The sequence below is a fragment of the Arabidopsis lyrata genome (genome assembly GCF_000004255.2).
Source record: "Arabidopsis lyrata subsp. lyrata unplaced genomic scaffold ARALYscaffold_1, whole genome shotgun sequence".
Classification (NCBI taxonomy): Eukaryota; Viridiplantae; Streptophyta; class Magnoliopsida; order Brassicales; family Brassicaceae; genus Arabidopsis; species Arabidopsis lyrata.
The window spans coordinates 21,789,278-21,859,541 of NW_003302555.1; the positions used below are offsets into that span (position 1 = coordinate 21,789,278).

Below are 70,264 nucleotides of genomic sequence, written 5' to 3' on the forward strand. Positions count from 1 at the left end.
TGGCATTGAAAGAGAGTGTGTTAATCGTCTCCTCTGGTGTACCACATCGGGCACATCCTATGTCACAATTAACTTCTCTTTTCCGCAAATTCTCTGTAACCGGTACGCAGCCCGTCAAAATCTGCCACAAGAAATGGCGTATCTTTGGTGGACACTGCACTTGCCAAGAATATGCCTTTAGCGGTGTGATGTCTGGGCCTATAAAAGATACATTGGTTTCCGACGTATCTAACCTTGTAGTATGATAATCCGATTTAACGGTATATTTCCCGGATTTTGTGAAATGCCAACCCAATGTATCTTCTTTAGTTGGAGCACCCACCGGTAGGGCACTTATTAAGGCCACATCTTCTGGATCAAATATCGCCTGTAAGAGATCTACATTCCAAAAGTTCGACCGAGTATCTATCAGATTATTAACTTTTAAAGACGGATCAACAAATGACCCATTGCTTTTAACTGGTCTCGGGAGTTGAGCTGGAATCTAGGGATCCTCCCAAACTGAGATGGTTGCCCCAGATCCGACTCTTTTAGTAAGTCCTTTATTAACCAGAGATCTAGCTGAACAAATACTCCGCTACCCATATGATGGCGAGTATGATTTTACCTCCTCCAAAGGATTGGTTTTCCGAAAATACCTCCCTTTGAAGACCTTTGCGAAAAGAAAATCTGGAACCGTAATCAACCGCCATAATTGTTTTGCTAGTAAAGCTGAATTAAAATCATCTACATTTCGAAATCCTAGACCCCCTGCTGATTTGCTGTTGCACATTTTATTCCAAGCCATCCAGTGCATACCTCTGGAATCCCCATTCGAACTCCACCAAAAATTAGCAACCGCACTAGTGAGTTTTGAAGTGATTGTTTTTGGTATTCTGAAGCATGACATAACGTAAGTTGGTAATGCTGTAGCTACCGATTTAATCATCACTCTGAGCCACATATAATTCCGTCTTTAAGTCCTCAATTGTTTTCCGACCATAAGGAGTTAAATCTCTCTGCCATTGCGAGATAGCTCGCCTACAATTAGACAATTTGTCCACAAACTTTCCCTCGCCTAACTCTGTATCCGAATTCCAACCATTTGCAATTGTCTCAAGTAACCCTTCCTTTCCTATCCATCTCTTATCAAACCTGAAACTTCGTTTCCCCCATGGTATTTTATCCGCAATCGTAGTGATCATCGGTGAGTGATCAGAAGCTACCATTTGTAAGTATTCGACAAATGAATTACAAAATAATTCATGCCAATCTTCATTCGCTAAAGCTCTATCTAACCGACACCGTTGGTTTCTTTTCCCGCCATCCTCGCCAAGATAACCAATCTCCGATATATGGGAATTCCAAAAGATCACAATTTTGAATCATTAAATTAAACGAGATAAAAGAAGATGCATGTCTTAGTTTACCACCTCTTTTTTCATGATTTCCGGTTAATTCATTAAAATCACCAATTAGAAACCAAGGTGTATTCCTAGCCAAACCAATTCGTGTTAACCGCTCCCAAACTTGTTCCCTCTTATTGGGAACCAGGTCTCCATAAACAAAAGTGAGATTAATTAATTTACCTTTGTAGGTTGCTTCAATATCGATTAACCGGTTACTTTGATAAATAATTGAGACATTGAAATCATCATTATAAAAAAGAGCTAAACTGCCACTACAACCGATAGGATCCACCGTTTTTAAATTTTTATAACCGAAATGACCAATAAATTTTTCCATAAAAGAAGTGGATTGTTTAGTTTCCGACAAAAATAAAAAATCCGGCCGATGTTGTTTCCATAAATCCCGAAGATAACCGATAGTTGCCTTGTTACCGAGTCCTTGACAATTCCAGCTTAAAACTTTCATTTATCAACCTTTGGTCTTGGTGGTTTTCCCCCACCCGTCGCACCCTTCACCGTGCCATGGTTCGTCGGGATATTACCTTCAGTCCCTTTATCGCCCCCCCCCCTTAGTAGTAGTCCTCTTGCGAGGCGAAGTCAGCAGCTGGACAGTTCTCTTTTTTGAGCTTACCCCCTTAAGAAACAGGGGACCTCTCTGCTTTCGACCTGTTTCTTTGGCAGCCTCCAGATCTTCGCATTGCGCTTCAGCTATTTTATCTTGATCTGTCTCTTCCAAACCTTCCTTGACACCAAACTGCTCGCTGGGTGTGTCCTCCATTTCCTGACCACCATTCTGCTCCGGTGGACTGTGAACATCTGTTACAATCTGGCCGGATATGAGGTCATCTTTCTCAACCTCATCCGTGGACATTACTTTGTCCTCCCCCTGTGAAAAAATACTGCCACCATCTACCTTCAAATCAGGCCCAATACCTTTGAAGCTGACAACTCCAGTCACCAACATGGTATTTTCCACACCATCGGCAACAACAGCCTCCACAACATCCCGACCTGCCTCGCTTCCTTTTTCTGAGCCATCTTCCAGCCCTTTCAGACCGCAGTTTCCGCACCATCAACCTCCTCCGTTTCTTGAGAAAGAAATAGTGTTTTCCGGACTGGTTTTGGTTGAAAAACCGTAGCTACCTTGGTAACTTGACCTTGATTATCCTTTCCTGATTTCCCAGCTTTCTGAAACTTGTGATTTTGACTCCCATACTCCCCCGCCTGCGAGAACCGTTGCTCATTAAACTGAGCATAATTAGTGAACTGTCGAGGCTGAGATGTTGATGCAATACTCTTTCCTTTGTCTCCCTGCATACTCTTACTTCCTTGACCTGCTTCCTTCAGTGAGCCCTGGATTACTGCCCCTCTAAAGCTCTGCACATGGCTGCCCACATTCACCTCTTTCACGACAAACCTCTTTCCATAGACTGAATTAAAGAGCACACATCTACTTGTCGTGACACAAACTGTGACACAACTCACAGAAACCAAACAGCCCCTCATATTGGTAGAACATGATAGTTTCTTCCCCATTCCCAAACTCAATCTCCATCTCAAAGAAAAGGGGTTTGAAACCATCAATTGTCACTTGAACCCTTCTCCCCATGATGTCGACCGCTTCTACCTTCCCTAAGTCTTCCCCAATCTCCCTGAAAGTTTGATCAGCCCAAAACTGAATTGGGACACCGAGGACGCGAATCCAAAACGTGATTGAAGAGGGGTAGTTTGGATCCACCGAAGGAGTCCACCGCACCAAAGAGACCATCCAATGGTCAAAATGCAATGGCTCCATCTTCAAGACTGCCGCAATATCCTCGTCCGTCTCGAAATCAAATTGAAATCGACCACGACAAGTCTGCCCCCGCCAGCTTTCCTTCTAACTGCCAGATACGAGGTAACATAAAGAGCAAAGTTTTCATTTCTTGCTTGCTTGGATTCATACAACGACCAATCAGAGTCTTCGAGTATCCCGCAATCAGAGCAGAATTGTCAAAAGGAGAGAGCTTGATCCTCCGCTTTGGTGCCATACCATTTCCCATCGGCCCTGCAGCACTCTTTCCCAATACACCGCTCTGCGACATGTTGAAATTCCAACCCCAGCCAACCAGAAATAAATTCTCGTCCAATCACTAATTTCCAAAACCAGCAGACTTAGAGCTTGATTGGTTCTCCCGCTAGCACCCGCCTAGCGGTTGTTAGCGGTTGGTTGCGGTTGCTAGCGGTTGGTACCAATCACAGAAACCGCTCTACACCGCTTCGAACCGCTCGAAATCGTTGGATTTCAAAAGCTAATTCCCGCAAGCGTTTGCGGTTGCGGGCGGTTACGGTTGGTTTAAAAAAAGAAAGAAACTAAAAAGGAAAATAAATAAATTAAAATATATATCATCATGTCTGATTTATAGTCACGTTAATTCTAGAAATAATTATTATTTAACTTTAATTTTCTAATATAAATAATTATTTTTGTTTTCAATATAAAAATTTATATGAATAATTATTTATGGTTTTTAATCATTAATCATGTTTAAAAATTTTATACTTTTCATAACTATAGTTTCTAGTGTTTTATAATTTTTTATACTCATATATTACATTTATTTTGGTAAATTTTGGTTTAACCGCTATCGTACCCGCTGATCAACCAGTCGTAAATCTCCCGCAAACGCACCCGTTTTCAACCGCTAAACCAATCGGTCAAAACGCTAAATAACGCTTGAAACGGCAACCGCCCGCTTCCGCAAACTCCCACAACCGCAACCGCAACCACTGCGTTTAAACCAGTCAAGCCCTTAGTAAAGTCCAAATACACCCGTACAAGGAAGTTACCTTATCAGACCAATCAGACCTGCGAGAATTCGTGATCCTTCCCTTATTTTCATCTGGTAATTCATCCCTACTTAACTAAAATTCTATAAATATATATATTTTAGAAAATACAGCATAATTATTTCTAAATATAGATTTATTAGCATAATGCGCAATATAAAACATTATTTATAGTTATGTTATACTAATTATTATATCATCTAATATAAATGTTGGGTTATTTATAAAATTATATTAACTTTTTGCTTATTATAAGTTATGAAGTCATAAATGTTCATATGTTGTATTATTGAATTTTAATAAGTTATTTACATCCATCGGAAGACTGTGTTACATCTTATAATTTTAATGTGGGCAAGATAGAAACAAAACTATGACAATAAGAAAAGATAAAATTATATAGTTACTACGTAAACATATGAACGATATATGTATAATATGTAAATATATATTCTGAGTCATAAATATAGATGTTTTTTTAAGAAAAGTTTGAGGTCATAATAAAATTGTGACAATAAAAGAAGAGAAAATATGAGACCGTCTAATCCATGTCATGTGACTTTACTTGATAATATGAAATATCCTCAACAGAAAAAAAAATAAATAACTTTATAAGGAATTAGAGAATATACACTAAATAACTTAAGACTAAAAAAAAAATAAGAAAACAACATTAGACTAAACATTATCTATTTGCTACATGGCTTTTGTCATTTTAGGCTCATATTACCAATTTATTCGTTTTTTCTTGAAACTAATTCTCAAATCTGTATGTATCTCTCATTAAATTTCTCTTATTTTTGTTCGAACTCATCTTTCTTTCTTCTTCTCTCTCTCTCATCGGATTTCTTCCTCACCATATATTTTTTTCTCTATCTCCATTTTTCACATTCGTCGGGCATCACTACCGAGTCTCACTACTCTGACCCACCACCACAACTGAATCTCACTACTATAACAATCACCACCACATCAATACCGAATCTTGCTAATTCCAACTCACCACCTTTATCAATATTTACTGCCGCCACCGCCACCAAACTTGAACCACCATCATCAACACTAACACCACTGTTACCGTCTCTTATCTTCTTTCCCCAACTTCTCTTATTACTCCGCATTCTTTTTTTTTTCCGACATTAGACCAAACCTCTCCGACAATAACTTCTAGTCTATGTTTATCACCGTTCATAATTGTTAATTTGCCTCAATTGTCATATATTCATTAGATCTGAATATCACATGCTATTTTTAGAAAAATATCGTGATTCAAAGTATTGTTTATAATTGATATGATATAACATCATTAAGAAATTAGTTTGATTGATGAGAAAATATGAGACAATTTATTTGTTTATATAAAAGTGACTATTTACTATATATCTTTTTTCTTATAGCATTAATAACTGATTGTATAATTTTCTTAATTTTTTCAAATTTTAAATCTTTTTTCTTGTAGAGTTAGTAACTTATAAATAAAAAGTTTAGCAGAATTTTATAATTTTGATTTTTATAGAAATATACATATAAATTTCTTATATATGTATATTCATCTTATTATAATCTTATTATATTTTTAAAATTGTTTATTTTTTTTATTTTTGTTATAATTATCTTTTAAAAGCAAATTTTTTTGTTTGCTTGATGGAAAAAAACTCTTATGGAAATATATCTACAATTTCTTTATAATTAGCTTTTTACATTGTAAAACTGTTTAAATTTATATTTTTTATAGTTCTCTTTTTACTTCCTTTTACAAAAAAAAGAAAGTTTTATTTGACACATGTCAAAATCTCAAATCGAAAAATTTGACACATGCATGTCACTATCTCGTGAGTTATTAACTTTAAAAATCATACTTTATATAATAAGATACATGCATCCTAACAATATATGACCTATAATTCCTTAAAACAAAGGTTTGAACCTAAGAAATTGTTCTATAAACAGATCTAAAATTCGAACCAATCTTATTAAACAAAGGCCCACAATGGCCATCCACGACATATGGTTCGATAGCGACAACCAATAGGTATGGTTGCATGTACGTACAATAGGTTAATAGATGAGTAAATCAATTGTGACTTCTTAACTATGAATCAATGATAGTTCTAACACATGTTGTCATCTAGATATTTGTAATATATATGGTATGTAATAACCCTGAGATGTCAGATGAAAACTTCCACATAACTAGCCAAGTATTTCGAAACACATTTTTCAACCTACAAGAAAGTAATTATTTTAGTTTAGATGTTGCCCATGAAAAATCGATTACAATTTAAATTGGCCACAACCACCGATTGATTCACACAAAAAAAAAGTTACCAAATACAGAAATACTATAGGTTCAATACTATATATATTCGTAACTGAGTCTTAATCATTGCTGTATTGCTATGATTTCCTTTTGTGGCTAAGTAGTAGCTAAACGACAACTATTTTTGGCCACGGAAAATGCACTCGCAAATAGCAATCGCTTTCGCTAATGATAGTAACAACAGAATTTGCCAGTAATTATCCACTATAATATTGTTCTCACAGTAATTTTATGACCTTCCGTTGCCATAAAAATTTGCCACAGTAATTTTATAACCTTCCGAAATTAGATTTGGCAGGACCGTCTTAAGTCTTTGACACAAAATCTTTGAAATAACTTTATAATCTTTGCAAAGACTGATAGGCCGTAAGTCCGTCATCCGTGTCGGTCGCTCCGTTTTTGGGATAAGGCATATGTTAGTCTTATTTCGCCGTTTATCAAATACGCCAGCTTGTAAAAAAGAGTTTACAAGGAGTACTAAATCTGTTTTAATGGTAGCCCAAACTTTTTGAAAAAACAAAGCTATCATACCATCAGGTCTCGGTATTCGGAGTATAAATTCTTATTTCCAATGTTGATGTGAGAAGATAAGAGATCATAAATCTTGTTCTATTTGAATATCTACCATTGATTCAGATGTAAACTTTTTCGAATATTTTTTAGCGCTAAGAATGTACATGACCCTTTGATCTATACGAACCTAAACTAATTTTTGTTTAAGACATATTTATTGGGTACGGATTCAGACTTGGAAATCCCGAATATCTCTCATGTATTATTTGTTCATATGGCTTGTAATGCTACAATTCATTTTACTGATTATTATTTTAGGTTCATCAACTTCGGTTTTGAATATTAAAAAAAAACTTTGATTTTGATTTCCAATTTATAAATTTTATAGATGTCTTAGTATTATTACTTTATTGTTTTGGCAACGATTGAAGTATTACTCTTGAGAAGAAATCAAAATAGCTAAAAACATGATGTTTAAGGTTTTTGCATATAGATTAAAAAATATATTTTTTTTGTTTATCTCTATACTGAAACATCATTTATTATATTTTTTTTTTGGCATCACATCATTTATTATATATGTAAATATGTTTTAGCTGATAATAAAACAATCTATAAAATATAAATAATATAAATGGTCACAACCATTAAAAACTAATTAATTTTGCATTTTAAGTTGAAAACATCATTTAGTTTAAAACAAAATTTTCTTCTCAAAACATCAAAAAAAAAACGTACGATTCAAGGTATTAAATATGTCCCCACAAAACAAACTATTTCCCGCGGCTTTACGTTGTCTCTTTCCAGTGACCTTCCTCTTCTCTTCTTAAACTCTAAAGACTTATAAATATCTCCACCAGCTTCTCCATAATCATCACAAGCATCACAACTCCAAAAACCGAAAAGCCAAATTATTCAAACTCAAATCAAATCAAGATGAAATGCATGGTAAAGAAGCTACTATGTTGCGGAGCCAAGAGCTTCTCCCAAAGAGCTAGATTACCGGAGGAAGGACGAGTCCGAGTTTATGTCGGAAACGACAGAGATACACAATGCAAGTTAGAGATGGATGCTGATTTCTTGACCCACCCATTGTTCGAAGATCTCCTTCGATTATCCGAAGAAGAGTTCGGTCACTCATACGACGGTGCTTTGAGGATCGCCTGCGAGATTCAAGTCTTCATGAACTTGATCCATTACCTTAAGTCCACGAGTCATTCTCCTCATTACATTGATGCATCTCATTATCTTCATTAATATTTATAGTGGTGATGATGGGAATAGAAGATAGTGTCCTTCTCACGTATGAGTACTTGATACTTCACATTATTCTTTGAAGATGATCTCTTCTTATCCTTCATTCTTCAACAAAGTTGGAAGATGTTCCACATTTTTTTTATTATTATTTATGATTTGGGAGTGAAAGCAAATGTAATTTCATCTCGATCTTTATTATTTTTCCTTCTTTTTTGGGAAATTGACAATACATTTTTTAATGTTGTAGGGTTTAGTTTTGTGGGTCAAAGTTATATGATGAACATTTGTTTTTGCCATTAAGTGACTTTATTCATTATTAAATTTATTCCATATACAGTTTACAGCTTCTTTTTTTTTTTTTTAACAAAGTGTAAAACAAAAGAAAAAACTACTTTTGATTTTTGGTTAATTATTTTAATTAATGGGACGTTCCATTGGATGAACAAATACTATATTTAATCACTAATCTGTTTCGGTCGCAAACTAGATTTTTGCAATATATTTGAGGTGTTCAGCTAAAAATAAATTATTTGTTTATGGTGAAGTTTTATGTAAGGGCTTTTGCATTGTCTTGGGAGGAAAGCAATAGAGAACTTTCCTTGAAACGTTTCAAAAGAATTAAAAAGAGATAACAGATGAAAGTTGCGAAATTAAATTAAATGAATTTACAGGTAATACAAGACTTTAGTAACAAGATGAATCATGAGGCTCCCACATGCCTAGGGACTATCAAGATAATTGTGCAGTCTCCTAAACCAATCATCAAAATGATGTATCCAACTGGCACATTTAAGACAAACTTAAATAAAAATTAATACTCTTTTTTTCCGTTTCAAAATTTAAGATTTTTAACTAAAAACACAAAAATTAAGAAATAACCACTTTTAAAAAGTTAAACGAATCATGAAAAGACTGTTTAATATAAATAATTATAAAATATGAAATTAATCTATAATTTACATAGAAACTTGAAAACATCATCGCCATATTTCACACGTATTTAAAATATTTTTAATATATAAACATGTCCTTACTAAATAGAATAATTCTCTAAAATGTCACATTTTTATTTTATTTTTGTATATAAAATATCAGCACTAGTTTTTTTTTTCATTAATACTATGAATTCAATATTAAATGAATCAAATCTATTTTAAAATAGAAGAAATATAAATCTTAAATTGGAAGTAGAGAACCAAAATATAATTTTCTAATTTTATTTGTAATTTATTTTGGTTGAATAAATATTTTTATACAAAGATTGTGGTACAATTGGGAAAATAAACTAGTGGTATTTTAAAAAAACTTAATAGTGTAATATTTTAGGGTATTTCTCTACTTTAAAAATATATTGTGAATTAAATTATAATAAATTATATATAGAGATTAGAAATTTTGAGATATGGTCGGTTCGGTAGTGAAAGGACACAATTTTATAGAAAAGTACCGGATGGAAAGTAATAATGAATTTACACGAATTTTCAAAATATACACTTATAAATAATTTTAAATTAAACTTATTTTTACAAGGAGTTATGATAAAAAGGTAAAATACGAAAATTATTTACTGAAATTATGAAAACATTTAAATTAAAAATATTATATAAAGAGTTACGATAAAACAACGCAAATAGCGTTTCAAGTCTGACTCAGACCACCCGGTCCAACCGGTTAACCTACGACCCAAACACTTTTCCGGTTTGGGTTTATTGCTAATACCCGCCAATTTCAAAACCGAAAAAATCTACAAAAACCCGCCATTAACCCGCGACCCAGTGAACTGGGTGGGTATGGGTTTTAGAAAAATTATTTGATTTTAGAATAAAAAAATAGAGTTTTACACTCTATTCAATTATTTTTAGAATTTTTTTTAATTTTTAGACTCATTTAATTTGATGTTTTAGATTTTGATTAAACTTCACAGTACCGTCTAAGGAGTATGAATGGAATGGTGAGAGAAATAACCGAGATTAGTTGTTTTGAATTCGCACTGTTTTCTTAGTTTATTTCCGTCAGTGGCGATTTCCTACTATGTTAATATTTGTTACGGTTTTAGACTTTTAGTTGGATTTAAAAATTTAATTTGAATCACTTTATTATTATTGTTAGACTTCATATTTTGTAAATATAGTATGATTATTTTTATTTTTATATTTATAAAAACTATATAATCTCTATGAATATTAAATAAGTTTTAATCAATTTGACCCGTGGTCGAACTCTGCGACGACTCAGAAGGTAGTCCGGTTCACAGTCCGGGTCGGGTTTAAAAACATTGACACAAACCTTAAAGATATTACTGAGATTGTTCTTATTATTTTTGATTCTAGTAAAGTGTAATATGTTACATATTATGATGATAAAACTATTGGAAGTTACAAATTTAACCATTCTGTCGTAGATTTGTTTTGTCGTAGAAAGAACTATTCATTTGGAATTTGTATGTGTGATCATGATATAAACACGAACATATAAAACATAAGTATATACACCATCAGTAATGTATAAATAAAAACATCATGTACAACACAAATTGTCATTGTTCTGGACCGTCATGTCAGTCTAGACAATGCTGAGGAACCATCTTACCACGTATAGAACCGTTAATATTCTCGCAAACCGCAGTGGAAGGACCATCCTCGAGTCCATTATGCTTTAGGTTAATGTCAATCAGTTCAACATTCTTACATGGAAAGCTCTTGCTACATTGCAGATTCACTGCCACTTTGTTTTTCGACGTTCCATATATATTCTTTAACTTAATGTCTTGGATCTGAACGTGAGACTCACCCTGAGACAAGGAAACACAAGTTATCTTTTGTTTTATTTTTTCTTGTGATGGAAAATAAAAAGCAAAGCTTGTTTCAAGCATGCATAGAATGTTAACCTTTTGTTCATGTTCACAAGGTGGGTGAGGACAATACTTCTGGTCGATGTTGATCGGTTTTCCAACGTCAATCATCTGAATATTCTCATATACGAAGTTAGAAACTAGGATCTTCGAAGCCGAAGATTCCCAAGTTTTTATCCGAATACCATCGCTTGTGCCGTTGAAAACTGTGTCTCTTACCGTTAAGTCCTTCACATCTTTCTCGTCTTTGTTCTTTCCTAAGCTTCCGACACTGATCCCATGTCCGGGACCACACTCGACGTTGGAGATATCGAGGTTAGTTGTCCCAGAGAGAATGGCAATACAATCGTCTCCGGTACCAATGTGTGTGTTCGAGATGTGAATGTTGCTACATGAACCCATTTTGATACCGTCGGTATTGGGGCTATCACCGGGAGCTGTTATAGTGATGCCGGTAATGTTGAAGTGATGGACGGAGAAGAAGTTAAAGTGTCCCATTTTGCTGTTGAGTGATGTTATGTCTTTGATTCTTGAGTTGTTCACAAATGCAAATCCCATAGTCTGTGAAATGTAGAAACAAAGAGTAGATACTTCAATTAAGTTGTGTATGATAAATATATAGGAATTATATTTATAATATAAAAATAATTGATCAAAATAATCTTTTTACCAGTGTATAAATGCCATATCACACATTTTGTAATACGCTTTCAATGTAAACAACAATCATATTTTTCAATGAAGCAATATAAAAAAAAAAAGTGTAAGAAGAAATGGTACCATAGCTAGTTTAGGACAATTGGTGTTTTTGTGGCAGTCATTGAGTGGCCAAGAGTGTTTCCCTTGGCCGTCAAGTGTACCGGAACCGGAAATAGAGAGATTGTTGATGTAGCGGAAGTTGATCCATGTGTCCAGCTTAATGTCCCTAGGGTTTGCAGGAGCCAATAAAGTTCCATCGATGACAAATTCAATAGGATTTTTGCATGGACCCACAAATTCTACCCCACCAAGGTAGAATGTTCCTTTCGGTACGTAGATTTTACTACTTCCACTTATCCTTGTGCATGCACGTTTCCATACGCTTGTGAATGCCTAGTTTTGTATGTGTTAAGAATGAGATAGGTTAATTATTGAACCAAAAAAAATCCATAGAAGTGAAAAAAGTTATTTATGGATTGTAATAATATTTATGGAATTTTTTCATCTAAAATTCTAATTGGTGATAAGCACAATAAAATATATATATTTTTTTTTTCCCAACCACACATGAATTAGAAGTTCATTCCTTGGTTGGTAATCAGAAGGAAAAAGGTTTACAATAATCTATATCTTTTTATATAAAGTTTATTATAACTTTCGATATAATATAGTTCCAAACATATTCTAAAATTCTTACCAAAATGCACTATAAACTAAGAAACAAAAGATTTATTGTTTATTTTATTAATTATAGCCGTGAAATTGACCAAAAATAAGTTCAATTTAACTGGTCCATATAATACCAATACATATATTGTTATATGGAATGTCAAGTATGTATGTATATCAAAATGTTTTTTCAACATATAGTAGATTGTTTATATTTATTTTGATATTGAATTGAGCTTAATTCAAAGTATTTGGAAAATAATATATATATATATATATATATATATATAGATTATTAACAAAATTATAAATATATATATATATATATATATATATATATATTAACAAAATTAAATAAATAACTAACTAACATTATATTAGGAAAGTTGTCGTGTACATACATTGGCATTATCAGTTTTTCCGTCTGGCTTTGAACCATGGCGTCGGACATTGAAAACCTTTGGTCTCATGGTCAGACGACTTGCAGCAACAACGAACAAGAGAGACAAACACAAAGCCTTAAACGCAGAAGCAATGAAGGACATCTTATGCTTTTGTTCAGGGGTATATGGAGATAGTTAAACAAATACCTTTTGTTTAACAATACTTTTTCTAAGACACAATGAGAAGTGTTTGCCCACTTTATTTATTTATATAGAGTTAACATGTCTCAAAGACTGTTAAAAGCACTTGATTATTGTTATTAATTAACGACTAAATTTGGGTTGTTTCTTTTGTAATGATGGTGATTGGTTAATATATTGTTATGGAGAATTTCGAGTGTGTATGGTTTATTTTTTATTCCCTCCTTTAAAACAGAATTTTAATTTTGGTGAATGTGCCAATCAGATTTACCAATAAATTGTTTTTTTTTTTGTATGAGTTTTAATTTCAATTGCATAAAACCAAAATTATTTTGGGGTGATTTTTCTATTTCAACGGATACGAAAATTTAGTATTTACTTTGTTTTGTTAACTTATATTTATTCAAACTTTTCATAAGATATGACGATTAAATTGCTAGCTAAACCCATTTGAATCACAAAAGATACTAGCTCCCTTACTCTAGTTGATGTTTTTTATTCACGAATCACAAAAGATACTCTAGTTGATGTTTAACCTTTCCATTATCAAACATCAGAAGTACACTGTCGTTCTAGGATATTACATAACTTGATTGGTTCATTCTTGCATTCTTTGCTAAAGTATCTGCTACATGGTTTACATTCCTTGAGATCTTCATAAAGCTAAATGTTCATCAGTCCTTGATCATCTGCAGAATGTCTCTGATATACTTAGAGACTGTAGTATGATCCCATCTTTGCAATGGATGTGCAGATTCTTTCACCTCTAATACTTTATAAAGATCCGCATTATCCCCAACAAAAGTAACATTAGAATAGCCCAGATTTTTGATTTGAAGAACTGCCATTCCTCATGCTTCTGCTTCGGCCTCCAGTGAGGAAATCGTTGGATAAATGGCCGCAGAACCTCTTATAACGAGTTTGGAAGACAATGGCAGACATCCGAAATCCTTACTTGTGTTGGCGATAGAAGAAGTGTAACTAGGATATATGGGATTGAATTTGAGTGGTAATGAGTGGTAGATAAATTCGTGAATATTTGTTACTACATATGTAATAGTCATTCGAAATTTTTAAAAATTCACGATTGAGCACAACGCGTAAACTATCTTTACAAGGTAGAGAGGCCATACTGCTATTAACTAAAGTCTGTTGAGAGGAACCCTGAGACTGTGTTGGTGAGGAGTTCTATTTGTTGTCCTGTCCGCATGAGATATCACTTGCGGCATTGTCATCCCCACCGATACTATGATCTCTGTTGCATCAAAACAACACCATATGAATCTGATCTTTCTCATAAAAAAAAAGTAGATGATGAAACGTAAAGAGATCAAGACTGACCTATTCCTTCTCGGATCGATAAATTTGGCCTTATGATTTCTTCGCTACTCACCAGAAACACATCTCCTATGTACAGATGATTCGTTGGCACATACACACTACATAACTCTTCTTCTCCATGGTCAGTCTGTTACAAAAAAACGCATGAAAGCAAGTAAGTAATTTACTTGGGTTTTACCATTTTTGTTGCTGAATAACTGACCTGAAGTGTCACCGATGATGTGATAAATCCAAATGCGTATTCACCAATACGAGGGTGACGAATAATTGCTACCTCTTTAAAGGCAGTAGTGTTTTGGTCTGATAACAAAAAATCAAAGGTTATTCCTTTACAAAGGACACGAAAAAAAGGCAAACAGCATAGCAACATAAAAATGTTACTTGTGGATTCAAATCATTGTGTCTGATTCCACATGAATATGCTTGCATGTTTTTGCTAGAAAAAAAAGACAAGCTTCTTTACGTGATTCCTTGCACTTTTACATATATTTGGAGAAAAGGGGAAGAATTGACCAGAGATATTTGGATGTGAGAAAGAGCTAAAGCAGGGAAACTGGTGAAGAGAAAGAAACAGTACACAGTCTTACCCGGAGAAATAGCAGTGCTAATTTGTTTAGAAGCTGAATATATGTGCTTCACAAAGGGCATTCGCCTTATAAACTGCTCCCCAAGCCAGAAAACCGTAGAACCCAGCCACGACGAAGCAAATATTCCAACAAAGAAAGTGAAAAGTACAGATGTAATGAACCCAAGTCCTGCAACATACAAAAAATAATTAAAAGATGTAGTTCAAGATAGATATTGATATCTGATATTTGATCTCTTTGTAAACTTAGGAAACTTTCAAATAGAGATGAACCTAAATGTTTCAGTTTACCAGATACATTATCACATACCACTAACTCTAGCAGTAAGAACAAATCCTGACTCCTAATCTTTTAAGATATCTTAGACTTCACATACGATATTTCTACATCAAGTTTTACTAAAGTACATAACATTACCATACAAGTTAGAAGAAGTTCAATGCATACATAAGCTAGGCGGAATAATCTTAATTATCTTTCCAGTCTTACCAAATATGTCAACACCAAGGTTCTCGTATATCGGACTGAAGAACCCATCAACGAACTGGATAAACCACCAAGTGATGAGGAATGTAACAGCAACAGGAAAGAGTACGACACTACCACACAACACCCAATATGAAAAATACAGTTAGTCTCCAATAATACAAAGATTTCAATCATGAGTAAGAAAATAAAAAAGTGCTAAGAGTGATTTACAATCCAGTCATAAACTTCTTAGACACCCAACTCTGTAGAACCCCATAACAAGCCTGCTCAAATACAAAAGAGAAAACATGTAAGTATCTCAATATAAATTGAATCCAACACAAATAGATAGAAGTTAATCTGCTTAAACCTCTAAAGCTTATACTGAAATGTTACAATGAATTTTACAATTCGGAGTTTTCTTCGGAAAACCAGAGCTATAACCCTAAATTTCTCAACGAATTCACAAAGGTGTCTATAAGATAGTTAAAGTTTACTCGAGCTTCTATCAAAAAACGTCTCTTTAACAGCTAAAATGACTCGATTCATCCAAAATTTCACAACGATCTTCACATTTTCCACTAAAACATCATCAGTGACATATAAGATAGCTAAAATTCAACTTCAAGAGCAACCAAATCGAAAAATTCTTTTACAATTCTCAACTCAAACTTAGTAACGAGTGAGCATAGAAACTTTAGCTCACAGGCTCGATAAAATCGGAGCAGGTTTCGGGAGAGACAAGTACCTTGCGAGTAGAAGAATTAGGAGAGTTAGGAGGAGACTTGGGAGCATCTTCGGGGTCTTGGTGAGGAGTGAGTCCTTGACTCAGCGAACTCGTCGTAGCTTCTTTGTCTTCCGCCATTTTCTCCGGCGAGGAGGTTGAAATTGGTTAGTCTGGTTTAGTCGGACCAGATCTCCGATTTTGTTTGACCCTTTAGAGGATTTTTTGGGTCTACTCTGACCTTTACGTAAGCTATACTCAGTTTCATCATATGATCCAACGATTTAACTAGGCCTGGGAGTTCGGCTAAACCGGGTTGTTCGGGTCGGGTTATTCGGTTTGAGAGAAATTCGGTTTTTTGAAAATCCCACCGAATAGACCCGAATTGAAATTCGGTTCGGGTCGGTTCGATAGTCGGTTTGTTCGGGTCGGTTATTAGCTAAAATTTAAGTTCCGAACATGAGCCGGATTTTTTATTTTTCCGGTTTATTCGGTTTTTATTTCGGTTTACATATTAAACAATTAAACAATTACTCAATTAGAAACACAAATCTAATAAAACTAAACCATTACAAATAATACAAAAGCCCAATACAATTAACAAAACCCAACATACAATCAAAAGCCCAATCCAATAAATTTTTTAGGGTTTTGCAAAGAAATGAGCTGAGCGGCTGCGGCTCTGGCTGTAACTGTGACGGCCACGGTGAAAACCACGGCGAACTCCGACCGTCCGGCGTCCTATTCCAACTTTTTAAGCGAGATTGCATTGAATGAGGTTGATGAGTATGTTTCTCGCATTCTCACTGTAATAAGAAAGAAAACAACTAAATCAATGAAATAAATACGATGTCTAAGATCTAGAACTTGAAAGAACAACACTACGAAAAAATCAAGTAACACCAATAATCAAATCCCAACACAAACCTCACGTCGGTAAACTTCATGGAAGGCTGAGACGAAAACGAAGAAGATTAAGATGTAGAAGAGTTTAGAAGAGAAGGAAGGAGAAGAAGAGAGAGGAAAGAAGAAGAAGGAAGATCGTAAGGAGAGGAGGAGAGTGGAAAAAGAAGGATCGTAAAGGAGAGGAGAAGAGGAGGAGAAGAGATGAAATGAATTAGATCTAGGGTTTTATCTTTTTATACCATGTTCCCTTAAACCGAAGTAACCGATCGGTAACCGATTACCGAACCGACCCGAACCGACATCCGATTGCCCAAATTAATTTTGCCGTTCGGTTTGGTCTAATCTCTTCGGTCTAAGCCGATAACCGAAAATTTCGGGTTGATCGGGTCGGTTTGATCGGTTTATTCCGAACTCCCAGGCCTAGATTTAACATTGAAACACGTCATCCATTTTCTTTTCCAAAAAGTTATCCATTTTTTCTTTTTCTAAATACTAAATTTAATTCTCTTTTGTAATTCAAACAAAATGAATCGAATTTGTAACCGAAGTAAATTAATTGACTACAGTTTTGAATACATAAAATTCAATGTGAACTTTTAAACTGTGAATCTGAATTAATTATCACGACTTCTTCCAAAATTTTTGATGAAACAGGACATGAGCGATTATTTGTTATCTGGCATGGCATTTTATAATCTGAATGCCACTGTGAAAAAAATAGTTCGAGATTGTTGTTTGTCTCTGGTTTGCGAATCTCAACATAAACTATGGTGATGGAGACGAAGACAAAGACAGTGATTGATCAAAAGAGCAAAGAGAGAAGAGTGATCCATGGAAAAAAAAAAAAAAGATCTATGATGGAGAAGAAGAGATTTAGGGATTTAATGATGATGGTAGAGAAAAAGAGGAGAAGAAAAATAAAAAAAATCTAGAGGAAGAAGATTATGTAGAGAAGATAAAAATATGTGGTTGGGTTAACAAAAGAAATGTCAAGGGTACGTAATTTATGGTTTAGGTTAAGAATTTTTGGTCTTTCTCTATATATCTATATATACATTTTTGGATCACAATTAGCAAATAAATCCTGAAGTTGAGAAGTATTTACAATGACATGCCATTAGCATTAATTATTTAGATTTGTTTTATTTAAGTAAAGATTTTTAATTGAAATTCATTTCTCATATATTTAGCAAAAGTCTCTACAAAATCTTTCCTTATCTATTTAAGTAAAGATTTTGAAATCAAATATGTTCTCAACAATTTACCAAAAATCTCTACACAATCTTTTTAAAAATCTCGACTTAGTTAACTTCTGATTTTTATCTGCAAAAAAAAAATTAATTGTAACGAGTGATGTAAAAATCGGGAATGTTGATACTATAATTTCTTACACTTCTTTTTTTTTTCATATAATGAAAATTATTTTTTAGGGATATTTTCTTAAAACCTCTAAACAAAACAAAGAGTTTCAAAAGATAGCTTCTCTTTTGGCGGGTCGACCCGCAAATCCGCAACTCTCTACGGGCTTATCCGCATGAACCTGCGACTAGTAGTGGATAAAAATATTATTCAAAAAAAATAACAAATGATGTTTAATTTTACGGGACGGGGTTATATGGTGCAACGGGTTTAGATCAATATTAATATTAAACAATATTAAACAATATACGATGGATGAAATCCTAGAATTAAAAATCAAAATTTAATTATAAAATCAGAAACACTAAACAAAATAAACAATATTAACAAAACAAATACAACTTAAAATTTTGCAAAATAATTTTTTAGTTGTAAAAAAATCGACCCGCGGTGTACCGCGGGGTAAAATCTAGATTTGGAAGTTTAAGGAAGAAAAATCTTTTTTTAAAATAATAGCTCCGCGGTGTACCGCAAGACAAATCTTTCTCTTAAACTGAGGCAAGAAGAAGAAGAAAGCCAAATGTCGTTTAAGTGTATATAACTATATATAGATATACCATTTAAACCTAAAACACAATTAATATACTCAAAACTATTAATATAGATATATGGATGGTACATTTATAAAATAGGTCGAAATATTATATTATACTCTCTATTAATAAACAAAACTAATTATATTTAGATTTTTTAAAAAAAAATTATAGCTCCGCGGTGTACCGCGGGTTCAAATCTAGTTTTAATTTAAAAGAAAATAAAAAAATAAAATTAAAATATAAGGGTGGCATATAGATTACTTTTATGAAGAAAGTGGCATTAGAGACATTCTTCCTAATGATTAAATAGAAGCACTTATTTATTTGGTCCATTTGCCCAAATAAGCTCTTCTAATTAAAATGTGTGTTTATATTATAGTTTATAATCCAACAATTTGCATCACAACACGTATAAGTGGGCGTTCGGGTTGGTTCAGGTATTTTGAGTTTTCGGATATTCGCGTTTAGAGGTGTAGGATCCATTCGGATTTTTTTAGATTTCGGGTTCAGATTGGGATCGGATCGGATATTTTGGATTCAGATCGGATATTTCGGATTCGGTTTAGATTACCCGAATTTTTCAAAATGCAAAATTTTAGAATCAAATATAAACAAATTACTCGAAAACACATAAAAACCGTGAAGATTTTTATCCAAATTTACTCAAAAGTAGATTAAATACCCTAAAATATTTAAAATATCCAAAAATTCGAATATTTTAGAAACATAGGTTATTACAAATATAAAATATTTATGATATATTATTACTATGTATTTAAATTGTGGATATGATCGGGTATCTGTTAGGATTCGGGTTCAGGTCGGGTTCCGGTTCGGGTTTTGCCAACACGTCATCCATTTGTAAAACCAAAAATCAACACCGTTTTTTTCTTTACTTTCTTTTTGGCAAAATAACAATTTTATGTAGTACTTTAGAAGTAACATAGTCATATACAAGCTTCTTTGCTCAAAAAAAAAAAAAAAAAAAAGTCATATACAAGCTTCAAATTAACTATGATGGTATATAGGCCCTGTTCTTTTGTGAGTCGCTATATGAGCAACTGCGACTAAAAAAAGGCATGGACGGAATCGTAACCGTACAAAAGAACAGCTGCCACTGTAAAAAAGAATCGCCGTTAGTGTTGAATGAGTTGCCGCTGCTGTCACTTGAAATTTCAGCGACTCCTCTCTCTCCCAGTGACACCTTTTTCTCTCTCCAGCGACACTTCTCTCATCAACGTTTTGCCTCTGCTATCGTCGTTTTGCTTTGTTGATCGCCGCCGCCGTCGTCGTTTTGATCTGTCGCTGAGATGGTCGTTGGCGACTCTCCTCCGAACACGGCCATAATATGTTAACTTAAATTCAGAAATCTCTCTAAAATATCGAAGAATAACTCATTATCCAAACACTTTCCATACCTATCAAAGGCGCATTTGCTTATGCTTCAAGCTCTTCAATGGCCTTCTGGCATGAATGATCTTGAAGCACTAGCTCATTGGCTCACACAAACTTTCATTTCTCATACACTTGCAGCCATTAGTCACGACATTGTTGGTTGCGTCCACATCAAGGCAAAATGAAGTTTGTTACTTGTTGTCGAAGATAAATGCATCCTAGAGGCAGAGTCAGTTTGCCATTTCGAACCAGGTCCCGAGCAACCCGTCCGAGTCATTTTAACTAGGTTTTCTGGTCCGCTGCTCTGTAAACACAAAGGCTGGTCTTTGATTCTTAGGGCTTTCATAATGTAGATCCATGGTTCGGAACTATTGCATGGACCAACTGTGACTTTTCTCAGGTCATTGAGATATCATATCATACTAGGCAGAGTCTGGTTAACGGATCCAAAACCAGATTGTAATCGTCGGTTCGAGGACCCGGTCCTAGTAAACCATATAATTTCAAAAGTTAGATTTTTTAAAACAAAATGTTTTGGCAAAATCTTGTAATTTTCGCGAATATTCACCCTGAAGCGTAGATTGAAGAAGAGAGATCTTTTCTAAGAAACTCGATTTCCGAACACTAATCCAATCGGAATCCAACACACTGTAGTTTTCAGTCATTCCGACCATACCTTGTATTAAGTATATAGCTTCCAGTAAGCGCCCAAATCGACCAATCCACGTCATTTTCAGCTGTCCAGCCAGTTAAACACCCAAAATACCGGTCATCATTAGCGTTTATTTCTCTTTTATCCATACCGAATTCGCTGAGGAACAACGGAAACCCTTGGTTAAGGAGAAAACCGCCACTGTTTCTTTCCGGTTTAGAACCTGGCCGCAGTTATTGTTAGGGGTATTGACCTCCCAATGGCTCCCATGAGTTTTTGTCACTGAAAGAATACCAATGCAGCTCAAAGACGAGTTTTCCGGTGAAGGATAGGTTTACAGGTAGACACCTAACGAAGGAGAGGTCGGTGTCAAAGGTGAGACCGGACAGGATTACAAGTACGTTCTTGTTTGCTGAGTGAACTGCTTCCGCTCCTTGTTGCATATACCTACGTACATTGATATTTTTTTTCTTAAAACACAATGTATTATCAATGTAATGGAAAGTCCCACAAAGAAAACATGGTACTAGTATTCAACTATATATAACCTTTACGTTTTGTTAAAAAAAAACTATAAACTTTACTTTTTGTTTTAAAAAAAAACTCTTCGACTCATTGAAGACCCCGGAAAAGCGTTGAATTGTGGAAAATTATTTTCATTAGAAAAATTTATTATTGTGTTAGAAGCATGGCATTCAGATTTTTAAAAGTAATAAAAATTTTATAAATAATTTTAACGCACTACGTTATTTAATTAACCTATTTAAAAAATATCACACTTTGAAAGAAATTTTTTTTAGAATTTCTCGCCTACCAAAAAAAAAAAAAATTTATAATTTCTCGGACTAACAAAAGAAGAGAAACTTAAAAGATATTTCTATGCGATAAAACTTATTATTAATATACATATTTTTATGCAATAGACTTATTATTAATATATATATATATATGTATATATGATAGGCTAATTAATGGGATTATTGTTGATTTTGCCATTTTTCATAAAAATCTTTTGAAATTGCCATTTTTACTAAAATTTTACGGATATGCCATTTTCTAACACTTAAAAATATACGTATTTCGGATTTTTTTTTTGGTAAACAAAATACTAAACCCTAAGAACAACCACAACCGACTAAACCTAAACATAACGAATAAAACGCATGTTAAATCATATTTCCGTAGACTGAAAAAGGGCAAAATCCATAAACTATTCAAAAAAGGGCAAAATCCACAAATGCCATCGCAAATCCATAATTGATTCCTAATTAATAGTGTTCCCGTACTTGAACCAATCGTTCACGTTTTGTTTAGGCCCTGTAAGTTCATTCCTTAGACTCATGCCAACAACATTAGAGACACCGTCGAAGGTCGCAGTCATTTTACTCAAAGCGGCGGCCCAAACGGTGGGATCAAAGAACTTGTCACCGGAAAAATCATTACCGTCGTTGTCGGCACAGCACCACCCTGGTTTGGTTAAGTGGTTGTCTAATATCACCATCACATCGTTACTTTCTAATTAATGTAGTAACCACCATCTGCAAAAAAAGTAAAACAGGAGTATAGCATTATTCATATTTTCATTCACATTTCAATATTCACTCCTTTCTATTGTAAGTTTTTTTTTGTTTTGCTTTTTTTCTATTGTAAGATTATATTGTAGTTTCGGTTAAGATTGGTGATTTTAGTTTTATCACAGTGGTTTTCAATATTTTCATGGCATGTAATATATTCCATTTGTTTATTTGGATGAGTTTTGTTATACACCCAAGATTTTTCAGTTGTTTTTTTCATTATATTACTTAAGTATTAATAAAATTAGCAGAGCAAGTCCTTGTGAATAAATTAGTTTACTTGAACAGAAAAGGAAAAAGGCCAAACAAAGGTCACGAGTGTTATGTGTTCTGAAAGTTACATTAACTTCAGTTACGCACTACCAAACAATCTTTAATTAAGAAATTACCTAATGACATATTTTCAGCACAGACCGTACCTGAATAAGTGATTATGTTTATCTTTATTTCAGAAACAAATAATAGCTAACTACGACGGATTTTATAAAAATATTCAACCAAGCGCCAACTAAAATTGATTATGGATTATATATGTAAATGTAAACTTTCCTTCAAGAATTGACGTGTTATTTAGTCAGATTGGTTCTTCAACAATTTCAGTTCGTGTCATAGTTCGATAAGCAACATTGAAACTTGAAACACCGTTCTTCTATCAATGTTACTAGAAAATACATAGAATTTTTAAATATTATTAAACCCTTTATCAAAAAAAAAGAAGTTTTAGTTACTTATTAAAACTAACTTAACTTCAAAAATAAGTTAAATACAGATACATTTAAAAGTCTAAGGATATAGTTCCTTAGAATTTAAAACATAAGTCCATCTACCTCAACAAAGCTTATAACTGAAACTGTGAAACACACTACTATCTTTGGAGTCAAGAGAGTGGAGATATTATAAGAATACAATGAAAGCTTCAATGAGGGAGAGATCAATAATGGAGGGGTTGTTAGTTTTGAAGCCAACAATGTCATCATTAAGACCAAAGCTTTGAAAAGATTGTCTCACTGTGACATTATAAGCCAATGTCTCATTAGTCATCAAATCTGACGGCCAAGTTAACCTAACACAATTGAAACTCATTTCCACTATCTTCTTGGCCACTGCGTCCACCGGTTGCTTAGCTTGCTTAGTCCTTTCGCCACCACAGGCTGGAGGCAGGCCCAGCCCGAGGCGGAAGCCCAGCAATCAAATGTTTTAGGCATCACAAAATATTATAATTTTGGGGGCATCATATTTAAGAAAACTCCTTATAACGAGCAGTTTATGTAATGTTATATTGGTCAAGATGTTGTGTGTTTGATTCCCTCTATTAGTTTTGTTAACTCTTTTAAATATTGATGGGCCAAAAAAAATTTGTTTCTTTAGGCAGCCCACACTTCTAGGCCGGCCCTGGCTGGAGGTGCGATGACCAGCTTGTACACATTAGCTTTGCCCTTTGACCGTTCTCATCTACAATCCAACGAGAGCTTGTAGAGAGAGGATAGGTCATGTTTTGGATGGTGGGTTGTGCAATGAATGAGAAAAGGAAACAGAAAAATGTGAAAATGCAGAACATATGTTTTGGCTTTTTTTGTTATCATTTCGTTTATGAAGTTGTGTTTGATTTTTTTCTTTGTGTGTTGAAGACTCATTTTGACCATAGTCTTATTAATCGAAAGATAGGGGGTTGAGGAGTAAAATGTCTATGCCATGGTAATTTTTGTTCTTCCCTTATTATTCGTATATCATAAAATATATATATATATATAAGGTACGTAATTAACATTTACTTTAATAATAGGAGTCGTAAAATGGGAGTTAACAAAACAATTTAACATTTAACATCAATACAATAAAACTACTAAGAGACTCTCCAAATATGACACCTCAGCTTTTCTGTGCATCCTGAAACTGACACATCAGTTAAATGACTTCACCAATCAAAATATAACAAATAATACAGCTCAACTTAAAATTTGCCAAGGTGGAGACATTGTTCTCTTCTCTCCGATGATAGACTCGATTTCATCTTTGTAAACACAATTCTTCCCAAAATAACGAAATTTTTTCTCTCCTTGCATCTTCTTCCATATCTGTGACGAGAAACTTTGCAAATTATGGGTTGATGTAAATTTCCCTTAAGGAATTAAAAAATATTTTTTTCGACATCTTCGGTTTCGACGATTGCACAATGTCCAGACAACTTTGATTTGTTCTGGTCTGATCCAACTACTTTGAGTTGCCAGGTAACGGAATGAGCTAATGTAGATTCGAAGCTAATGTAGTTCCTCTGGGCAAAGTAGCTGAATTTCTTGTCCAGCATCATCTGCCCCAAATTGGATATTTGCTGGGTTTCATTAGAATTTAAGGTTTCATTTCTTTCTTTATTTTAATGAAAAGAAGGTTTTATTTCTCCAACATGTTTTGATCTTTAAGCTTCTATACTATCTCCGACTATGTTCGTATCTTAGGGTCTTTACCTTTTTGGTTCAAATTCGTCCAAGTAGTAGACCAGGTGTTTGTGGAAATGCCGCAGAGAATTAATATGTTTACGACTCTTAGTAAAGTTTATTAGTCCTAGATAGGACAAAACATGAGAAAAATAGTAGAAGCTAATCTAAGGAATTGGTTTTAGGTTATGTGAGCTCCATAAGTTCATGAAATGATCAATTCCATAATACAATCATCTCTAAATAACGATTGTGGCATATATTTTACACATACTTTCTCTACCCCCATTGTTGTTTGATCCGGAACTACAAACAATTCATTTGTGATAAATCTAAGACACTCATTCGTTACTAATTGTATGTTCATCCTTGATGTTAATGTAATGAATTGTTCTCAATATTCGACAGTGTTCGGTTATTAGTGATGTTTTGTTTCACTTTCTTGCAGCAACTTGATCATATGCAAGTGGAAGAGGTAGAGACTACAATTTATTTGGTGATGATGACTTCAGAAAAGCATGGGAGGAAATAGGGGATAATAATAGTCTGTGGTGAGGAAGTGAAGACGAAGGCGATGATAATACAAAACAAGAAAGTGGAAGAATCCGCCTTGAAAATGGGGAATAAAAAAGCTAGACAACAAGTTAGAGATAGCTCCGATCTAATTGATGCAAGTGATAGTGATGAATTATACAGTGTTTTGTCAGGAAGTGTGACGTGACTAGCAATGAAGGTGATGATGACGACGATATTCCAACAGAGCCATGGCCGAATGAGGCATCTGATAAATACATAGAGAAGTTGTTTTAGTTTAAGGAGAAGCCAAAGTATAGAAAATCTAAGAGTTGTTGAAATCTGAGAATGAACCCAAGAAGCTTTCACCTGGTAAAAAGGCGAGGAATCTTGCTGTTAAGAAGCACTGAAGAAACTGAACAAAGGGCCTGACGGGCGTTACCCAAACGTGTGGGAAGTAATGAGTGATGTTGACATTCTGATTGGAGCTTCGATTTATGAAGATTCACGATACGATTTATTACACTCAATTGGTAGAGATTGAAATCGTGTTGAGTTTGGAGATAAAGAGAACCAGAACGAGAAGGATCAAAAGGTTCGAAACACTTTATCTTACCGACAATTTTAGCTGTTTACAAGATCAATCCATCGCCAAGGAAGAAGATCTTGTAGGATAAAAACGAAGAGTCTCGATCCTTTCACAAAACTCATCATCATGTTTGGTCATCTGTCTCATTTTGTGATGTATAACGAGCATAATTGGGAAAGATGAAGATCATGAGCAGATTTGCATCCATAAAAAGAAGCAGCTTGATGGTACAAGCTTCAAGATCAGCCCTCTCCCTCCTTCTGTGTCTTACACATTACATGTGTTTGAGTTTAATCAAGTGGATCCTTTGTTGGCACCTTATGATTCAACGAAGAATTACATGTCAAAAAAAAAAAAAAAAAAGAAAAAAAAGAATTACATGTCAACAAGGCCCCAATTTCATTTCAACTATAGCATCATTTTAATGAGTGTAGGAATCTTGATAAGATTTTTTTCCTTTTCTGAAAACGTTTCTGCTCATTATAATTTATTGATCTTATGTTTTTGGTGGATCACTAAGTTTCAATAGGATCGTGTATGCAATATGTAAAGCTACTGAGATTTGGTGTTAGTCATTCATATAGTTTGAAATATGAATTTAGTACATTTTGTTGTTTATTATATGTTTTTGTCCTATGATGGTTACTATGCACTAACTTGGACTGGAGCGATAAAATATGAATTGCGAGTGAAAGGACCAATGAGAATGGCATAACTCATTTGAAATGGTTCAGTGTTAAATATTACATCAAAGTTAAATATACAATATTGATTAAGTATTGACATTTTAAAATTAAAGTATTGATTATTTGTCTAAATTAGAGTTAAAACACAATTTAAGAAAAATACCCGCAGCATAGCGCGGGTTTTAAACCTAGTTTACCTTAATAATATTAGTTAGCTTCTCTTCTATATTAGAAAACCTAAAATACATAGCTAAGTTTCTATCTAAACTATTTATGAAAAATCTCATAAAACTAAATTTCATCATAATACCAAATTCTAAATTTACATAACTATCTACAAAAATATCACACATAATGTCGATACCTGTCAAAATACTAACATACGTGTAATGGTTCCATCAGTGCCGGTCCGGCATTTGCGAGTGCCCTGCGCAAAACTTCTTTTTTTTTTTTGCTTCTTTCTTATACTACAAAAACCATAAACGAATCATTATCGGATTTACAGCTTTTTTAAAAACCAATTTGCAAAAGACGAAAGGAAAACCTATAGCATCGAATATCATGTATCATGTAACCAAGTTCAAAGAAGAAGAAACTATAGTGTCTGATTTTTTTTTATTCAATCAAGGTTTTAGGGGTTTTTTTTTTGTTTTTTTATTAAATCAAAATATTAGTGTTAAAGATAAAACTAGTTTGTCTCTTCAAGTTCATATTATTTTTTTAAAAGACTCTACAGAATAAATTTATAGTTTTTGTAATATACCCAAAACTTAACAAAACTTGAGGTCCCAATCGTTAGCTTCACTTGCTTGGCCTCTGCGTTAGACCTGGGTTCCGTGACTTCCGTCTAAAATTCTTGTGAGTATCTAAAGATGAAATAGTATTTTCAGCACCGCCTAACCAATAGAATCAAATATTCAAATCAAATAATAAGTATTTATTCAAACAACATATCAAATTAAGTCGGAATAAAAAAAACATATCAAATTAAGTTTAATTATATATACGAAGTTGGTTTCCCATGTTAATACTTTTAATAATCCATATTTGAACCATTTTTCGATTTGTGAGCACTATTCTTGTGCATATTTGTTTCTTTATTGCTTGGTCAAATATGGAAAAAACCTTCATATAACATGTAAAGACTGATTGGCAACATGCATGGTGCATGAGTGTATCCAAGTTCCAAGTCTCATAGCAACTATCCTTTTCTTTATTATGAATGGCATACAATTTTTTTTTATTATTATTCTACTTAAATTGTGAAGCCGCATATTTATTATTATTATTATTATTAAGAGAATCTGATTAAGGATATTTCATCCTATACTATTATTTGGGGAGTGAGTACAAAATAGAAGTAACCTTGCTTTTGTAAGTTGTTAAATTAGAATATCATTGGAGATAAAAATTTAAAAAATAAATTAATTTATTTGATTAAGGATAAATAAGTCAAATACTTAATTTAATTAATTAAATAATAAAAACGAAAATACATTTTTAATTAAAAAAATGACCAATCAAAATGAATATATATATATATATATATATATAAGATTTGATATCTAACTTACCATATTAATTTGTTATTAATCATTTTACTTCACCTCTCATCTTTATATGATTCTATTTTTGTAAAAAATAAATCATCATATCATCCATATAATTAAAAAAATAGATTTTTTTCCGCATATGCAATGATTTGACTTTTTAAAAACGAATATAAATTGTTCAATCTATAAAAGAAAAAAATGTAACAGGTCAAAATTTCAGACTTGAGTAACTAGGTCAGAATTTGACTATTTATTTTCAATTTCATTCATTTATTTTTTTGAAACGTATAATTTTATATACTACGATAAGAAAATTAAATATTTTAATTTAGAACATTGAAAAATAGTTTTACTTGATAATTTTAAATAATATCATCAATACTTAATAGATCAAAGTTAAAAATTATAAATACTCTAACTTAATTTGTTTTAAACAAATATATTTCAAATATTTATAATAGGCGGGTTCAATATAATTTATTATATGATGGAATAAATTATGGTCCTTATAACTATTTGAATATTTATATTTGATTTCATAATTTTATATACTACAATAAAAAAAATCTAATATTTTAATTTGGAACATATTAAAATAGTTTAATATAATATTTGAAAGATTATCATAAATATTTAATAGATTAAAAAGATAAAAAAAATTATAAATACTCTAATTTGATTTATTAAAATAGATATATTTAAAATATTTACAGCATTCAGTGAGTTAAATGTAATGTATTATATGATAGAAAGAGTAATGATTGTTATAACAGATAACATGTTAATATCATATGATGAGATGAGCTAAATAAGGTTTGTAAGGTTTGACACCTCTAAATATTTGAAATTTTGATTTTGCAAGCGATTTTGAAAATAATGAATGTTAGATGGTGCACGCAATATTTTCATTGGGTAACTAAAATAAAAATATAGACTTCATGCACGGGTTGAATTTGGTATCATTATTATACCAAAAATATGTTTATAACTTATTCGATTATGCGAATAATTGCTAGATTCTGTAATTATCTCAAACAAATCTTTATTTCAACAATCAAAGAATTACAAATTGAAAAGGGAATTTTCTAAATTAATTCAAAATAATAGCTAACTTCCTTAATTAATTCAAAATAATCTACGTTTTAGATGAGATTCATTTATGATATTTTGATTTTTGATCTAACTGAATTATACACAATCTGATTTTGTGGTTGTTCACGTAAATTAACTCATTGTTCAAACAATATTAATTTTTAAAAATAATATTATTTTTTTTTATATCTTAAATTTTTTTTTGTAATTAAGTATTATATAATAAAAATATATTTATTCTAATATTATATATAGGGAGTGACAAAAAAATTAATATTTGTTCACTTACTACTATAAGTCTATAATATATCAAAACTTTATTATAAAATATATAATAAATAAATTTTGTACTAAATAAAATTCAACCCGTTTTATCTAATATAGTTTTAATTTTAGGTCATTTTCCTATTTCCGTTTGCATAATATATATATATATATATAATATTTTGTTTGATTAATTGATTTAATAAAGGAAAATTCATTTTGCTAATTATTAATTTAAAAATAACATAATTTGTTTTTATGAAATAGCCACAGAAAATCACAAAGTAGTCGCCAAGTAAATATCATCACTATTTATTCTTGAATATACCACCTCAGTTTTATGTCATAATATTGTTGGTAATATATGACTATTTTATGGAGTCACATTTTTATTGGAAATTAAATTCTATTTTATGACCATTTTATTTTGTGACGAAAAATTGTGATTACTTGGAAAATTTTCTAAATTAGTCTTAAATAGTGACTTTGAGACGATTTCGTTGATCGCAAAACACAAATTAAATTGATCTTTCTTTCTCATAACAGCTTAGTCATAGGAGTTGACGGTCTCAACGTTTTGGGAGACTTGACGGTCTCAACGTTTTGGGAGAGACAATGCCATCGAAAACAGATTTTACTACGTTAGAAAGGAAGCAATCAAACTGGATGAATATTACTTTCGATCGATCAATGGGTATTGTCTAACATGGTAAAAAACATGTATGAGCAATTAAAAGAAAAAATTGAAGATGTTTTTGAGGATAGATTTGAGACAGCATACGTAAGTCAACCTGGAAATAAAATATAACGCTACTACAATGGAAATTTTTGTGCGAGATTTGGCCAATTCTAGATTTAAAATTGTTATGTTTCACTTCTGAGATGGAGCAAAGTTATCTTTAGATGTGAAGAGTGTGTTCATCAAGGTTATTGGGAGACCGATAGGTCGAGATGACTAAGCGAGATTATGGATATCATGACAATATAATTATAGAAGAATTAAAAGAAGATATGATCCAAAAGATTGTTGATAAATGTCAATATGTTATCTTAGGAAGTTTACCAATGTTTTTAAATATATAATTTATATTTCTATTAAAAATTAGGAAATTCTGGTTCATCATATCTTATTATATAAACTTGATTTTAGAGTTAGTAATTACAAAGAACATGTCATGTGTCAAATCTATCACTTAGATTGCAACATATGTAAAAAAATTTAACTCTCTTTTGTTTTTGGTAAAAGAACTCTCTTTTTTTTTAATCAAATAAGAAAACTAACATATATATATATATATATATATATTACATGTGAATTTTTATAAAAAAAATTGAATTAGATTTTTGAATCCAAAAAAGAAAATTGAAAATAATCGTTTTTTCCTGAATAATCTTACATGCGATTCATAGTATAACGACATATCAAATTTTCAATCAAATTGATTCACTATTTATTTTTGCTGATTTTTTACAGATAATTGTAGTTATTTTTTTCAATCAAAATTCTTTTACATCTTTAATAATTATAAGAGAGGTGAAGATAGACTTAAGAAGTCAACAAGGGATTACTGATTTTTAAAAAATAGAACTAAATTTGAAAAAACTAAAGCAGAAATTATATTGGTTTAATGAGTAAGGTACAAAACATTATATTAGTTTTGATACAAAACATTTGTTGTCAGTTGTTATTTATATCCGAATTCTACCTCACATATTGATATTACTTTAAAAAAAATTATATTAGGATTTCTGTAAAACTGTAAAAGTTTAAATTAAGATAAAAGTTATAATATTTAAACTTATTAAATATAGTATTTGTATTGTAATACGATTCAGTTTCTCAAATATTAAGTAAAATATAATTTCATATTTTTAAATTTGTGTTATTCTAAGATTTATATGTAAAAGAATTTTAGAAACCAATTTTGCTAGATTGGTAACCATTTTAGCATTTTTGTAACTAATTTTTATGGATATTTTATATTAAAATAAGTTGTGTGTGATATTACTAGCAGTATGTTTTTATTCTTAAATTATTCTACAAAATGGACTTCAATATTTTTTAATAAAGTAATAAAATTAAGAAAACAAAAGATTAAATTTTAGATTTTGGAACCTTCTAATATAAACTCATATAATTTTTATTGTTATACTTGAACAATCTTATTATAAGTGAATCTTAAAAGGGAGATATTGCAAAAAATACCCCTATTTATATGCTTTTTTTCAAAAATATCTCCTTATGTTATCTATTTTCAAAAATATCTTCTTTTATGTACAAAATAACTAAAGTATCATTCTTTTAGTGGGAGTAGATAATGAAAAAAGTGAAAAACTTTCGCTAAAAATAATTTGTAGCGCAAATTTTCCGCTAAAATATCTGCAACGTGCAAAAGTTTTCGCCAAAATCCTTGTAAATCTTGTAAACCTTCTTGTAAATCGCTTTAAAATCTTTATTAAATCTTTTAAAAACCCTTGTAGATCTCTTAAAAACCTTTGTAAACCCTTAAAAGTCTTTTAAAAACCTTTGTAAATCCTTTAAAACCCTTGTAAATTATTTTAGAACCTTTAAAAATCCTTGAAAATCCTTTAAACCCTCTTGTAAATCGTTATAAAACTTTTATCAAATCCTTTAAAAACTCTTGTAAATCCTTTTAAAACCCCTGTAAATCCTTTAAAACCCTTGTAAATCTTTGAAAAACATTTAAAATCCTTATAAATCCATTAAACCCCCTTGTAAATCGTTTTAAAACCTTTATTCAATCATTTAGGGGGTGTATTGGACTTGGTATTTTAGAATATTTTTTGCTATTTTAAAAATCATATGTTATTCAACTGATGATTTTTAAATTTTTTCTCAAATCCTATGTTATTAAACTTGGAATTTATGTAAAATCACCTAAAATAATCTACAATCTTTTGCTATTGAATCAACAATTTGTAAAACTCATATCAAATCTACTGTTATTCAAAAAAATTACAATTTTTTAAGGAAAAGCTACTAAAAGTGATTTTAGGAGACTTCTTTCACTTTTTTAGTTAAAAATATAACAGAAAAAATCCCACCTCTATAGGTGGAACTTTGAAGGATTTCAGGAACAAAAAAAAAAAGAAAAAAGAAAAACCTGTCTCGTTAAATAATAATCGAAGCGAAGGTCTCGATCTCTTTTTCAGCAATAGCAATGGTGCCCGGATAAATTCATCAAAAACGAAGGTCGAGTTTCGGTGGGGATTACTCAGTCGTCATCTTTGGACTCTTTGTAAGAAAAGCTTGATCCCTAATCCCTATGCCATTAATGGTTGCGCAGAGACGCTTGATGCCAACGATGCAGTAATCTATCTATGTTTATGTTTGGATAGTGTTACAAATTTTGACTTCAGTATTAAACATTTGTTTTGGTCTGAATATATGAATAATGACAATTTCAAACAAAGTCAAGTGAACCACCGGAGATTTAGACCTCTGTAACTTTGACTGCTTAGAAACGTTAATCATGTGTTTATGTCTGATTTACTCAATGTGATTGTATTGAAGTTGGCAAACAATATTTAAGGGAAAAGTTATAGGACAAAGTAAATATTTGGCTTGTTAATGGATTCGAATTAATTACAGGGTTTGACTTTGACTGATCTCATGAACACTACTACGAATGTGCGATTAATTAACGAAATAATTTGGTTTTGGTGTTAATCATTATTGGTTGAAAGATGATGCATGAGTGTTCTTGTTCATCAAAGTATTAAGATCCGTTTTCGCAATTATGGTTGATCAAGAGCATAACTTTCACATTTTGACACACTTTCTTGATAATGTTTTCTTCTAATGCAAACGCTTGCTCAAATTTTCAGGAAATTTTAATTAGACTACCAGAGAAGAAAGTGGCTATCGTTGGGATTTTTGTTTTTTTAATTTTTTTAAATGGTGGTTTGTGTTCGTCTCTTTCCAGAGACTTGGCCATTTGAAAGACATGCAAGGAAGGATGAAGATTATTTGTTGAAGATACTATTATTGACGACAACAAAGTTGATGTAGCTTGGCTTTGAAGACCAAGGCACTAGATATGAACATGAACCTACATGATTGGTTCGTTCGGTGATTGATGATGATTTAGTTGACAACTCCTCACTTGATATCTTCGGTGACTGTGGTGATGAGATTATGTCCACGACTAAAGCGATGCGGTGGAGGCAATGGTGATTTTAATGATGATTTGAAAGTAGGGTTTGTTGCATGATTGAGTACAACCTAAGAAACTGATCCTACAGCCGAGTATAAACGTCGTTGATCCCACGGCTGGGTACAAATGCCATGCCATTGATGACCGCAAGACCGTGTATAAACATCTATAATGAGTCGATGACGTAACATTGTTAATGATCCAAACAGTCGGAAGTTATAGCCGCTTTGATCTTACCATCGGATATAAATGTCTATGACTCGACTAATTTATATTTATATGTATTTTAGATTATGAAACTTTGGTTTATCATATTTTTATATAATATAATGTATTTTATAACTTTTTTCCAATAAATCTCAATAATAATTACCTTAACATTTTCGTGTCTTACTCTCATCTGTTTATCAAAGATTTTACCAGAGACCTTCTGCTTAGCTGTTGCCCGATCATTAGTAGTGATTTGAATATCATAGATGCGGCGGCTCAACATCGTTATAACATAGGATATGATCTCAAAGCAATGCAGGTTTCTTTTGTGGTAATTGATCGTTGTGAGCTCTTTGATTACTGATTATAAAATAATATCATCTATATTGAATTAATTATTATTTTTTAAATCTTCACCAGATCATGCAAAATATATTTTTCACAACCGCCATTTTTAACCAGAGGATTCTTGATTGTGTGAAAATAAATATACAATTATTTAGTTGTTAATTTTTGTTAGAAATACAACGCTTGGAAAAACTTTTTTTTTTTTTGTGAGAAACGCTTGGAAAAACTTTGAATAAACAATTCCAAAAAAACAAAATTTTAATAATAAAACGATTTAGAATATCTTATAGATTTTGAAAGAACATAGCAGAACATATTGTTGCAGTGTAAATTGTAAAATAAAATACTGAAAGATAACTTAATAAACAATTAAGACAAACAAATAAGCATTAAAAGGACATCGATCCTCATAGCCATAAGTTGTCCAACTGCGAACACAATTGACAACCACGACCAACTCTAATACTATGTATGGTACCGACCTTCTTTTTTTTTTTTCGTCTTGCGTACCGACCAAATTTGAATTTAAAAAACCAATGGAAATTTGTTGCCAACTCATAGTCTTAAATATTAGAGTTGTCATATATTTTTACTTATTTTAACATAAGGTGAATGATTATCTTTTGTTTTTTTCGTTTGCATGTTGGATTGTTGGGCATAAGAACTAGTACAACAAAGTTGTGTTAACCACTCCTTTTCTATAGTTTTGTTGTTGTCTTTTCGTCCAAAGAAGATTACTAGACTTAGACACGTAATTATTCTCTTTAGACATATTAAAATCTCTCTAGCTTAAAAAATATGACAAGTGTGCCAGAATTAACAACGACTGTGGATGTCGGATTCACACACTCAAGTATTTTTATTAGTAGGAAAGATTATTCTTGAGGGACAAAAAATAAGAACGTAAAAGGCTTTTGAATACAAAAATTGCTATCGTATTTCTTGCTCAAAAAGAGATCTCCCCTTTATATGGCCATTAGCCTCCATATTTATACATAGAGAAACGACATTAAAATGAGTAATTAAGTACAATTATTCCTTCTTAAATGTGTCCGTTTTGATTCCTTGATTTTAATGCTCAACGTTTGAATTTGAGTTGACTCTGGTCTTTATGGGCCTCGCCTTTCGGCCCAAATGTCCTTGGACCGACTTAACCATGACCTCGTCTCCGGACTCGTGTCGAGATGCAGTCACTTCGAATTTTCCTTATGGTGGTTACCACTTCGATTGTTCTTTTGACTCGTGGGTCTGATGGGCTTTATCCTTTATGGGCCGCTACCTGACTATGTGGCAATCTTTGGTTGGTCTCGAACTTCTGGTGCGGGATCCGACACCAACAATTAGCCCCCCAAGTTCTTCGAAGTGCCAATCCAATTCGGAGGACTTTAAATGCTTGAATGACCAAAGATTGCGCTCGAGAATCTTTCTGATTTCCCGCCGAAAATCTCATCACTCCTTTAATTTCGGCACTAGCCATTTTTATCCGAGTGACATCTGTCATCATTATGACCGTATATTAATTATTTACTATTAAAACGGGAAAAACCTTCCCACTTCCCACACAACTTCCGAGGCGGTTTCATCATTTAGTTTGCGTGAGGTAACTTCTTTTCACCATCATTTTCTTCTTTTACTTTTGTGCTTTAATCAAAACTTCTCTCTACTTTTCTTCGCCGAAACTCTCTTCGCCGAACCTTGAACTTTTCATTTTCCTCCAATGACTTCTGATTCTGAGAGACCTGAATCTCCGTCTTATGATGAGAGGCGTTCTAGTAATGACGAATGCACTCGTCCTAACGATATCGCCGGTCCTCATTACAAATCCACCTGTACTCTTCAATCCCTTGAGCGATTAAAGGGGCTTTGTCAAATTCCTCCTAGAATTATAGCGGATGCGCAAATAGCCGATCCTACGGAATCCCCGGAGAACCACCGTGACGGCTACTTTTGTGTTTACGAAATTTACTTCAAGGGCTGCGGATTGACCTTCCCCCTTCCCGAAGCCCTAGTTCGATTCTTGGCGGCTCTCGAGATTGCTTTACCTCAATTAACCCCCAATCTCCTCCGAACCATCCTCGGGATTATAACCGTTGCGGCGGAGGCTGGCTACGTCATTGGAGTCCCCGAGCTGAATGAACTCCTAAGCGTAAGGAGTTCATCAAAGAAAACTGGGTACTTCTCGGCGTATCCAAATGCCAACAGGAACGTCATTTCGCACCTCCCGAACAAGGATGAAAACTGGCACCATCCTTGGTTCCTGATTAAGAAAACTCCTGCTTCGATTGGGAATCTTTCCGATGTACTCCCATCGAAGTGGTCTACGAAGCCTGGTAGAGACTAGGTCGTATATTCCTTTCCTGTTCATTTTATTATTTTTTACTGACCAAATTAGTTGTTTCACTTCGCAGCTCTTATCGCTTCAACCCTCCCGACTGAAGAATTTGTCAAGTTCTTCAGAACAATCTTCGAAGGGGAAACCCTTTGGAATTCTTTCACCCTCGATCGGTTTATCGAGGCCAACCGAAAACTCAGGATGAGTCCTCCCAATCTACTTCATCGTCTTCCGCCTCCTCCCTCAACTCAGGGCATGTCAGCTCAGGCCCTTACTGCCCAGCGTAAGAAACTCTCCAAGCCGATAGCAGAGGCTTGTGATGAAAACAAGGCGTTCCTTGCGGCCGCCATTGACAAAAAAGATTACAGCAGGACCCTGCTGGTTGATGATAACAGCTCCGAGGGAGCCAGATCCGTTGCTGCTTATAGGCTAACACCTCGTCGCGAACGTCATGACGAACGTTCTCCTCGGAGAGAGCGGTCTCCTCGTCGTGATTCTCCTCGTCCTCCCCGAGACGATTTCAGCAACGAACCACTTAAGAATTTGGTTCGTAGGAAGAGGGACAAGTCGTCCCGTGGTGACTCGTCTCCGCGAAGGGAGAAATCAAGGGCCCAGACTGATCGTTCACCTCGATCATCCCCTCCCACTGAACCAATGGGTCCTCCCCGACCTGTTGACATGTCTTCTTCTTCCCAGCCCGACAGCGAAAAGACTGCTCGGAGTACATCTCCTAAAAAGGGAGATTCTGAATCTCGAGATGCTTCCTCGAGGTTAAAGCCTGCTCTTGTCCCTCAAGTCAAATCGCTTTCAGGTTTGGTGACTTACACATACTTAAACATTTTTGTCTTTATTAAGATTCCAATTTTTACAACTCTTCCTTCTTCGCAGCTATGGAGAAAGAAGGCAGCGTCTTCCGATGCTTCAAGACCCGATCGAGTTCGATCTTGCCAGACTTCGACAAGTGGCGCCCTGCGATTCGTGAACGCTATTTGCTTCACGCTCATCATTCATCTCGGGTTAGTTCCGTTCTTTGTTTTTTGTTTTTTTATGTATTGCCATTCTGCAAACTGACTCGCCATCCCGGGTTTATATATAATGCCAGGCTCACAGCGAATTTAACGACATGATTGAACATTACGAAGGGTTGGTAATTGGACGGGAGAAGGAGATTGACATGTGGAAGAAGAAATTCTCTGCTCTTGAGGCTGAACTCAGTTCTTCTGTCGGCTCCAAGCACGATCTGGAGGACAAGGTCGACAGTTTAACATCCGAGCTTGCGCAGATAAAGGGGGAGCTGCAAGACCAGTACGACCGGAATTACAAACTCCAAGATGAACTTTCTAGTGTTCAGGGTAGACTTCATGAATCCGAATCAACCGCCGATACCCTGAACAACCAACTTATCGAGCTTGACGCGAAGTACAAGGCGCTAGCCAAGTTGCGTGATTCCGAGTTGGCAATGTCGGCATCGAAAGCCAGAAAAGATGTTAAGGGACGTGGGATGGAGTTGATCCAGGGGGCCATCCGCTTCATTCAAACCGAGAAGGCTAGGTCAGATCTGGAATCAGACGTCAAGGAGCACGAGAGCAATTTGATTCTGTTGGATCAAATCCATGATGCAGATTTCTCCGAGGTGTAGGAGAGGGCCGAACTATCGACCAATCTCTCTGAAAAGCGGAGTCGTTTGGCAGCTCTTCCCGCTTCGACTTTCAATCCGCAGGACTTTGAGGAATTCTTCACAGATTCTCCTCCTATAAGTGAATCGGGTCTAGACTGGGCGGGTAACTTTTGGCTCTTGATACTCATTACCTTTTCTTACCTTGTACCTTTGATTGACTGGAATTATTTTTCTTAGGCTCAAGTGAGACGGAAGACGTTGTCCCACCCGAAGTTCCTGCGGTGCCGGAGGTCACTCCGGAGGATGGTTGTACCGCGGAGGGTGGTCCGGGAGCTTCATCTGATCAAGCACCAATTAAGGAAACGAGTGAAACTTTGACAGCTGAGCCGGAGTCCGAGATGGAGGTCGATCCGTAGTGGCTGTGTCCACTTTAAACTGGGGATTGTCCCATTTAGTTTAAACTTAATTTCGAACTTATTTTTGGCCTAAGGAGGCTTTATCATTTCTTTTGAACAAGATATTTGCCTGAGGAGGCTTTTAAACCTTTCTAGGTTATGACCCAAGGGGGTTTGGTTAAAATTATATGCGGGTTTGCAAAGTCCGCTTTTAACCTTTTGTGGCCTTGTGGTTATGCTTTTGAGATTTTTAGGCTGATCAGACCTTTCTTTTAAGAATGCTAGAACTGAGCTCGGCTTAAAGCGAGTTCCCCACTTCGGGTTTAGTCAACTCGATAAATTTATTGGGCTTGCGCCTTATAAACTTTTGTAGTTAATGCGACGGTTGCTCTTTCCCTTCTTATAAGTAAGGAAAACGGCTCGTCTTTAATGCAATAACTGCCTTTTCTCGATTTCCCAAAAATGGTTTAAACCACTCGGACACACTACCATTATTGGATTTATGGTTCCAAGACAAATCCTAAATCATTATAAATAAAGGCTTACCTACTTCTAAGCTTTATTTAAACACGATTTTAGAATCTTACTTGAGAGATATTTCAAGAATGGAAAACGAAAAAGTAGCCCCCGTTGATCCCAGCAGCCCACTTTTTTTGTCCGGCGATGGCTTTGAACCAGCCGGCGTTCTTTTCCCCCACGCCGTCTTTCACTTTCCTTCAAAGGAGAAGAAAGAGGCTTGCGATTTTATTGACAAGGTAAATATTTAAAGTTTTTGATTTAAAAACTTTTTGTTTCATCTTATTCATTCATCTTTATGCTAGGTTGCCGACAAACACCGTCGCTTGTGTGAAGAGAGGCAACGGCTGGGCCTCAAAAGGCAAACGCTCGAGGCTCGCATCGCTCGGGTGGAGAGGAAGATACGGGCTTTGGAAAGTGATCCCTTTCAACGGGAATGGCGGAACTTCGATTCTGTTGCTGAGATCCCGAAGATGCTTCGGATGTATCACCATGCTAGAGGAGTTCTGGGTCCTGTGAATGCTCCGGTCCATACCGTTCCATCTGATAGCGAGGAAGAAGACGAGGAGGAGGCCAGCACCTGTCGGAAACGCGTTCGGGATCATCCCGAAGTGGATGCCAAGAACAAGGCGTCCACTTCGAAGACTAAACCGGCGATGAAGGAGCCTGTTCCTGAGCCTCTTCCATAAATGTTCTCTAACTTCTTCATTTATTTTGAACTCGTAATGGACTTCGGCCCCTTTTTATTTATGGAAACATTTGCAATTTTCCTTACTTTTCAAATATTCTCGGAGATGCGTCCTTTAATGCAGGATCTGTTCGAGGGCATAAATCTCTCCGCGAATCACTCCATTCTTAGGATAGAATCCGCAGCTTGCTAGGGATATGACGTTCCTATAAATTATAGTCTCAATTTCCCTTTACTCCTCACCATTCTTTTCATTTTAGTAGGTATGAAGTTCAATCTTCGCTGTTCAGAATCTATGCCCGACTTCTCCAGAATCGGAATGATAAACGAAGATGTTCCAAATGAGCCAAGCAGGCAGCCTCCTCCACTTCGCGGCTTCTTGAGATCTCAGATCCGAGCCCCATGTGCTTTGATCAGGGATCTCCCAATCAGAGACCAAGCAACAGCGACGGCGTTCATAGAGGCACTCGAGCTTCAACACCGGAAGCTTATGTTGGAAAAGAGGAGACTCCGGAAGAGGATTAACCGGATGCAACGCAGGCTTACTACGGTGTCAAGAGATCTTCACATCCTTGAATCTCACCCCAGAGAGTGGATTGAGCTTGGAATCTCTGACTTTGCTCGAATTCCGGACTGCATGATGCCAATCCTCGATCTTGCTGGTCAAGGAGTTGAAGTGTTCTGCTCGTCAACAAGATTTTCATAGTCCGAAGTGTACGATGAGGGACATTCCGTCTTTTGAATAAACGCTCTATTTCCAATCTCTTGTATGTTCGCATAGCCGAACCTTTATTTGCTTCACTTGTTCGCACAGTCGAACCTTTTTCCTTTAATAAAGAAATAAAACAAATTTTTATTAATAGCTGAACTCGTTTCCGAGCTGCCTACGTACCCATCTCGGGATCAAGCCACACCGTAGTTCATGTACATAAACAATGCATGTAGCTTTAAACATAAAACTTCTTTAGGTTGATCACATTCCAAGGTCGCTTGACTGGATTGTCTTCTAAGTCTTTCAACCTATAAACACCGTTCCGAACCACTTCGGTAATAATGTAAGGTCCTTCCCAATTAATACCGAGTTTACCGGCACCTTCTTCTTTTTTGTTGTCAAAGACGTGCCTTAATACATAATCTCCCACGAAGAACGGCCTACTTTTAACCTTAGAATTATAATACCGGGCTGCTGCCTGCTGGTAATTCTGGATCCGAATTAGAGCTTGATCACGCCTTTCATTTATGGTATCTAGTGAATCATTAAGCATTGCTGAATTTTCTTCCTCATTTAACGGTGCTTCTGTTCGGCGAAGTCCGGGCACATTGAGTTCAGCTGGTACTACCGCCTCCATGCCATAAACCAAAGAGAATGGAGTTTCTCATGTAGGTCGCCTAGGGGTTGTACGATAGGCCCACAGGACGGGTTGGAGTTCTTCATACCATCCTCCCTTTAGATGACTTAAGCGTTTCTTGAGATTGCTTAATATTGTCTTGTTCGCGGCTTCAGCTTGACCGTTTCCTTGCGGATATCGTGGAGTAGAATAACTAACTTTGATTCCCCAGTCCGCACAAAAGGCATCAAACTCGTGTGAAATGAATTGTGGTCCATTATCAGTGACTATTTCGTATGGAACTCCATGTCGACATATAATGTTTTTCCAAATAAAGGTCTTCACCGCCGAATCCTTGATACCAACATACGCCTTAGCTTCAATCCATTTCGAAAAGTAGTCCGTAAGGACTAACAGGTATTGTACACCTCGAGTTGATTTGTACAATGGTCCAATGATGTCCATTGACCACCTCATAAACGGGTATGGGGCGGAAATTGAGGAGAATAATTCCGACGGTTGATGGATCAATGGTGCATGGAGTTGGCAGCGCTTGCATCTTTGGGCGAACTTAACACAATCTGTAATCATAGTGGGCCAATAATATCCCATTCTTTTAACTTTAAAAGCCATAGCCCTTCCTGATGAATGACTCCCACATAATCCTTAATGCACTTCGCTCATAACGATTTCGACTTCGGGCCCAAAAATGAATAATAGGTAAGGGTCACTGACACCTCGTCTATACAATGTGTCTTTTGACAGACAAAATTTCGCGCTAACGATTCTCATTTTTCTGGCTTGCCACTTATTCTTTGGGAGCTCGCCTGTCATAATGTAGTGCTTTATTGGCTCCCTCCAGTCAGCCCCCCAGTCTTTAGCCGGAATTTGGTCAACCTTGTGAAATACTCGTGGCTCTGGCTCGGGATGCTCGTTTGGTTCAAGAACATCCTCCTCGATTAACGGTTCGGTTTCTAATATTGTTTCTGGAATCACATCTTCAGCTAAGACAACGGGTTCCTTGTTAGATGTATTTGATCCCCTTGACTTCCTCCGTTTGTTGGGTGGCGGTTCGATCTCTGGTTCGCCACGGTCGCGTGCCGCTGCTCGAGACCTTGTAACGACGAGGGTTTCTTTGTTGTCTTCAATGCTTCGCTCCGAAATGCATTCCACTGGAATAACTCTTTTCAACTCAGGATCTGATGTTGACGCTAATGCGGCAAGTGCATCCGCAGTTGTATTCTCTCCCCGAGGTATGCGGATTAATTCGAATTTCGAGAAATTTTTAGATAGATCCTTCACCACTTCGAGGTACGCTTCCATTCTTGAGTCTTTGGCTTCATAGTCTCCATTAAACTGGTTAACTACTAATTGCGAATCGCAATAAGCCAATATTTCCTTAGCTCCAACTCCTTGTGCTAATCGAAGTCCGGCAATCAGGGCTTCGTACTCTGCCTCGTTGTTGGAGGCATTGAATAACAACTGGAATGATTATTCTAGAATTTCTGATGTTGGAGATTCCAACTTGATTCCCACTCCGGATCCTTGCTTTGTTGAAGACCCATCTACGTGTAATTTCCAAGTTTGGTTCTCCGAATGCTCTATCGTTCCAGGTATTGGTAGCTCGGTTAAGAAATCTGCTAGAACCTGAGCTTTCATACTGATCCGGCTTTTGAATTCTATATCGTACTCGCTTAACTCCACCGCCCATTTCACCAAACGTCCGGACTGACTTGGACTATGAAGTATTGTTCGGAGTGGTTGGTTAGTTAATACTTCAACCGGATGGGATTGAAAATATGGGCGCAGCTTCCGAGCCGAAGTTACCACCGCGAGTGCAAGTTTTTCCATCATTGTGTATCTGGTTTCCGGATCCGTCATTGACTTGCTCACGTAGTAAATTGGTTTCTGCTCCCCACGGTCTTCCCGAACCAAGACTCCACTAACCGCGTGGTTTGAAACCGATACGTACAAATAAAGTTTTTCATCCACTTCCGGTTTGGACAATATAGGTGGAGTGGTTAAGTATGCCTTAAGCTGCCCAAAAGCTTCTTCACACTTCTCATCCCAAAGGAATCCTTTGTTCCCTTTTAGAATTTGGTAGAAAGGCAACGACTTATCTGTTGATCTCGAGATAAAACGATTCAGAGCCGCAATCCGCCCAGTCAACCGTTGTACTTCTTTGAAGTTTCTTGGAGAGGGCATGTTTAGAAAGGCGTTAATTTGATTTGGATTGGCTTCAATCCCTCTTTCTGTCACGATATAACCAAGAAATTCTCCGGATGGGACTCCAAATGTGCACTTCGCCGGGTTCAGCTTCATTTGATATTTATTGAGAATATCAAAACATTCCTCTAAATGCTTAACGTGATCCTCTTTCTTTAACGATTTAACCAACATATCATCTATGTAGACTTCCATTGTTTTCCCGAGATGATTATGGAACATCTTGTTAACCAACCGTTGATAAGTTGCTCCTGCATTTTTCAAACCAAAAGGCATTACCTTATAACAATAGATACCTCTATCTGTGATAAATGACGTCTTTTCTTGATCTTCGGGGTTCATCATTATTTGATTATAACCCGAGAAGGCGTCCATGAATGTTAACAGCTCGTTCCCAGCGGTGGACTCTACAAGTCGATCTATATGTGGGAGCGGGAAACTATCTTTGGGACATGCTTTATTCAGGTCTGTGAAATCGATGCAAACCCTATCTTTCCCATTCTTCTTTTTGACAACGACAGTGTTTGCTAGCCATTCTGGGTATTGCACTTCTCTTATGGACCCTATCTTCAAAAGTTTATCCACTTCGTCATTTACTATTTCGGCTCGCTCCACTCCGAGCTTTCTTCTTTTCTGTTTCACCGGCTTGAAGCTCGGATCCACGTTTAGCTCGTGACAAATTATATTTGGATCTATACCAGGCATGTCTGCTGCTGACCATGCAAACGATGTTTTGTTTCTCCTTAAAAGTTCGACCAAAGCTTCTTTTATTTGGTCAGTCAAAGTTGCTCCAATTCGGACTTTCCGATCTGGTTTGTCTTCTTCCAATACCACTTCGACTACTACATCCTCTTTTTCCTGCCCACTAGGAAATTTTTGCCTTAGTCCTTCTTTTGCGGGCTTTGTTAATTGCTATTGGATCTTCAAACGGTGGCTAGCTAAGTAACACGTCCGTGAAGCTTCTTGATCTCCCCGAATTGTTTCCACCCCATTTGATGTTGGAAATTTGATACATTGATGGTATGTAGAGGGGACTGCTTTCATTCGATAAATCCAGGGAGTCCCGAGGATGATGTTGTAAGCTGCGGGCTTATCGAAGACAACGAAGTCCACGATCTTCGATACCTTCTTGGCAAGGACGGTTGCTTGATTGTTCCGAGAGACATGGCTGACTCGCTTGTGAACGCAACTAATGGAGATGGGGGTCCTACTATGTCTCCCCGGCTGATTCCCATTCTTTCTAGAGTACTTAAAAAGATCAAGTCGACCGAACTGCCTGTATCGATAAGGATCCTTGATACTTCGAAGTTAGCAACATCAAGGGTAATGACTAGAGCATCATCATGCGGTCTTTCGAGATGCCGCGTTTCTTCTTCGTTAAATGATATTGAGGCACCTTGAAAATCAACTTCTTCGCTCAAGCTTGCTTTGGGTAAGACATTTCGTCTATGTTTTTTGATGGAACTTATCGAATCTCAACAAAATTTGGAGCCTCCTAGAATCACATTGATCTTACCCTTCGAACTCCTTGGTTCTTCCTCGTTGGATAACCTTGGTCTTTTGGAATCTTGATCTTTGGAGTTTTCCTTTGCTTCGTGGTATTCCTTCACAAAATCTTTTATATCGAATTTGGAAAGATCTCCACTGGCCCAAATCTCCGCAAGGTGCCTTTTAAGGACACTACAATCCTTGGTTAAATATCCGGTTACTTTATGAATATCGCAATATAAACTTTCATCGCGGACCCAAGTGTTTGACCTTCCTTTTCCTTGGAATTGCTTTCCGACAGTACTGTTGAAGGGTTGCGACCCGAATCTTCTTGGTCCTTTGCTCTCCCTAGGCTCGAACTTCTTGGTAGGGACGGTGATTGCCGGCTTTTCTTGCTTATTTCTTTTGGCAAAATTTTCTTTCTCGTCCTCTACTTCCATCCAATTGTTTGCACGGAAGAGTGCATCTTGAATTGTGTCTGGCTTATGAAGTTAATATGATCCTAGTTAAAAGATCTTAGTCCCTTGATGCACTTCGTGTAGTGGTTGAATAGATCAAGTTAAAATGATGCGGAATGAGTAAAAGTGAAGTGAATGAGATCGAGTAAGGAGTCGAGTAGGTGAGGAGGCGGATCGAATACGGTGTGATTGATGGTGATCGAGTAGTCTTGTGAAGAGGGGGTTGAGTACTTTGGTGATGAGGTCGAGTAGAATGGTCGAGTGGTGATAAAGGAGTGTGATCGAGTGGATTTTGGTGGTGAAGTGGAAGATGTGGTCGAGTAAAAACAACGAAACGGTGAAACTGGATTGTTTGAGTGGCTTGTGATCGAGTGACTGAGGGTGAGATCGAGTATGACGAAGATTGATAGTTTGAATGATCAAGTGATGGTGAAAACGAATGGATCGAATGATGAAGGTGAGATCGAGTATATGAGAAGGTGAGGGGTCGAGTAGAACTTCCAAAGGCTACGAGATTCCTTTGAACTTCTGGACTTGTTCCTGCTTGGATATGACACACCAAGAGCATTCACAAGACGAATCCGAGATATTACACACTCAAATTCAAGATCAAACGAAATCAGAAAAGATGATTGATAAGAAATTGTTTGATAACGTTTACAAAGGAGAAGAAGCGAAATATAAAGAAGAAGAAGAGAGTTCTAGGGAGATGAAGAGTTATTCTCGGGAAAGAAACGACATTAAACACACACAAGACTGATTTCGAATTTGTCATGGGCTTCTCCTTTGGTAATGGGCTGCGAGACATCATTGGGCTCGAGTATGAGTGTGTGCGCTTGCCTCGTTAAAAACCTCTCTTGGAAAACCCATTGGGACAAAACCAAGAGGAGGGAAAAAGAGTGCAAGTCACACACCTCCAATGATGTCACTTAAACGGCTTGAATCACAACCAACGTGGTTGAACAAGCTTCCGGTTTAAGGCTGCCTTCAATGTGTTGTAGAAGTGTGTTGATAGCTTGATTCAACAACTTAGTCTTTGATCTTGTCAGTGGTCCAGTACCAACTTGCAATGACATTTCCTCTTTAGTTCCAAGTGCTTCATGCTCCTTAGCTCCCTGCATGGTCGAGTGCTTCCTTGGTGCATTAGTATACTCGATCACATTGTCCTCCTGGTGGTCGAGCATGTGGTCGAGTACATCATCTGGTTCAGCATCAGCATACTCGATCGCGTTGTCCTCCTGGTGGTCGAGCATGTGGTCGAGTACCTCCTCTGGTTCAAGCTGTTCCTTAGTTCCTTGACCCAAGCTTCCCATGATCACATCATCCTCTCCCAGTTGAGAAGGATTTGACCTCAAATCTGTATTATCTACAATAAAAGGGATAAGGTCAGCAACATTGAAGCTATTACTCACATTGTACTTACCTTGCAAATCCAGGGAGTATGCATTGTTGTTGATCCTCTTGAGCACTTTGAATGGTCCGTCTATCCTTGGCATAAGCTTAGATTTCCTCTCCTTAGGAAAACGTTCTTTTCGAAGATGGATCCAAACCAAGTCTCCTTCATTGAATATGAACTCCTTTCTGCTCTTGTTAGCATGCTTGGTGTACTGCTTCGTCTTCTCTTCAATGTTCTTCCTAGCCTGCTCATGAATCTGTTGAACCAATTCTGCCTTCTTCTTTCCATCCAGACTAACTCTTTCATTCAAAGGTAAAGGCATCAAATCCAAAGGAGTAGTGGGATTGAACCCATAAACGATTTGAAAGGGTGAAAATTTAGAGGCAGAATGCATAGGATGATTATATGCAAATTCAACATGAGGTAAACAGTCCTCCCAAGTCTTTAAATTCTTTTTAATCAATGCACGCAAGAGTGTAGACAATGTCCTATTAACTACCTCAGTTTGCCCATCAGTTTGCGGATGACAAGTAGTAGAGAACATCAACTTAGTTCCTAGCTTAGACCAAAGCGTTTTCCAAAAATAACTAAGAAACTTACTGTCTCTATCAGATACTATGGTCTTAGGCATGCCATGTAGACGAACTATTTCTTTAAAGAACAGGTTGGCTATATGCATTGCATCATCAGTTTTATGACATGGAATGAAATGTGCCATTTTAGAAAATCTATCCACAACCACAAAAATCGAATCCTTACCTGTTCTAGTCCTTGGCAAACCCACTACAAAGTCCATAGAAATATCATTCCAAGGATGTGAAGGAATAGGAAGAGGAGTATACAAACCGTGGGGTTGTGACTTAGCCTTAGCTTGTTTACATGTCGGGCACCTTTCACACATTCTCTCCACATCTCTTTTCATGTGCGGCCAGTGAAAGTGATCTTGCATGACTTTAAGAGTTTTTGAGACTCCAAAGTGTCCCATTAAACCTCCACCGTGTGCTTCCCTTACAAACAGCTCTCTCAAAGAAGAATTAGGAATACACAAACGGTTATCATAAAATAAGAACCCGTCATGTCTATAATACTTTCCAAATGCAAATTTCTCACAAGATGAATATATCTTTTCAAAATCAGAATCATTTGCATAAAGAGATTTTATATGCTCAAACCCGAGTAACTTAGCATCAAGAGATGAGAGAAGAACATACCTCCTTGACAATGCATCAGCAACTACATTGTCCTTACCTTTTTTGTATTTGATGACATAGGGGAAGGTCTCAATGAATTCAACCCACCTTGCATGCCGTTTGTTGAGCTTCTGTTGTCCTTTAAGATGCTTTAAGGACTCATGATCTGTGTGAATGACAAACTCCTTAGGCCAGAGATAATGCTGCCATGTCTGTAGTGCTCTCACCAAAGCGTAAAGCTCCTTGTCATAAGTAGGATAATTGAGAGTAGCTCCTCCTAGCTTTTTACTGAAATAAGCTATTGGTTTCTTATCCTGCATTAAGACAGCACCAATTCCTACCCCGGAGGCATCACATTCAATCTCAAAAGTTTTAATAAAATCAGGGAGAGATAAGACAGGGGCATTAGTAAGCTTCTTTTTTAAGGCCTGGAAAGCATCCTCTTGAGCTTGTTCCCACTTGAATCCCACATTCTTCTTGATAACTTCAGTGAGAGGAGCTGCTAGAGTGCTAAAATCCTTCACGAACCGCCTATAGAAACCAGCAAGTCCATGGAAGCTTCTCACTTCTCCTACAGATTTCGGACTTGGCCACTCACGGATTGCCTTGACCTTCTCTTCGTCAACTTTGACTCCATCTGTACTCACAACAAAACCTAAGAAGACAAGGTTATCTGTTCCAAAAGTACATTTCTTAAGATTTGCATAAAGCTTTTCCTTCCTAAGTACTTCTAGAACCATTTTCAGATGATCTACATGCTCTTCTAGACTCTTGATGTAGACTAGGATATCATCAAAGTACACCACAACGAAATGTCCTATATAAGCTCTAAGAACATGATTCATCAGCCTCATGAATGTACTAGGTGCATTTGTCAGCCCGAATGGCATCACTAACCATTCATACAACCCTTGCTTAGTCTTAAATGCAGTTTTCCACTCATCGCCTTCTTTCATCCTAATTTGATGATATCCGCTTTTCAAATCTACCTTAGAAAAGATACTAGAACCATGCAATTCGTCTAACATGTCATCTAATCTAGGTATAGGATGGCGATACTTCACTGTTATGTTGTTGATGGCTCTGCAGTCAACACACATTCTCCAGCTTCCATCCTTCTTAGGCACAAGCAACACTGGTACAACACAGGGACTCATACTCTCACGAATATGGCCTCTCTCCATTAGCTCAGTTACTTGTTTTTCTAGCTCCTTGGTCTCCACAGGGTTAGTTCTGTATGCTGGTCTGTTTGGCAAGGACGCTCCTGGAACAAAGTCTATTTGGTGCTCAATACCTCTGATGGGTGGTAAACCTTGAGGATTCTCCTCTGGGAACACATCAGTATAATCCTGCAATAGAAACTTAATTTTGCTAGGAATGGCCTGCTCAGGATTAGTTATGCTCACGAGAGTCTCTTTAAAAACAAAGAGTAATTTAGATGAATGTAAATCACTTCCCTTTTGCTTACTCTCGGTTATCATGAGGTTAGATGATTTTTCCTTTTGTTTCCTCCTCATTTTCATACTCAACTGGTCAAGATATACCTCATGCGGAGTCATTGGAGCCAGTATGGTTTTTCTACCCTTGAACTCAAAGATTTGACGATTGGTGAAACCGTCATGCATTACTCTTCGGTCTGACTGCCATGGTCTTCCCAATAGAATGTGACTAGCGTCCATAGGCAGTATGTCACACAAAATTTCGTCCTCATACTTTCCAATAGACAATGGTACCTTCACTTGTCTGCTCACGCTCATTTCTCCATCCTCATTTAGCCACTGCAATTTGTATGGCTTCGGATGCTTCATGACCTTTAGACCAAGTTTCTCCACCATGGCCTCACTGGCAACGTTGGTGCAGCTTCCTCCATCTATGATCAAGCTACAGACCTTGTCATTGACAATACATCTTGAGTGAAATAGATTTTCTCTTTGCTCTTGCTCATCTGTCTTAGCAATAACACTCAAAGTCTTCATGGCAACCAGCAGCTCTCCTTTAGATGGCGCTTCACAGTCTTCTGATGATGAGTTCTCTTCTTGCTGCTCATCCTCTGACTCTATCTCACCAGTATCTTTCAGTATCATGATTCTCTTGTTTGAGCACTCACTAGCGTAATGACCATGTCCGTGACACTTAAAGCACTTGATGTCTCTGGTTCTGGTCTCAACAGCTTTGCCCTTTCCTTTCTGATCTTGATCCTCAACCTTTGGCTTGACAAAGGGTTTGTAGTCTTTCTGAAATCCTGATCGCTCATCTCTTTGGTAGCTAGGCTTTCCTGAACCAAAGCTAAGCTTTCCTGAACCAAAGCTAGGCTTAGAGCTTCTTCTCTTAAGTTGTTTCTCGAACATGATGGCTTTGTGTAGCAGCTCTTCTAGCTCCACGTAGTGCTGAACTTCTACTCTGTCAATGATATCTCGGTTCAGACCCCCCATGAATCTAGACATTGTAGCTTCTTCATCTTCTTGAATATCTGCTCTCAACATCAATGTCTCCATCTCTTTGTAGTATTCTTCAACTGATCTACTTCCTTGGACTAGATTCCTCAATCTATTGTGTAGCTCTCTGTGGTAGTGACTGGGAACGAACCTCTTCCTCATTATAGTCTTTATCTGAGTCCATGTCTCAATGGAATAATCTCCAGCACGTCTTCTTGTGGTGACCAATTGATCCCACCAACTCAATGCGTAGTTCTGGAATCCTGTTGGTGCTAATTTCACTTTACGCTCCTCTGTATAACCTTGACAACCGAATACTATCTCAATCTTCTTTTCCCATTCTAAGTACTCCTCAGGGTCACTGGTTCCCTGGAAAGAAGGAATCCGTATCTTCAAGCCAGCTAGGTCATCTCTAGGCGGAGCTCTTTCTTCTCTGTGATGTCTTCTCCTTCTATGGTTGCTCTGTCTAGATGACTGACTATAGTAACTCATAGCATCTCCAGACTCTGCAGGACCTCTATGCTCTCTTCTAGTTCTGCTTCTGCCTGTGTCTGAATTGACTTGTTCTTGCCTGAAAGCTTCCAGTTTTTGATCCAGTAACTTAGTCATATTCGCAGTGAGAGCCTCAAGCAGCAGTTTGTTGCTGTTTTCTCCTTCTTCAACATCCGCCATGTCTCTGCGATGATCAAAACAATAGCAACAAGTAACAGGTTCCTTGAAAACACGAGATCGAGTATAGAAGTTGAAGAGTCTAAAAATTGGTCCTCGAGTTTCCTATGGTTTTCAAGAGATTTTAACAATCCTAACAAATTTCAGATACCAAATTCGACAAGATTCAACCCTAGATCAATCAATAAGCAAAACAGAAGTTGAAAAGTCATAGTAGATGCAACCTGACACGAAGTGGCTCTGATACCACTTAATATGATCCTAGTTAAAAGATCTTAGTCCCTTGATGCACTTCGTGTAGTGGTTGAATAGATCAAGTTAAAATGATGCGGAATGAGTAAAAGTGAAGTGAATGAGATCGAGTAAGGAGTCGAGTAGGTGAGGAGGCGGATCGAATACGGTGTGATTGATGGTGATCGAGTAGTCTTGTGAAGAGGGGGTTGAGTACTTTGGTGATGAGGTCGAGTAGAATGGTCGAGTGGTGATAAAGGAGTGTGATCGAGTGGATTTTGGTGGTGAAGTGGAAGATGTGGTCGAGTAAAAACAACGAAACGGTGAAATTGGATTGTTTGAGTGGCTTGTGATCGAGTGACTGAGGGTGAGATCGAGTATGACGAAGATTGATAGTTTGAATGATCAAGTGATGGTGAAAACGAATGGATCGAATGATGAAGGTGAGATCGAGTATATGAGAAGGTGAGGGGTCGAGTAGAACTTCCAAAGGCTGCGAGATTCCTTTGAACTTCTGGACTTGTTCCTGCTTGGATATGACACACCAAGAGCATTCACAAGACGAATCCGAGATATTACACACTCAAATTCAAGATCAAACGAAATCAGAAAAGATGATTGATAAGAAATTGTTTGATAACGTTTACAAAGGAGAAGAAGCGAAATATAAAGAAGAAGAAGAGAGTTCTAGGGAGATGAAGAGTTATTCTCGGGAAAGAAACGACATTAAACACACACAAGACTGATTTCGAATTTGTCATGGGCTTCTCCTTTGGTAATGGGCTGCGAGACATCATTGGGCTCGAGTATGAGTGTGTGCGCTTGCCTCGTTAAAAACCTCTCTTGGAAAACCCATTGGGACAAAACCAAGAGGAGGGAAAAAGAGTGCAAGTCACACACCTCCAATGATGTCACTTAAACGGCTTGAATCACAACCAACGTGGTTGAACAAGCTTCCGGTTTAAGGCTGCCTTCAATGTGTTGTAGAAGTGTGTTGATAGCTTGATTCAACAACTTAGTCTTTGATCTTGTCAGTGGTCCAGTACCAACTTGCAATGACATATCCTCTTTAGTTCCAAGTGCTTTATGCTCCTTAGCTCCCTGCATGGTCGAGTGCTTCCTTGGTGCATTAGTATACTCGATCACATTGTCCTCCTGGTGGTCGAGCATGTGGTCGAGTACATCATCTGGTTCAGCATCAGCATACTCGATCGCGTTGTCCTCCTGGTGGTCGAGCATGTGGTCGAGTACCTCCTCTGGTTCAAGCTGTTCCTTAGTTCCTTGACCCAAGCTTCCCATGATCACATCATCCTCTCCCAGTTGAGAAAGATTTGACCTCAAATCTGTATTATCTGCAATAAAAGGGATAAGGTCAGCAACATTGAAGCTATTACTCACATTGTACTTACCTTGCAAATCCAGGGAGTATGCATTGTTGTTGATCCTCTTGAGCACTTTGAATGGTCCGTCTATCCTTGGCATAAGCTTAGATTTCCTCTCCTTAGGAAAACGTTCTTTTCGAAGATGGATCCAAACCAAGTCTCCTTCATTGAATATGAACTCCTTTCTGCTCTTGTTAGCATGCTTGGTGTACTGCTTCGTCTTCTCTTCAATGTTCTTCCTAGCCTGCTCATGAATCTGTTGAACCAATTCTGCCTTCTTCTTTCCATCCAGACTAACTCTTTCATTCAAAGGTAAAGGCATCAAATCCAAAGGAGTAGTGGGATTGAACCCATAAACGATTTGAAAGGGTGAAAATTTAGAGGCAGAATGCATAGAATGATTATATGCAAATTCAACATGAGGTAAACAGTCCTCCCAAGTCTTTAAATTCTTTTTAATCAATGCACGCAAGAGTGTAGACAATGTCCTATTAACTACCTCAGTTTGCCCATCAGTTTGCGGATGACAAGTAGTAGAGAACATCAACTTAGTTCCTAGCTTAGACCAAAGCGTTTTCCAAAAATAACTAAGAAACTTACTGTCTCTATCAGATACTATGGTCTTAGGCATGCCATGTAGACGAACTATTTCTTTAAAGAACAGGTTGGCTATATGCATTGCATCATCAGTTTTATGACATGGAATGAAATGTGCCATTTTAGAAAATCTATCCACAACCACAAAAATCGAATCCTTACCTGTTCTAGTCCTTGGCAAACCCACTACAAAGTCCATAGAAATATCATTCCAAGGATGCGAAGGAATAGGAAGAGGAGTATACAAACCGTGGGGTTGTGACTTAGCCTTAGCTTGTTTACATGTCGGGCACCTTTCACACATTCTCTCCACATCTCTTTTCATGTGCGGCCAGTGAAAGTGATCTTGCATGACTTTAAGAGTTTTTGAGACTCCAAAGTGTCCCATTAAACCTCCACCGTGTGCTTCCCTTACAAACAGCTCTCTCAAAGAAGAATTAGGAATACACAAACGGTTATCATAAAACAAGAACCCGTCATGTCTATAATACTTTCCAAATGCAAATTTCTCACAAGATGAATATATCTTTTCAAAATCAGAATCATTTGCATAAAGAGATTTTATATGCTCAAACCCGAGTAACTTAGCATCAAGAGATGAGAGAAGAACATACCTCCTTGAAAATGCATCAGCAACTACATTGTCCTTACCTTTTTTGTATTTGATGACATAGGGGAAGGTCTCAATGAATTCAACCCACCTTGCATGCCGCTTGTTGAGCTTCTGTTATCCTTTAAGATGCTTTAAGGACTCATGATCTGTATGAATGACAAACTCCTTAGGCCAGAGATAATGCTGCCATGTCTGTAGTGCTCTCACCAAAGCGTAAAGCTCCTTGTCATAAGTAGGATAATTGAGAGTAGCTCCTCCTAGCTTTTCACTGAAATAAGCTATTGGTTTCTTATCCTGCATTAAGACAGCACCAATTCCTACCCCGGAGGCATCACATTCAATCTCAAAAGTTTTAATAAAATCAGGGAGAGATAAGACAGGGGCATTAGTAAGCTTCTTTTTTAAGGCCTGGAAAGCATCCTCTTGAGCTTGTTCCCACTTGAATCCCACATTCTTCTTGATAACTTCAGTGAGAGGAGCTGCTAGAGTGCTAAAATCCTTCACGAACCGCCTATAGAAACCAGCAAGTCCATGGAAGCTTCTCACTTCTCCTACAGATTTCGGACTTGGCCACTCACGGATTGCCTTGACCTTCTCTTCGTCAACTTTGACTCCATCTGTACTCACAACAAAACCTAAGAAGACAAGGTTATCTGTTCCAAAAGTACATTTCTTAAGATTTGCATAAAGCTTTTCCTTCCTAAGTACTTCTAGAACCATTTTCAGATGATCTACATGCTCTTCTAGACTCTTGATGTAGACTAGGATATCATCAAAGTACACCACAACGAAATGTCCTATATAAGCTCTAAGAACATGATTCATCAGCCTCATGAATGTACTAGGTGCATTTGTCAGCCCGAATGGCATCACTAACCATTCATACAACCCTTGCTTAGTCTTAAATGCAGTTTTCCACTCATCGCCTTCTTTCATCCTAATTTGATGATATCCGCTTTTCAAATCTACCTTAGAAAAGATACTAGAACCATGCAATTCGTCTAACATGTCATCTAATCTAGGTATAGGATGGCGATACTTCACTGTTATGTTGTTGATGGCTCTGCAGTCAACACACATTCTCCAGCTTCCATCCTTCTTAGGCACAAGCAACACTGGTACAACACAGGGACTCATACTCTCACGAATATGGCCTCTCTCCATTAGCTCAGTTACTTGTTTTTCTAGCTCCTTGGTCTCCACAGGGTTAGTTCTGTATGCTGGTCTGTTTGGCAAGGACGCTCCTGGAACAAAGTCTATTTGGTGCTCAATACCTCTGATGGGTGGTAAACCTTGAGGATTCTCCTCTGGGAACACATCAGTATAATCCTGCAATAGAAACTTAATTTTGCTAGGAATGGCCTGCTCAGGATTAGTTATGCTCACGAGAGTCTCTTTAAAAACAAAGAGTAATTTAGATGAATGTAAATCACTTCCCTTTTGCTTACTCTCGGTTATCATGAGGTTAGATGATTTTTCCTTTTGTTTCCTCCTCATTTTCATACTCAACTGGTCAAGATATACCTCATGCGGAGTCATTGGAGCCAGTATGGTTTTTCTACCCTTGAACTCAAAGATTTGACGATTGGTGAAACCGTCATGCATTACTCTTCGGTCTGACTGCCATGGTCTTCCCAATAGAATGTGACTAGCGTCCATAGGCAGTATGTCACACAAAATTTCGTCCTCATACTTTCCAATAGACAATGGTACCTTCACTTGTCTGCTCACGCTCATTTCTCCATCCTCATTTAGCCACTGCAATTTGTATGGCTTCGGATGCTTCATGACCTTTAGACCAAGTTTCTCCACCATGGCCTCACTGGCAACGTTGGTGCAGCTTCCTCCATCTATGATCAAGCTACAGACCTTGTCATTGACAATACATCTTGAGTGAAATAGATTTTCTCTTTGCTCTTGCTCATCTGTCTTAGCAATAACACTCAAAGTCTTCATGGCAACCAGCAGCTCTCCTTTAGATGGCGCTTCACAGTCTTCTGATGATGAGTTCTCTTCTTGCTGCTCATCCTCTGACTCTATCTCACCAGTATCTTTCAGTATCATGATTCTCTTGTTTGAGCACTCACTAGCGTAATGACCATGTCCGTGACACTTAAAGCACTTGATATCTCTGGTTCTGGTCTCAACAGCTTTGCCCTTTCCTTTCTGATCTTGATCCTCAACCTTTGGCTTGACAAAGGGTTTGTAGTCTTTCTGAAATCCTGATCGCTCATCTCTTTGGTAGCTAGGCTTTCCTGAACCAAAGCTAGGCTTTCCTGAACCAAAGCTAGGCTTAGAGCTTCTTCTCTTAAGTTGTTTCTCGAACATGATGGCTTTGTGTAGCAGCTCTTCTAGCTCCACGTAGTGCTGAACTTCTACTCTGTCAATGATATCTCGGTTCAGACCCCCCATGAATCTAGACATTGTAGCTTCTTCATCTTCTTGAATATCTGCTCTCAACATCAATGTCTCCATCTCTTTGTAGTATTCTTCAACTGATCTACTTCCTTAGACTAGATTCCTCAATCTATTGTGTAGCTCTCTGTGGTAGTGACTGGGAACGAACCTCTTCCTCATTATAGTCTTTATCTGAGTCCATGTCTCAATGGGATAATCTCCAGCACGTCTTCTTGTGGTGACCAATTGATCCCACCAACTCAATGCGTAGTTCTGGAATCCTGTTGGTGCTAATTTCACTTTACGCTCCTCTGTATAACCTTGACAACCGAATACTATCTCAATCTTCTTTTCCCATTCTAAGTACTCCTCAGGGTCACTGGTTCCCTGGAAAGAAGGAATCCGTATCTTCAAGCCAGCTAGGTCATCTCTAGGCGGAGCTCTTTCTTCTCTGTGATGTCTTCTCCTTCTATGGTTGCTCTGTCTAGATGACTGACTATAGTAACTCATAGCATCTCCAGACTCTGCAGGACCTCTATGCTCTCTTCTAGTTCTGCTTCTGCCTGTGTCTGAATTGACCTGTTCTTGCCTGAAAGCTTCCAGTTTTTGATCCAGTAACTTAGTCATATTCGCAGTGAGAGCCTCAAGCAGCAGTTTGTTGCTGTTTTCTCCTTCTTCAACATCCGCCATGTCTCTGCGATGATCAAAACAATAGCAACAAGTAACAGGTTCCTTGAAAACACGAGATCGAGTATAGAAGTTGAAGAGTCTAAAAATTGGTCCTCGAGTTTCCTATGGTTTTCAAGAGATTTTAACAATCCTAACAAATTTCAGATACCAAATTCGACAAGATTCAACCCTAGATCAATCAATAAGCAAAACAGAAGTTGAAAAGTCATAGTAGATGCAACCTGACACGAAGTGGCTCTGATACCACTTAATATGATCCTAGTTAAAAGATCTTAGTCCCTTGATGCACTTCGTGTAGTGGTTGAATAGATCAAGTTAAAATGATGCGGAATGAGTAAAAGTGAAGTGAATGAGATCGAGTAAGGAGTCGAGTAGGTGAGGAGGCGGATCGAATACGGTGTGATTGATGGTGATCGAGTAGTCTTGTGAAGAGGGGGTTGAGTACTTTGGTGATGAGGTCGAGTAGAATGGTCGAGTGGTGATAAAGGAGTGTGATCGAGTGGATTTTGGTGGTGAAGTGGAAGATGTGGTCGAGTAAAAACAACGAAACGGTGAAACTGGATTGTTTGAGTGGCTTGTGATCGAGTGACTGAGGGTGAGATCGAGTATGACGAAGATTGATAGTTTGAATGATCAAGTGATGGTGAAAACGAATGGATCGAATGATGAAGGTGAGATCGAGTATATGAGAAGGTGAGGGGTCGAGTAGAACTTCCAAAGGCTGCAAGATTCCTTTGAACTTCTGGACTTGTTCCTGCTTGGATATGACACACCAAGAGCATTCACAAGACGAATCCGAGATATTACACACTCAAATTCAAGATCAAACGAAATCAGAAAAGATGATTGATAAGAAATTGTTTGATAACGTTTACAAAGGAGAAGAAGCGAAATATAAAGAAGAAGAAGAGAGTTCTAGGGAGATGAAGAGTTATTCTCGGGAAAGAAACGACATTAAACACACACAAGACTGATTTCGAATTTGTCATGGGCTTCTCCTTTGGTAATGGGCTGCGAGACATCATTAGGCTCGAGTATGAGTGTGTGCGCTTGCCTCGTTAAAAACCTCTCTTGGAAAACCCATTGGGACAAAACCAAGAGGAGGGAAAAAGAGTGCAAGTCACACACCTCCAATGATGTCACTTAAACGGCTTGAATCACAACCAACGTGGTTGAACAAGCTTCCGGTTTAAGGCTGCCTTCAATGTGTTGTAGAAGTGTGTTGATAGCTTGATTCAACAACTTAGTCTTTGATCTTGTCAGTTGTCCAGTACCAACTTGCAATGACATATCCTCTTTAGTTCCAAGTGCTTCATGCTCCTTAGCTCCCTGCATGGTCGAGTGCTTCCTTGGTGCATTAGTATACTCGATCACATTGTCCTCCTGGTGGTCGAGCATGTGGTCAAGTACATCATCTGGTTCAGCATCAGCATACTCGATCGCGTTGTCCTCCTGGTGGTCGAGCATGTGGTCGAGTACCTCCTCTAGTTCAAGCTGTTCCTTAGTTCCTTGACCCAAGCTTCCCATGATCACATCAGAAGTATTAAGTCTTCTTTAAACCTTGAATCATGTCGCAATTCTTTTCGTAGGGCAGATAAAGCTGATTGCTGTGAGATTCTTGGGAGCTTTGACAGCACTCCTTTGAACTTTGTGATGAAAGCTCGAAGTGACTCACTTGACCCTTGCGATAAGTTCCAAAGATCGGCATCCGAAACGCTTTTATCCATAAGGATGGAATATTGCTTTAAGAATACGGCTGATAGTTCGTCGAAATTGCTGATCGAACCCGGCTCTAATTGGGTGAACCACATTAGAGCTTGGCCACATAGATTTTCCGAAAAAAGCTTGCAGTAACCTGTGTCCTCATCAGCTTCATCCAATTCGACTCTTCCAGCAGCGATCAGAAAAGCTGCGAGATAGCTTTTTGGATCCTCCAATCCGCTGTAAGGGTCCAACTTGAGTTTCCGGGAATCTTTGATCCTTAAATTTGCAATTCGCGAGATGAAAGGTGTTCGCCTAGCTTCTTCAATGACTCGATTGATGTCTGGCTCCGAACTTGTAGCTTGATGAAATTTTGATTTCATTTCTTTTAATTCCTGGCTAACCTTCCTCATGGTCTCGAACTGGTCGAGGTTCTCCTGCTCGTATTGAGCTGCAAGTTGTTCTTCATCTCCGAGCTGTGTCTCTTCTTCCAACGTCTGAGCTACATTATTAGTAGCACCGGGAGTTGTTTGTCCGCTGGTTTCATTTCGTGCAGCGGAACTTGGCGAGTTGAATATCCCTCTTCGGATTTCCACAAGGTTTCCTGCACTTAAAGAGCGAACACGAGTTTGTATAGTATTGACGTTTTGACTAAGAGATACCTGGGATGTTTGCAATGTATCGACGGCCTTTTCCACATCCGAGAACTTTTGTGATATGTCCGACATGGTTTGCTGCATAGCTTTGAGGGTTTCGGCCAATGATGTCTCAACGGCGTCTCCTCCGGACATTGTTGCTTATCTCGGAAGTGTAATAAAGAAAAAATCTGACCACTCAAGAACCTTCTCTCCCCACAGACGGCGCCAAAATGTGGATGTCGGATTCACACACTCAAGTATTTTTATTAGTAGGAAAGATTATTCTTGAGGGACAAAAAATAAGAACGTAAAAGGCTTATGAATACAAAAATTGCTATCGTATTTCTTGCTCAAAAAGAGATCTCCCCTTTACATGGCCATTGGCCTCTATATTTATACATAGAGAAACGACATTAAAATGAGTAATTAAGTACAATTATTCCTTCTTAAATGTGTCTGTTTTGATTCCTTGATTTTAATGCTCAACGTTTGAATTTGAGTTGACTCTGGTCTTTATGGGCCTCGCCTTTCGGCCCAAATGTCCTTGGACCGACTTAACCATGACCTCGTCTCCGGACTCGTGTCAAGATGCAGTCACTTCGAATTTTCCTTATGGTGGTTACCACTTCGATTGTTCTTTTGACTCGTGGGTCTGATGGGCTTTATCCTTTATGGGCCGCTACCTGACTATGTGGCAATCTTTGGTTGGTCTCGAACTTCTGGTGCGGGATCCGACACCAACTAAACCCAATATATATATTAACTAATCTTTCAACACTTTGTGGATTGATAAAATATTCATGCTTAATATAATTTTAAATAAAATTCCATAGTTCAATGAATCTGTAACAAAATCAAGAAGTGACGTAATATAATTTTGGAACTATATTCATATTGTGAGCTCAATGGATAAGAATTGATTGTAGTATTTGATGTCGGCAGTTACAAGTGTAGTTAGAGATATAAATGCAATAACTCAAATCGGACATGAACTAATCATTTTAACTTATCTAAAGAGACCACCGACGAATCGTTTTAGGTCTTTCACAAAGTTGTACTTCGATTTCTAGGCTTTTCGTGTGAACACACGTTTTTGGATATTTCAACACGTGATTCATATTTCGTTACATGCATTTAAAACATAAATAATATATCTTTAAGTCTTTAACTGGTTGACCAAGAAAAAAAAAATCTTTAACTTAGTGATTTTTTGTACTACATATATAAAAACAAAACCAAAAGAAGTATTTAAAATTTATAATATTAGTGAAGCTAAATCAATCAACGTGTCATGAAGGTCTAGTTGGTAAGGAAATCTTTGGTGTTGTCCATTTCCCCACGTGTGTCACTATTTGTATGACGGCTAGAGAAAGACATGTTGGATTAGCCAGTGACTCCGGACTATATAAGCCTCTCTACTAAAAAAGATAGGGACAACACAATTTGATTACAGTGAAGAAAACAAAACTGGCGAACCAACGTGAGTCTAACGAAGAAACCGGCAATGGCCAATACTATTACAATGCCGAAGAAATAACAAGAATCATAAACGAGCCAGAATATTATCCCCCGGGTTACAACTTCTCTACCACCGCGGTATCGGCCATGGTGTCCATGCTGACTAATGTAGTTTCCGGCGAGACCACGGCTTCTGCCACGTGGACGACGGGTCACAAGAGAGAAAGAGAAGAGTTTACTTTGCCTGCTCAACCATTGCTTAAAGGTTCAGCTGGTATGAATGTTTTTCTAAACATAACAAAAATATATTTTTATTGAAAGCACTAACCAATGAAACATTCTTTATAATAAAAAATAAATAAAACAGTAACAAAAGAATGTGAAAGCTCAAAGTCCTTGGAGAGGCCAAAGAGATATAGAGGTGTAAGGCAACGACCATGGGGAAAATGGGCGGCGGAGATTCGAGATCCACACAAGGCGACGCGTGTATGGCTGGGGACATTCGATACAGCTGAGGCCGCTGCAAGAGCCTACGATGCAGCGGCGCTTCGCTTTAGAGGAAGCAAAGCAAAGCTTAATTTCCCTGAAAATGTAGGAACTCAGACGATTCCAGGAGATTCTCACTTCTTGCAAAACTCAATGCAACCTCCTCTGACATACATCGATCAATGTCCAACTCTATCATCTTACTCTGGATACATGGAGCAACAACTACCATTAGTAGGCATGTCGCAGCCAACAGAAGAGGAAAGTCACTTTTTCACGCAACCATGGACTGAATATGATCAATACAATTACCCCTCTTATGGTTAATTAACATGATCCGTATTTATTCTTGTTCAATCTGAGGTTTCATCACTCCTATTACAACTTCAATCTGATTCTTGCCTTCTTGGATATGTCTTCGAAAGTTGTGAATATACATGCATGGGTCTGTATATAATTTGTGATTAAAGTCTTGTAATTAGCGTGTGATTCTACATTACAAGATAAGAAAAGGATCCATGTGTTACCTAAAGTCATATTTATTCCCTTTATAGTAACCAATAAATTTCTACTTTCTTTTAAAAATTATTTTTGCCGTCTACAATTCACACACACTTCCAACTTTAAAGGTTACGACACGGTCACAACCGTAACACAAACCATTATACTAAAAATACCGATAAAATTTTATGAGTAACCATATCAATCATTTGATAAAACCACTCATGGAGTAGCCATATTAATAAAAGCAATCAATTTGTCTGAATAACCATATATCAATCATTTATTGAAAACGTAATGAAATTTCGCCTCTTGAGGTAGCTTCAAGTGAACATGTTAGTGTGCTATCGAATGACATGTTTTGTGCACAAATCCACTGTAAATTCCAAGTCTCTTTTAGATTTATCTGTTGTCGATCTTTTCTTTTTATACATAGTGTTGTGCGCAAATAATGTTCTTTAAAAAAAATGAACGTGATCTCTTAACGCTATCTCTTACCGCATTTCACCATATTTCAATCACACTAACAACTAATAAAATCACAACTAAATAAAACTTTAGTCACCAATAATACTCTTTCATTTCTTCAAACTCCTCACTAAAATATAGTTTATAAAACAATGAAGGTAATTTAAGAAAAAAAGAGAAATGATTTAGTACTTAGATATGTGGTTAGAGGAAAATGATATACTACCATTTTTCGTTTTCACCGTTTAAAACGTTAATTTTTTTTATCAATAATAAAATTAATAAAATTTTTATGTTTTTGAATTTTTTTCATATATAACTCTTTAAACATATCTAAAATTTTTTAAAAAAATCAAAACATCGATATTACTAATCTGAAATTTTTTTTTTTTAGAATTCATTACTGTGTTAATATTATACTCAATCTGAAATGTCTTTTGTTTTTTTTTTTTGTCAACCACATATTTATTAAAAAGCTCCATAGTTGGTTACCCAATTAAGAGAAGAAAAATTTACAAAAGTAGTTTCAGAAAATAAAAGTCTAGAAGAACGGGCTAAACAGTCCGTTTTTAAATTAGAGGAATAACGGAAAATGTATTTTTTTTTAGCCGCCCAAAGAAAATGAATAAAACCTTTATCTAATTTTTAAAAACATCTGTTAGGCTTTAGGCCCAATAACAAAATTCGGCCCACATTTGAGAATACACAAAACCTAGACAGTCTTACTATAAAACGAAACTAGGGTTTTCAAGATCATTTCTCTCTTGCAGTCCCATCGTTGGAGCTTAGAAGCCGTCGGCACAAGGTTCGTCTTCCTCTAATCCCTTTCCTCTTCCTTAGCGTGAATTCACCAGAAAATGTATATCTAGCTTAGCGATTCTGTCTAGTTTAGCGAATCTCTGGAAGATACTTTCGAATCATCACTGTGTTTGCGTTTTGTTTCTTGCTCTAATGGTGTTGTTGTATTAATATTGATGTAGAAGAAGAAGAAGAATGTCTCACAGGAAGTTTGAGCACCCAAGACATGGTTCTCTTGGTTTCCTTCCAAGGAAGAGAGCTAACCGTCACAGAGGAAAGGGTTAGTCTTTTTTTATCAAATGTAGATTCATTGTTACTGAAATGCTTATTTGGGTTTTCATAAAGTTTCTCTCTTTTTGCTTATTCACCAATATTGAATTGAAAACCTGTGAATGAAATGGTTAATTTGATTCAAAAGGTTAATTCTTTTATGGATTTTTGCTTACATGTTGTTGTTGGTTTATCAGTGAAGGCTTTCCCTAAGGATGACCAAACCAAGCCTTGCAAGTTCACAGCTTTCATGGGTTACAAAGCTGGTATGACTCACATTGTCAGAGAAGTCGAGAAACCTGGATCTAGTAAGTTATTTTGTGTGTTTTCATTCTGATTTGTTTTGTTGAGATTCTTGAGATTTAAAGTCTTCAACTTTGTGTTCTAATTGTTGTGTAGAGCTTCACAAGAAGGAGACATGTGAGGCTGTTACCATCATTGAGACACCTGCTATGGTTGTTGTTGGAGTTGTCGCCTATGTGAAGACCCCAAGAGGTTTGAGGTCTTTGAACACTGTCTGGGCACAGCATTTGAGTGAGGAGGTTAGGAGAAGGTTCTACAAGAACTGGGCTAAGTCTAAGAAGAAGGCTTTCACTGGGTACGCTAAGCAGTATGAAACTGAGGAGGGCAAGAAGGGTATTCAGGCTCAGCTTGAGAAGATGAAGAAATACGCAACTGTTATCCGTGTTTTGGCCCACACTCAGGTAATTTTGTGCTTATTGAATGTTTGTGTTGATGTTAACATCTTCTCCATTACGTTCTTACTGACAATTCTATTTTATCTCTAACTACAGATCAGGAAGATGAAGGGATTGAAGCAGAAGAAGGCTCACATGATGGAGATCCAGATCAATGGTGGTACCATTGCCCAGAAGGTTGACTTTGCCTACAGTTTCTTTGAGAAGCAGATCCCAATTGAAGCTGTCTTCCAGAAGGATGAAATGATTGATATCATTGGTGTGACCAAGGGTAAGGGTTACGAAGGTGTTGTTACCCGTTGGGGTGTTACCCGTCTTCCTCGTAAGACTCACAGGGGTCTGCGTAAGGTTGCTTGTATCGGTGCGTGGCATCCTGCTAGAGTGTCTTACACTGTTGCTAGGGCTGGTCAGAACGGTTACCATCACCGTACTGAGCTGAACAAGAAGATTTACAGGTTGGGCAAGGTTGGTACTGAGGCACATTCAGCCATGACTGAATATGACAGGTCAGTAGAAATTTCTCTGTTCCTGTCTGGTTATGATTACTTATTTGGTTTGTATTATCACATTCACTGATGATAATGTTTTGGGTATGATGTAGGACTGAGAAGGATGTGACTCCAATGGGAGGATTCCCACACTACGGTGTGGTGAAGGATGATTACTTGATGATTAAGGGGTGCTGCGTTGGTCCCAAGAAGAGAGTTGTAACTCTCAGACAGTCACTACTCACCCAGACTTCCCGTCTTGCCTTGGAGGAGATCAAACTCAAGTTCATTGACACCGCCTCCAATGGGGGACATGGTCGCTTCCAGACCACCCTGGAGAAGATGAGGTTTTATGGTCGTACCAAGAATTAAGAGTTGTTTTATCGTAATTCTTCTTAGAAAGTTTTATGTTTTGGTTATCTGTTGCTACTTGTCTCAGAGAGATGTTATCCTTTAAACAATGCTATGCAGTTTTCTTTTGTTTTAGTTTGTTACATTTTTGGAAGACAAATGATTTGCTTCTCAAGTTTTGTGACTTTTGATGTGTTTATCATTTATGAAAACCAACCAGGAGCATACAAAGACAACAAATAACGTCTTTAGTGAGGATCTTGAACGTTGAAACCGTCTTTAATGCATTTGTTTTATGGATCTCGTCTAGAAACAGTACTGTTTTGGAATTATCATTTAAAAATCGATCCAAAACATCTCAGTACGCCAAAGATGAAACAATTATGAATCATGCCTGGCTTCCACCATTGAAATCGCATCTCCTGCCACCAAAAGGCAATACCGTCTCATCGATCTACCAAGTCTTGCACATTGGAAGTTCATCATCCATTTGGATGATTCAAGTTGGTGATTGAAGTAGCAATGAGTTTTTTCCTTGACAAATCTTCTGCTAATGATTCAGCATGGAAACAGCAGCCAAAAAACATTTTCTGAGTCTTCTTCAGGTGAGAATTTAGGCGAGCTTTCAATGCTCGTGCACCACTTTTTTACAGACTGCCAGTTCTACAAAAAAACTCGCGGTTTTACGCTTTCTCACTTTAAAATATTCAAAAATTCACTCCATAGACGAGTCCACGAGTCTGTTTAGTCCAAAATGTTTGGTCTCTTGTTTAGGATTAGGTTTGATTTTGTGCTTATTTTGGAACAATAGTTCATTCATGATCAAAGAATTCTTTTAAATGACCGACATTTACTAGTCGATCTTATAAGACCATCAACAATTCTTTCAAAAACAGTCGATAACAACCAACCCCTGTGTTACGAACTAATGGAGACTAATGGAATGATCTTCCATTATGAGAACCTTCTTCATCAAGCGAAGAGAGAGACCGCAAAGGCTAAGAAGGAGGTTGATGAACTTAGATTAGCCAACCAATCTGAGCGACTTGAGCGGGAAAAAGCACTCGAGTCATCTTTTGAAAATATGAAGAAAACTCTAGCAGCTAACGAGCAACGCATCAGAATTGCGAATGCTGAAAGAGATTATGCGAGGTCTAATGCTCTTCGCTTGGAGGCTGAGATAGAGGAGAATACGGCTTTGTTCGAAGAAGCGAATCAAGAGATCGAGCTTTTAACTAGGAACAGGGCTCGCGATATCGCTGAAGCCGAACATAATGCTCGAGAAGAGATGAGGGGATTCGGTAGGCAACTTATTCAATTTGTTACGAAGTTCATCAAAGACGAAGAGGTCTGGACTAAACTTCTAACAGATCGAGCCGAACTGAAGAGCAATCTAGACCTGATTAAGGAACTAGAGGCTGGAAGAGTTTCGTTCGAGAGTGAGAGGAGCGAAGTTGCTGCATGCCGAACTCGCTGTGGTTGAATCCGAGTTATCCTTGGCTTCCCGTCCTACTCTCGATCTGAAACAATTTTCTTTGGTATTTGGAGATTCCCCCTCTCAATTCGAGGTAGGTGAAGGTTCTCGGCCACACGAGGGTTCTCCCGAGGCAGAGGAACGATCTTAAAGAATTGTTTTGCTGTATCCATAAGGACTAATCCGTTTGACGGAAATGTTTTTTTTTTTGATTAGTGTGATTGAACACCATTATGTATATATATATATATATATTTTTTTTTTAAAAAAAGGTAAAACGTTTGGATGCGATTCTAGGTTTGCAAGTCCTAGCCCACCAAAGAGGTTTTATGAATTGTGAGAGATGAGCTGATCAGGCCCACTTGCCTTTTTTAAAGAAAAAATCTTAACAAGTATTTTTCCTCGGTCTCTCGGGTGCGAGGATAGAGCTCGGCTTAGGCTTTTTATCGAGGGATAAGGTTTTTACAATTCGTGAGAATTTTGTCATAAGAATGACTAGGTAATGGTTTCGATCATGACCTAAAAAATGGCTCCAAAAGTGTTGGGCCATGTTTTAATTGGACCCGAAATCTGCTTTAGCAGGTCCATTATATATTATTCCTTTAAAGAGTCCGAACGCTTTTTTGTTTTAAAAAAGAATCCTGAGAGACTCGTAGTTTTTTGTAAGAAAAACGAGACTATGCCGCTATCCTCTTTCAGATCTAGCTCAAGAGTAACAACCTCAAGCGGGGATCCGCTGTTTGAATCCGAGGACGGATTTTCCCCCCAGGGAGTTATTTACTAGGTCCTGTGTTACGACCTAGTAAGTAAATTAAAGAACAAATTGGATACCAAACCGAACTTGTCTGAGACATTTATCATGGAAGGTCTGCACGACACTTTATAGCTTCTACAAGCAAAATATGCAGAGAAAGTATACAAAAAGAGGTTCACACACTAATATAAAAACACCAAAAACAATGGATGATAGAACAATATTACCATCTACCACTACGCGTCTCTCGACCATTTTCTTTCTTATGTCTTTATTACCATTAAATGTTAAGCCCATGAAATCAAGACAAACAATTAAAACCAACACGTTGAAAAGAAAAAAAGAGAGCACAAGAGTATTAAGTTAAAAGCAACATACATTCATTAATCCTCATCAAACCCTAATGTTATTAGAGAAGAGAGAAAGAGAGAGAGGCCTTTCATGATTTTAAATCGTCTGTAGCTGGGAGAAGGAGATTCTGATAATTGATCCGCCTAGAGAAGTCGCGTGCTTGCACACCAACGCTTCCGCAGCTTCCTCCTCGTTCTCAAACTGCACCAGAGCTTGCTTTTTCCCGTTCATCTCAAACACTTTTGTGTTCACTATTGCACCGTGTTCTTGGACATGGTTCATCACTTCCTCCTCTGTCACGTCTTGAGGAAGTGTCGATAGGTGAATCATCTTTGTAGGGGAGCAGCAATAGCGGTAGTTCTTTGCAGCATTGCGGTTGAAGCGGTTCAGGTTAGAGTTTACGTAATCATGAGAGTCTGTGCCTGGTGTTATATTTGGATGCTTTGAGAAGTTTACTTCTAGCCGCTTACCAAACAGCACCGCTCCCTGCAAAGAAACAAAACATAACACAAATAAGCAGCAATTCCATTTATTTAACTCGAAACTTATCCCAAATACATTCTCGAATGCGTTTCTATCCACAAAACAGGGACACTGACAAACCTTGAGGAAATGTACTGCAAGTTCGGCTTGGAAACCATCGCCCATTTGGACAAGGGCATGGTCAGGTTTGTTCCGAAGAAGCTTAATCCTTACAATGTTCCCGTAAAGAGAAAATAGATTGAATAGCTTATCCTCATCAATACTCTGAAACAAATGAATCTGGTAAGTCTGGAAAATATTGTAAGAAAAACCAAGTTGTCAAATGCAAAACGGGAAATGACCAACTTACATCTGCATTCAGGTTGGAGACAAGGACTGTACACCTATCATTTGTGCCGGTTATACCCGGAGGCAAGCCTCCTCCAAAGGCCGCTGCAATCGCAGATGTGTTTGCCATCTAGTTTTTAAGTAACAGCACACAATGAGATTAATTATGCACAAATCAAAACTTTTCACGAAAAAAAGAAATCAAGAATGGACAAGGAGGTTAGATCAAAAAAGGGGGAAAACTGAAGAAGAGATTCTGGCGATATCTTGACCAATCTTGACCAAAAAGAGTTGCTAAAACTGTGTATCATTACCCACCTGAGGATATGCCACTGGAAAAAGAAAAATATGAATTAGCAAAAGACAATAGTATAGAAGAACAACACATAGAGTTACTATCATGTAAGGCAACATACCTCCTACATCACCATAGCCAGGCTGCAAGAGAAGAAAATCAGAACTTTAAGACGGTATAAAAGGGTACAAAAGCATATGTAGTTAGTTAGTAAAGCAGGTCATACATGCGATGAACGGCCTTTTTGCTCCGCAGGCAGGTTTGGGTTTGTATAATCTCTATTTAAAGGCAAAGAAAATCAGATTTCTGAACACCAATATAACATCAAATTGTATAACCGTATAGAAGATGATCAATACCTAGATCGATCATTGTTGTAATTTACTTGCAGCTCCTCAAGGCTGAAAATGAAAGACCAGGTCAATACTCACAACACTAGAGTAAAACAAAAAGTAGAAACTAACAACGTAACAATAGATGTATTCAATAACATATGCAAGAAAAAAGAACATACTTTGAGAACTGGATATCCAACTGACAACACCCATCATATATGTTACGACCCTGCCACAAAGTAGAAGACATATGTTATTTTCAGTTATTAGAAAAGTAAGGCAGACCTAGAATTTGTTTTGGTAACTTTTTTAAAAAGTCTTTAGACAAGTACCTGTAGAGCAGTTCTAGCAGAGGCAGCACACTGTTGTACCTGATACTGTATAAGAGCTTGAAAACCTAAACAGTCCACAAAGAAGCTTATAGTTAACAATCATCAAACTGATAGATGGAAATACAAAGTTTTGACAGCAATATTATAATAAAGAGGCCAATAAGATGAAACAGACAAATTTTCAAGTAATTCTCTAAACAAGACAAATCATTTACAAGAAAGCCAATGCAATATAAGCTAAAACGAATAGAAGAGAGAGATAGAGAGGAAAGAAATGCGTAGAAGCTGACCAGCAGACTTCTGGAAAGTGACAAGCTTCTCGACAAATCCATAGGGAGAAAAAACTTGATGCAGCACGTCAACAGTAATTGGATACAGCATGTGATGGATTGTGACTAAGAGAATACGATTCGGCTGTACATCCACCATCCCACAGCAACCACCAGTCAGATAAAAGACGGAAAGAAGATAGAAAGAAAAGAAAAGAAGTGAATTAAGGGCAAAAAGAGAAGTGACGGTTAAGAACCACGAGGTAATTTAAGCTCCTCATTTGACATAAATGTAATGAAAAGACAAGAAGATTAAAACAACATGCTTTGCTATAATGACACTAAACGGGTTATAATTACAAACCTCATCTTCCCGTCCATGAATATTCTGCTCTATCGTTGTCAATTCTTGGTGAGACGAGAATTGGACATACACATTCCTACCTCTACAATTGAAAATACATCAAAGTAAAGGGTTACAAAACAGCTATAGCAAACAGAAGGCAGCAGAACAAAAATAGAACTCTGATAGGTCACAAACCTTATGGTTGGCTGAACATT

At 36.8% G+C, this 70,264-nt stretch overlaps 7 protein-coding genes, 1 long non-coding RNA gene and 3 pseudogenes across 10 annotated transcripts in view; 6 read left to right on the forward strand and 5 right to left on the reverse strand.

The window, feature by feature from the left end:
* The first annotated feature begins 7,779 nt into the window (after positions 1–7,779).
* LOC9327314 (auxin-responsive protein SAUR71) lies at positions 7,780–8,607 on the forward strand. Its single transcript, XM_002891206.2, has one exon. It carries the CDS (start codon positions 7,987–7,989, stop codon positions 8,305–8,307), a length of 321 nt encoding a protein of 106 aa, XP_002891252.2. The 5' UTR covers positions 7,780–7,986; the 3' UTR covers positions 8,308–8,607.
* A 1,903-nt stretch (positions 8,608–10,510) lies between these two features.
* LOC9327315 (exopolygalacturonase) lies at positions 10,511–13,385 on the reverse strand. The gene is made up of 4 exons (XM_002893894.2): positions 12,928–13,385; positions 11,939–12,250; positions 11,195–11,719; positions 10,511–11,098 (listed from the first exon to the last, which is right to left on the reverse strand). Exons 1-4 carry the CDS (start codon positions 13,069–13,071, stop codon positions 10,865–10,867), a joined length of 1,215 nt encoding a protein of 404 aa, XP_002893940.1. The 5' UTR covers positions 13,072–13,385; the 3' UTR covers positions 10,511–10,864.
* Positions 13,386–14,111: 726 nt separating this feature from the next.
* Positions 14,112–16,481, reverse strand: LOC9330002 (protein LIKE COV 2). Its single transcript, XM_002893895.2, has 7 exons — positions 16,255–16,481; positions 15,738–15,790; positions 15,528–15,637; positions 15,039–15,206; positions 14,654–14,751; positions 14,452–14,578; positions 14,112–14,365 (listed from the first exon to the last, which is right to left on the reverse strand). The coding sequence occupies exons 1-7, from the start codon at positions 16,369–16,371 to the stop codon at positions 14,253–14,255; spliced, it is 786 nt and encodes a 261-aa protein (XP_002893941.1). The 5' UTR covers positions 16,372–16,481; the 3' UTR covers positions 14,112–14,252.
* Positions 16,482–16,744: 263 nt separating this feature from the next.
* LOC110225120 lies at positions 16,745–17,315 on the reverse strand. The gene is made up of 2 exons (XR_002329521.1): positions 17,158–17,315; positions 16,745–17,036 (listed from the first exon to the last, which is right to left on the reverse strand). It is a non-coding gene; the product is annotated as an uncharacterized LOC110225120 (long non-coding RNA).
* Positions 17,316–19,807: 2,492 nt separating this feature from the next.
* On the reverse strand, positions 19,808–24,204 carry LOC9330003 (annotated as a pseudogene).
* Positions 24,205–25,603: 1,399 nt separating this feature from the next.
* Positions 25,604–26,756, forward strand: LOC110224426 (annotated as a pseudogene).
* Positions 26,757–36,294: 9,538 nt separating this feature from the next.
* Positions 36,295–38,943, forward strand: LOC110224705 (annotated as a pseudogene).
* Positions 38,944–39,527: 584 nt separating this feature from the next.
* On the forward strand, positions 39,528–40,127 carry LOC110224693. Of its 2 annotated transcripts, XM_021011324.1 has the most exons (3): positions 39,528–39,677; positions 39,744–39,798; positions 40,039–40,127. In XM_021011324.1, the coding sequence occupies exons 1-3, from the start codon at positions 39,528–39,530 to the stop codon at positions 40,125–40,127; spliced, it is 294 nt and encodes a 97-aa protein (XP_020866983.1). The 2 variants fall into 2 exon arrangements, with proteins under 2 accessions (XP_020866983.1, XP_020866982.1); XM_021011323.1 differs by having other exon boundaries at positions 39,744–40,127.
* A 20,864-nt stretch (positions 40,128–60,991) lies between these two features.
* On the forward strand, positions 60,992–62,041 carry LOC110225455 (ethylene-responsive transcription factor RAP2-6). Of its 2 annotated transcripts, none has more exons than XM_021015255.1 (2): positions 60,992–61,297; positions 61,391–62,041. In XM_021015255.1, exons 1-2 carry the CDS (start codon positions 61,171–61,173, stop codon positions 61,834–61,836), a joined length of 573 nt encoding a protein of 190 aa, XP_020870914.1. In that variant the 5' UTR covers positions 60,992–61,170; the 3' UTR covers positions 61,837–62,041. The 2 variants fall into 2 exon arrangements, with proteins under 2 accessions (XP_020870914.1, XP_020870915.1); XM_021015256.1 differs by having other exon boundaries at positions 60,997–61,288.
* A 1,098-nt stretch (positions 62,042–63,139) lies between these two features.
* On the forward strand, positions 63,140–65,282 carry LOC9330004 (60S ribosomal protein L3-1). The gene is made up of 6 exons (XM_021012768.1): positions 63,140–63,283; positions 63,459–63,556; positions 63,744–63,854; positions 63,946–64,250; positions 64,341–64,750; positions 64,846–65,282. Exons 2-6 carry the CDS (start codon positions 63,472–63,474, stop codon positions 65,102–65,104), a joined length of 1,170 nt encoding a protein of 389 aa, XP_020868427.1. The 5' UTR covers positions 63,140–63,283; positions 63,459–63,471; the 3' UTR covers positions 65,105–65,282.
* A 2,239-nt stretch (positions 65,283–67,521) lies between these two features.
* Positions 67,522–70,264, reverse strand: part of LOC9327317 (polypyrimidine tract-binding protein homolog 3) — a 3,580-nt gene continuing 837 nt past the window's right edge. Inside the window, exons 4-15 of the mRNA XM_002893897.2 lie at positions 70,245–70,264; positions 70,068–70,149; positions 69,725–69,848; positions 69,435–69,499; positions 69,282–69,331; positions 69,127–69,168; positions 68,994–69,045; positions 68,889–68,910; positions 68,791–68,804; positions 68,495–68,602; positions 68,266–68,409; positions 67,522–68,148 (exon numbers count right to left, since the gene is read on the reverse strand). The exon at positions 70,245–70,264 is cut by the window's right edge and continues 57 nt beyond it. Coding sequence (XP_002893943.1) covers positions 67,759–68,148; positions 68,266–68,409; positions 68,495–68,602; positions 68,791–68,804; positions 68,889–68,910; positions 68,994–69,045; positions 69,127–69,168; positions 69,282–69,331; positions 69,435–69,499; positions 69,725–69,848; positions 70,068–70,149; positions 70,245–70,264 — 1,113 coding nt within the window. The 3' untranslated portion in view covers positions 67,522–67,758. The remainder of the gene's footprint in view (positions 68,149–68,265; positions 68,410–68,494; positions 68,603–68,790; positions 68,805–68,888; positions 68,911–68,993; positions 69,046–69,126; positions 69,169–69,281; positions 69,332–69,434; positions 69,500–69,724; positions 69,849–70,067; positions 70,150–70,244) is intronic.

Bases quoted from the DNA above. Each gene is read 5' to 3' on its own strand.
- LOC9327314 (XM_002891206.2), top strand. From the start codon at position 7,987: ATGAAATGCATGGTAAAGAAGCTACTATGTTGCGGAGCCAAGAGCTTC.
- LOC9327315 (XM_002893894.2), bottom strand. From the start codon at position 13,071: ATGTCCTTCATTGCTTCTGCGTTTAAGGCTTTGTGTTTGTCTCTCTTG. The intron at 12,251-12,927 runs GTATGTACACGA...ATACAAAACTAG, and splicing joins GAAAAACTGATAATGCCAAT to GCATTCACAAGCGTATGGAA. The intron at 11,720-11,938 runs GTACCATTTCTT...TACATTTCACAG, and splicing joins ATTGTCCTAAACTAGCTATG to ACTATGGGATTTGCATTTGT.
- LOC9330002 (XM_002893895.2), bottom strand. From the start codon at position 16,371: ATGGCGGAAGACAAAGAAGCTACGACGAGTTCGCTGAGTCAAGGACTC. The intron at 15,207-15,527 runs GTAAGACTGGAA...TGTATGTTGCAG, and splicing joins CCTTGGTGTTGACATATTTG to GACTTGGGTTCATTACATCT. The intron at 14,752-15,038 runs GTAAGACTGTGT...TTTTGTTATCAG, and splicing joins TAGCACTGCTATTTCTCCGG to ACCAAAACACTACTGCCTTT.
- LOC110224693 (XM_021011323.1), top strand. From the start codon at position 39,528: ATGGAAAACGAAAAAGTAGCCCCCGTTGATCCCAGCAGCCCACTTTTT. The intron at 39,678-39,743 runs GTAAATATTTAA...TCTTTATGCTAG, and splicing joins CTTGCGATTTTATTGACAAG to GTTGCCGACAAACACCGTCG.
- LOC110225455 (XM_021015255.1), top strand. From the start codon at position 61,171: ATGGTGTCCATGCTGACTAATGTAGTTTCCGGCGAGACCACGGCTTCT. The intron at 61,298-61,390 runs GTATGAATGTTT...TAAATAAAACAG, and splicing joins ATTGCTTAAAGGTTCAGCTG to TAACAAAAGAATGTGAAAGC.
- LOC9330004 (XM_021012768.1), top strand. From the start codon at position 63,472: ATGTCTCACAGGAAGTTTGAGCACCCAAGACATGGTTCTCTTGGTTTC. The intron at 63,855-63,945 runs GTAAGTTATTTT...ATTGTTGTGTAG, and splicing joins AGTCGAGAAACCTGGATCTA to AGCTTCACAAGAAGGAGACA. The intron at 64,251-64,340 runs GTAATTTTGTGC...CTCTAACTACAG, and splicing joins GTGTTTTGGCCCACACTCAG to ATCAGGAAGATGAAGGGATT.